This window comes from Rhincodon typus, chromosome 2 (genome assembly GCF_021869965.1).
Source record: "Rhincodon typus isolate 14 chromosome 2, sRhiTyp1.1, whole genome shotgun sequence".
NCBI lineage: Eukaryota > Metazoa > Chordata > Chondrichthyes > Orectolobiformes > Rhincodontidae > Rhincodon > Rhincodon typus.
In genome coordinates this window covers 72152003-72224091 of record NC_063333.1, presented here as the reverse complement: position 1 = coordinate 72224091, position 72089 = coordinate 72152003, and the positions used below count along the sequence as shown (strand labels likewise).

General features: G+C 39.1%; 1 non-coding gene across 2 annotated transcripts; it reads right to left on the bottom strand.

Annotated features, from left to right (window-relative positions):
• Positions 1–61180: 61180 nt before the first annotated feature.
• LOC109935581 lies at positions 61181–71592 on the bottom strand. Of its 2 annotated transcripts, none has more exons than XR_007265224.1 (3): positions 71498–71592; positions 67629–67722; positions 61181–61702 (listed from the first exon to the last, which is right to left on the bottom strand). It is a non-coding gene; the product is annotated as an SEM1 26S proteasome subunit (transcript). The 2 variants fall into 2 exon arrangements; XR_007265222.1 differs by lacking the exon at positions 71498–71592 and adding an exon at positions 69800–69875.
• Positions 71593–72089: the final 497 nt, after the last annotated feature.

Sequence of the window (72089 nt, the reverse complement as noted above, 5' to 3'; positions counted from 1 at the left end):
TGGCTGATAGTTCAATTCCTGATCAATGGTGGCACATGGGATGCTGATAGTGATCAATGTGACAATGGTAATGTGAAGGATAAATATTTAGGCTATACATTTTTAGGCAGAGCTGTAGAGGAGGAATAGCGGCATCTGTCAGACAGTGTGTGATTTTGAAAGGAATTGGCAGAAAATGATGCTCATAAAATCTTATTGCTACTTTACACCATATTATCAAAGTTTTATGGCTGTGGAAATAAGTTTGCTGATTCAGGAGAATGCACTCTGGAGATAGGAGATAATTATGCAGCCATTGTGCATTGATGGATGGGGTACTGAGCATTGTAACAGGCTCAAGGATGAAGTAAAGATACATTAATTTCTCATCTATGATGACCTTTAGGATGTTGGGATCCTGATGCTGGGTAACATAATTGAAAGTCAGTGGGAGTTAGTTGGGCTATTTCTTGTTGGAAATATCAATTACTTTGTATTAATATGGTATGAATATAATCTGTCATTTGCCAGTTTGTCTTGACATTGTTCAATCCTGCTGTAGGCTGGCATGGGCTGCTTTAGGGTCAGAGCAGTTATGAATGGAGCTCAGCACTATAGAATTATCAATGAACACTTGCTCTCCTGATATTTTGTGACAGAGGAAAAGTCATTGAAGAAACAACTGAAGATGGTAAAGCAGATGATGCTGCACTGTAATCAATGCAGCATCTTGAAGTGATGTCCTGAGACTGTAAAAACTGGCCTCAAACAAAGAAAAAAGGCTGGTTGCCAAAAGGCACGGCACTGGTGGTGACATGGAGGTGGTGCAGGAGGGTGAGTTGTGGTGCAGAGGAATCAGACAAGAGGACCTGTATCAGATTCCTAATGTCAGGAAAACTGACCATAATTCATTTGGGGATGAGAAGGACAAGAATCAGGTATTCTGTCCACAGGCAGCAGGAAGGTAATGAGTATCATTAATGGACCACTGAAAGCCAGTCATCCCCAAGTCCACCTGTATTTACAGTGGCTCAGAGATTTAATGGAATATGTATAGCTTTCTGATGCCTCTTGAATGGCATCTGGAAGACACAGTTTCACAAACCCTATCCAACTCACTCACTTGTATCTTTGGATCCTATGACTGGGCCTCAAAGGAGGGCAATAGAAGTGTTGAGGGCTCTGATGTTTTCACTCTTGGGGTCTTAAAAATGTGGGAGGACTAACATTGGTCAGTTTTCTACCCACAGTGGTATGGTGGCTCAGTTGTTAGGACTACTGCCTCACAGCACCAGGGACCCAGGTTTGATTCCAACCTTGGATGACTGTCTGTGTGGAGTTTGCACATTCTCCCCCTGTCTGCGTGGATTTCCTCCGGGTGCTCCAGTTTCCTCCCACAGTCCAAAGATGTGCAAGTTAGGTGGATTGGCCATGCTAAATTACTCTAGAGTGGCCAGGGATGTGTAGGTTAGGTGCATTAGCCACAGCTACATGGATGGGATGGGGTGGGGGGATGGGACTGGGTGAGATGGATGCTCTTCAGAGGTTTGATGCGGATATGTTGGGCTGAATGGCCTGTTTCCATGCTGTGGGGATTCTATGATCCTATAGATAGCATTTAGTTGCTTTGGGTGTCCCCCTTGGAAGTAACATGGGGCTCCTGTCAATCAATTATTGGCTGGGGACATGGTGACCTGCATAATTGGAACAAAGTCCAGCCCAATATTGTGTAGTTATCTGTCAGTTAAAGTTCAGCTGCTGGAGGTCTTCTCAAAAACCTGCGTAGATCTCAATTTTATTAGGGCTCTTTGGTGCCATATTCAATCGAATACTGTTTGATGCAGAGTGCAGCTATTCTCATCTCTGTTCTGTAGCAATTGACAAACCAAGGCTACAGCAAGATCTGGAGCTGTGTGACTGAAGCTAATCATTGGGAGAATAGGTTAGTGAGCGGATGCAAGTTGATGACATTGTTTACTCATTCCATCATTTTGTTAATGACCAGGAGAAGACTAAAATAGCAGAAAATGGATGAATTAAATCTGCCCTGTTTTCTGTGGATAGGATATAATAGGGAGAGGGTGAAGATATTGTGCTGCCACTGAATTAGTAATCTAAACTCCCAGACTAATGTTCTGGGACTGAGTTTTGAGTTCCACCATGGCAGACAGTGAAATTTGAAATCAATTTTTAAAAAACTGGAGGTAGAAGCCGGTCTAATGGTGAACATGTGACCATTAAGGGAAAGAAATCTGCCATCCTTATCTGGTTTGGCCTACATATGACTCCAGATCCACAGCAATGTGGTTGACTCTTAGCTACCCTCTGAAGTGACTGAGTGAGACAAAGAGTTCAAGGGCAGTTAGAGATGGGCAACAAATGCCAGCCTACTAGTAATGCCCACATGCTGTACAAACATTTAGAAATTAATTTCCCACCCTTTTTTTCAATGCCACTGTCAGAGTTGCATTGGAACAACTTAGTTAGGACCACAGAAGATTCTAAAGTGCAGGTTGTCCATACTACAACCAGAAAAGCTCTGTGATTCATAGCCTTTATTGTGTCTAGTACATTTGCCCTTTTCTTAGTATCATGTAGAGTGAGTTGATTGGCTGGACACTAGTATCTATGATGGGAGAAAGCTGTGAAAAAAGGACAAATAAAAAGAAAGGCACTTAGACTTTCAGATGATTACATCAAAGCCCAGTGCAGCGTGCCTCTTGCACTCGTGCTGGCTCGTGGATAGGACTATATACGTTCTGCAGCTCATTGTCTGTTTGTTCACTTAACAACAAGTTTTCATGCTTTATACTTATGTTCCCTGATGGATCCCTGCCTAGCTACTCCAATAGCCCATCCATCCAAATGAAATCTAGTTTGTCACCATTCATGTAATTCATTAATTCATGTAACACAGTATCAGTGAACTGATTTAAAATAAATACATTTTGTTTCTTCTTGTAAAATAGTAAGCAAAGAATTCTACACAAATGCATTGGCATGCTTACATGATGATATTGAATGTTATAGTTTCATTTTAGTACATCCTAATATTTCAATAATTTCACAGTTACATACAATTGATGCTTCACCATTTCTCTGAGCTATTACCAGAACTGTTCGGAAGATCGGTAAAGCTCACTATTTTAACTGAAATTTTTATGTGGACTCGAGAAATTAAAGTATTTGTCTGTTTTTTTAAAGGAACAGAACATCTGGTGGGCACTGAAAATAGCATCTTGTGCAGTCAGAGGTTAATTAAGGTTGAATGAGTTTATTTTCTGTTGTTGAATGCAGTTCCACTAAAAACACAACATGGTTTCTTTTCACAAGTGACGGAAAACATGTTCTTCAGTGGAAAAACCTTTGTTTAGTTTGAACACATTGCTTGTAAACTCACAGTTTGTTCCGGTATTTTCCTGATATTTTTGTGGTTTATCACAATTTTCCTTTTATATTTCTTAGAATGATATTTCAAAATATCTTCCTGGAATTCTTAGAAAGATCACAAAAGATTCTTAAAAATGCTTGAGACAAAGCCAATGAGTTACCATCATCCTCAAAGCAATCTCAAAACATTTGTTTGTTGAGGTTTGAGGATTGTTTTAATCACAGATGGAAATACTATGGATTCCAGCTTTGGATCTTAATATGGCAGTCCTATTAGAATCCATAGAATACCTACAGTGTGGAAACAGGCCATTCAGCTCAACAATTCCACACCAACTCTGAGGAGCATCCCACCCAGACTCACACCCCTACCCTATCCCTGTAACCCCCACGGCTAATCCACCTAACCTACACATCCCTATACACTATGGGCAATTTGGCATGGCCAATCCACCTAACCTGCACATCTTTGGACTGAAGGAGGAAACTGAAGCACCCAGAGGAAACCCATGCAAACACAGAGAGAATGTGCAAATCTCACACACACACAGTCATCCAAAGCTGTAATTAAACTTGGGACCCTGGTGCTGAGAGGCAGCAGTACTAACCACTGAGCCACCATGCCACTTCCTGAAATCAATAGAAACATCAGGCTGAATTTTCCCATACCAGGCAAAGTGTCTTTTTGAGTGCGATTCAGAGCACCCCATCTACCATTGCAACATTCTCATGCAATCTTCTGCTCTCCTCTCATTAATGATGCATCCGGGCCCTATGGTACCTATCTTACAGAATCATATGGCAGGAGAAGCAAAAGTGCTTGCCATTGCTAGGACCTTCACTCAACTTCAGGCACTGCAAGCCAAGAATGTCTTATACACTGTTATTCGACCATTGTGATGACAGACACGGCCTAGAAAGGGATAGTAAGAACTGCCGATGCTGGAGTCAGAGATAACACAGTGTGGAGCTGGAGGAACACAGAAGGCCAGGCAGCACCAGAGGAGCAGGAAAGTTGACGTTTCAGGTTGGGACCCTTCTTCAGATTTTCAACTTTCCTGCTCCTCTGGTGCGCCTGGCCTGCTGTGTTCCTTCAAATCCACACTGTGTTATCTCTTAGCCTAGAAAGGGATGTTTGCTCCTTGCTTTGTCAAGAACATAGAACAGTATGGCACAGGAACAGGTCCTTCAACCCACCATGTCTATGCCAACCGTAATGCCATTCTAAACTAATCCTATCTGCCTGCACATGGCCCATATCCCTGTGTCTGTCTAAATGCCTCTTTAACATTGCTATTGTACCTGCTTCTACCACCTCTACTGGCTGGGCATTCTAGGCGCCTATCACCCACTGTGTAAAACACTTGCATTGCATGTCTCCTTTAAACTCTCCCCCTCTCACCTTAATCCTATGCCCCCTAGACTTTGACATTTCCACCTGGGAAAAAGAGTCTGACTATCCACCCTATCTGTGCCTCTCGTAATTTTATATACTTCTATCAGGTCACCCCCCAGCCACGTCAGATGCTGATTTATAGCACATATAGTGCAGTGTTCAATGTTGCTGGGAGCACATGCTTTTGGCCTCCTTCCCTGAGAAAATGTCCTGGGGAAGGTGTATATGTTATAAAAACAAAATTTGCAAAACTAGTTATGTTCACAGCTACCTCAGCAGATTGTTCTACTAAAGTCAGAGGCTTTTGTCCTGGGTGGGAAGGTCGACTACAAGACGGCAGAGGTTCAAGGTGCAAGGGGGAAAGTTTAGGGAGGGATGCAGGGAAAATTTTTCACAGAGTATGGTGGGTGTCTGGAATGCACTGTCAGTGGAGGTGGTTGAAGCAGGCACATTAGCAACGTTTAAGTTGTATCTTGATGGACACATGAACGGGAGGCAAACAGAAGGATAGTCACTGCACATGGGCAATGAGTAGTGGGTCTAAATAAGGATTAGGAATTGGCACAGGCTTGGTGGGCCTAAGGGCCTGTTCCTGTGCTGCATTGTATTGTATTGTATAAGTCCAACTCAAAGCCTTTTATTTGCATTTTCAGCAGTGGGTGAAAAAAAGGTCTCATCCAATGATATTTTTCCTATGCACCCACACATTATGGTATTGGCAAAGTTTCAGTTCAGTCAATTGGCTTTCAAAGGAGTTTAGCTACATTAATAAGGTATTTACAAATGGTGGGAAAGCTGCCAATTTATTGCCTGTCCACCTAATGCTGCAATAATGGATTTTATGCATACACAGAACTATGCAATCACAGAATCACAGAATTATTACAACACAGAGAATGCCATTTGGCCCATTGTGTCTGTGCTGGCTCTCTGAATGAGCAACTTACTTACAGCCATTATCCTGCCTTCTCCCCAAAGCCCTGCAGTTGACTTTAAGACTGAGGAGCAGAAGTAGTCTAAATAGCCAAAGGGTTTGCTCCACTATTCAATAAGATCCTGGTTGATCTAGTATTCCACTACTCCACTTTCCTGCCTTTTCCTATTGATTAAAAATCTATCTCAACGTTGAATATACAAAACCGCCAAGCCTTGACAGCCTTCTGTAGTATATAATTCCATAGATTCATTATCCTCTGAGAGAAGAAATTCCTCCACATCTCTGTTTTAAATATGTGACATTTTATTCTGACATTATGCCCCTGGTTTTGGACTCTCCCACAAGGGGAAAAAGCTTTCCTCATCTACTCTTCCAAGCCCCCTAAAAACCTTGCATGTTTCAATAAGGCCACCTCTCAGTCTTCTAAATTCCAATGGTAATGGATCTAACCTACTAAATCTCTTCTTCTAAAACAGTCCCTCCACACCTGAGATCAGCTTAGCGAGCCTTCTGTAGATTGCCTCCAATATCATAGAATCATAGAATCCCTACAGTGTGGAAACAGGCCCTTTGGCCCAACAAGTCCACACCAACCCTCAGAGCATCCCACCCAGACCCATCCCCCTATAACCCACCTTATCTACACATCCCTGGACATTATGGGCAATTTAGCATGGCCAATCCACCTAGCCTGCACATCTTGGACTGTGGGAGGAAACCAGAGCACCCAAAGGAAACCCACGCAGACATGGAGAGAATGTGCAAACTCCACATAAACAGTCGCCTGAGGGTGGAATTGAACCCGGGTCCCATTTTTCCTTAGATAAGGCGCCAAAAGCTGTTCACAGTATTCCAGATGCAGCCTGACTAGTGCCTCTCACAGTTTATTAAAACCTCCCTATTGTTACACTCATTCCATTTGAAATGAAGGTTAAGATTCCTTTTGTCTTCCTGATTACCATCTGAAGTTGAATACTAGCTTTTTGTGATTCGTGGATGAGGCCTCTCCAATCCCTGTGTTCTGTAGCTTTCTGTAGTTTTTGTTAATATGAATAATATTCAGTTGCTGTTTCTTCCTGCCAAAGTGCATAACCTCACACTTCCGCACATTATATTCCATCTTTACCCACTCGCTCACCCTGTCTATATCCCTCTGAAGATCTTTGTGTTATCCTTACCACATGCCTTCCAAACATTTATTTAGTGCCATCAACGAGGTTAACTAAGGTACATTCACTTACCCCATCCAGGTCATTAATATACATATAGTAAATAGTTGAGTCCCCAGTACTGACCACAATAGCACCCTACTAGCTATCAAAAAAATGCCCCCCTAATCCCAACTCTCTGTCTTCTATAGTTAGCTAATCCTCTATCCGTGCTAATATGCTACCTCCAACACCATGGGCTCTTGACTTAGAATTAAAAAGATGGTACGATGGTACCGAAGGTGTGATACTTTGTCAAAGCCTTTTGAAAATCCAAATATATTATGTTGACTGTTTCTCCTTTATCTATCCTGCTTGTTGCATCCTCAAATAATTCAAGAAACCTCGTTCAGGAATGATTTCCCCTTCATGAAGCCATGCTGACTCTTCTTGGTCATATTATGTATTTCTGAATGCTTTGCTAGTAAATCTTTATTTTCAAATGACCATCTAATTCTCTTTTGAATGCCTCAATTGAAACTGTCTTCATCACACTCAATGGTAATTCAGTAATTCATTTCAGAATACATAACCCACTTTGTGAACATAAAGTTCAGCCCATTGTTTTGTATTTTACAGCCCAAATTGGTGAATTCGGTAACAGTGAGCAGTTTGTCCTGAAAGTGTCATCATAATTTGTGGGAAAACCACTTAAGAAAAAAACAAATCCTTGATTTATCCAAACAAACCTTTTAACATCTCAGTATACATGATTATTTCTTATTCCAAGGTAGAGATACAGAAAAGATTATTTTAATGAAATTTAGTTAAAATGACAATATCACCACTGAACTCAATAAGCATATGAATTAGGAGCCTTAAACAATTTCAGTAAAATATCATAATGTTACTATTCAAAGTTGATTTGTGAAATAATGCATAAAATGTTTGGAAAATTGTTTAACAAAGGAACATTGGGAACCTGCAATTGTGCTGACTATTTAGAAATATGCTCCTTTATTTAAATCATAGAAGTTATACACTATTTCTTCAAATGATTCCAAAGATGTAGACAGAGCTAAAACAAATATTTAATTTGCTGTCTGATTGTTTTTGCTGTATGTAAAAAAGGATAGTGATAGCGATTCCCTTGGGGTGTCTAAAGACTGAAAACACAAATAGAGTATGCATCTAGAAATATGGGACACAGAATTGTATTAAATTTAGTTCAACAAGCTTAAAAGTCCACAGCCATCAAGGCAGGCACACACTCCATTACTTAAATCCACCAGAAAGAACCACATGTCTGGTCTCATGTGGGTAATGGATTTACATTAGGGAATGATATACGACTTTGTGGAATGCAACTTCTTTCTACTGCAGGGCTACTGTTGTGAGGGAACAGCAAATTTCCTAATTTGGTAGTTTATGTACTGTGGGCCTTAATTGGAACCCAGGGCAGCATTAACAAAAGTACTTCCTTGACATTTGAGTAGGGCTGATGTAGAAGACTGGGTTAGGATTAGGGTCTGCAAATTGTGCATTGGGCTTATCAACAGTCTCAGAGTCCATCGAATCTGAGTAATGACGAGTCATGCTCGATCCCAAAAAGGAGCTGAAGAAGAAGAAGAGAATTTAGAAATACTAAAGATTGTGGGTGGAAAGTTTATTTTGAAATTTTAAAACCATCTGCTGGCACGCAGAAGCATGCCACCTTTCTGAGGGAAGAACCAGCACCATTCTCAGCCTGGGCAACTTCAGCCAATGTTTCAAGCTTCATCAGTGAGGACATCACTGCAGATAAATGTCAGACCTGCCAAAGGATTAATTGTCCTGTTCACCATCCCATTACAACAAAAGTTGATGGAATGATAAATAATAAGGAGAATAGCCTCAGATGACAAGAGAATATAGCGGAGCTGGTCAGATGGCTGATCAATCATAAATGGAATTAAATACAGATAAATGTGAGGTGATGCATTTAGAACAAAATCGGCAAGGGAACACATTATGAACGTTAGGACTCTGAGAAGCGCCGAGAATCAGAGAAACCCTGGCGTGCATGTCCATTCATTTTCCCTGAAGGTAGCAGAATAGGAAGATAACGTAGTTAACAAGGCATATGGATATTTGCCTTTATTAGCTGAGGCATTGACTTTAAGAGCAGGGAAGTTATGCTGGAACTGCATAAACTGTCGGTAAGGCCACAACTAGAGTATTGTGTGCCATTCTGGAATCCACATTATAGCAGGGGTTTGGTTGCACTGGACAGGGTGCAAAGGAGATTTACCAGGATGTTGCCTGGGCTGGTGAAGTTTAGTTATGATGAGAGATTGGATAGACTGAGGTTACTTTCCTTGGAGCAGAAAAGACTGAGGGGGAACAAAATTAAGATGTATAAAGTTATCAGGGGCATAGATAAGGCAGAAGGGAAGAAACCTTTCCTCTTGGTGGAGAGATCAATGAGCAGGGGACAGAGATTTTAGGTAAAGGGCAGGAGGTTTACTGAAGGATGTGAGGATATTTTCACCCTGAGTGTGTACAGAATCTGGACCTCACAGCCTGTAAGGGTGGTCTAGGCAGAAACCTTCGTAACATTTAAGATGTAATTAGATGCGCAGTTGTGATGCCAAGGCATACATGAGGCAAGTGCTGGAAAATGGGATTAGATTAGAAGGGTAATTGGTTCTAGACGGTGCAGGTTTGATGGGCTGAAGGACCCTTGTGTGTGTTGTAGACCTCTATGTCCTTATGACTCTTTTTTTCAAGGCTTTTCTGAGCCCTAGTTCTAATGAGTACAAGACAAAATGCTTCAATTTCTTGAAATTTGTGAATTCTTCCTCATGGCTACCTCTGTCAATTGATTTTCCTAATCGACATGAAGATTAAAATCCCCCATGGTTAATTTACTGCCTTTTGAAATGTCCTTTTTATCTCCTGATTTATTTTTGTCCTACAGAATAGCTACTGTTAGGGGCCCATAGATTATTCCCACCAGTATCCTCTCCATCTTATTATTTTTTTACCTTAAGCCACATGGATTCTATATTTTGTTAAGACCATCCTAAATGAGAATTCCTAATGGATCATGGCTGTAACCACACTAGGGGTGGACAGATTCAGTTTCTTTTTCTGTCCCAAGTCATGGGCTTTCACATTGCCCCTTCAAGAGGCAGTAGCAGCAATCATACACTTACAGAATGCACATTTGCAATTGTGCCATCATGCTCATGAAATGCACGCCAATGCTGTACCTTTATGTGGGGGCAAATGCTGGTCACAAGAAATCTTGACCACATCATTGGTCATTGCAGATTGAAGACAGACATCTCTGTGAGGCAGAAGTAATCACAGGCAACCTTATAAGTGTTGCCTGTAGGCTACAAAGCAGAAAGATAATGCAAGGTCTGATTAGCTGCACAGGGACACCAAACTGATTTCTTACCACCACGAACTATAAGCATTATGTAACATGCTCTTCTGTGCAATTATGCTTTTCTTGGGTGATGTGGGGCTGGGAGCACAAGGTCTCAGTACGCATGCAGCATTTATAATCACCTCTGTCTTATGTGCGACATGACTGCTGCTGCATTTGTTGGAATAAGGTCTCTGTCAAATTTACATATAGAAGCATGCCATGGTCCTCCTTGTCAAAGTGATCCATGTCCCACTGTTTGGAGGACTATGTTAAAACATTATTTGTTAGTGATGTGAATGTTGGCAGTGCACATTAATAAGAATCTGTTCTGTTTCTTATGTTCCTGACCCTGGTTCAACATGAGAAGCTGCAGAAAATCGCTTCAGAAATGAAGTCATTCCTTGAGAATGCTAATGTAGTTGCCTAGACCGACTCCACTGTAGCTTGCTATCTTACAACAGTACAATGTAATGACCTTTTCTGTTTCTCAAGAACATATCTCATCTGCTGCAACTTCTGCGGGGTCATCCTCCACCACTGCATACTAGTCTAAGGCTAACTGATAATAGAAGAGGAATTGATGGCAGCTTTCTACCAAAGACCATCATGCATCTTGAAGGTGAACATGTAGTATACCTTCCCCTTACAACAAGGTGCCAGCCTCAGGCACATCTTACAGCATGGACCTGGTGCAGGATGGCTGGGTAATCAGGTTGTGTAATTCTTCGTATGGACACGAATGGCTTCGTTGTTGGAAATTTCTGTGATTCTTTTGATTCTACAATGCTGATTTTAGCTCCTTTATTTCGCTTGTTGGAGTCATTTTCTTCCCATAAGGTTGTCCTTGATATCCACTCCTGTCTGTCCAATGTAGTCTTTACACATTCCACAGTTAAATATGAAGATGTGAGACAGATTTGTAACTCCCTTAACTAGATGTAAACAAGTTCACAAGTACACTGAAAAAGGTTCTGAGGATCTGAAGAAGAGTCATAGCGGACTCAAAGCAAAAACTCTGTTCTGTTTACTGCAGATGATGCCAGATCTGCTGAGTTTCTCCAGCGTTTATCTGTGTTTATTTCTTGAAAAGATTTTAACGGATTGGCTGCAGAAAATCTCATTTTTATTTTGTAAAGAAATAGAAGTAATATTTGGCAAAGAACTTTGACTTGCTGGAGCAATTTTTTTTTCTCTGTGAAGTTGCCCTTCTTTACTCTAATGTTTCTTCATTTTATGAATTACTACCTCTCTCCAAAACCATTCACACTGCCAATGACAGTCAGGTTGCCCATCAGAATGTTATGTTTTCACTCTCCTCTGCTGAGTGTTTAGTTTTTGTTGCACAATTGCATTGTACCATCTTTTAAATTTTTTTTAAAAATTACTTTGATGCAGTATTTGATTTAAAGGGTATGAATTAACCCTCTCCAATGTTGTTCTCTAAATAGCTTTGATAGTTCTATGAATAATACTTAATAGAAAGAATTTTCCTTTAAATTCTGGGCATTAACATTCCAGAGTGATTCCTGCTTAGAAATGTACTGTATCAACTAATTAATTGTTTTTGTTTTCTCCTCGCTTTCCTTCCTTCTCTTTCTTTCCTGAAGGGATTGACTCTTGTAAGTGTTCAGTTGAATGGTTAGCAGCTGCCCTCTCTAGGTTATAGAACAGATGAGAAAGTAAATGCAAGCAGGCATTCAACATGGTAGGCATCAGAGAAGAGACAGATGCCATCTTTGAGATCTACAAATACATACTTTCAGTAATACTTCCTAAACAGGAATTATTGTCATTGAATATGACTGGGGTGAGATATCAATTATTTTACCTTTCTTTTATTGTTGTAGAAAAGGGATTAAAGGAAGGCGTATTTGAATTATAAAAATAATGAATATTTGATTTCAAGAGCATTAAACAGTGTAGAATCATGAGTCATGCTTTTCAGCCGCAATTGAATTGTGAACTGTCAACTTTTAAAATAACATTTCCACAGTAAAAGTGATCTGGAGTAAGACACAAACACAACCTGTAAGGTTCATTAAGAAACTGTATATATAGTGAAATGTGCACGACCTTAAGGATTTCAAAAATGGACACCTGCACTAATCCTTCTACTTTGTTAACAATGGTAATGCACACTCTGAAAACCTTTAGAATAAAGAAGTGCTGACATGGTGATATACAACTAGGATTAAAAACATTCTTAGGTATCCATATGCACGCCACAGTGTGAGAAATGAGTCATCTTAAATTATAGGGGGGGAGTAAAATTCCCAGAATACCACAATGTAAGGAACTATCCCTTGTTTTGAAGGGCCATGGGAATAGGAGGATGCCACTTTTGTGTTCCATGCAGACACCTCCCTTGCAGCCTGAGGCTGTGCTAATTGAGAGAGATTTTATGCTTGTGATTTGACCCATCCAAAGCCTGTTTGTGGTATTAACCTCCAACTGAGTCCCAGGCCCAGACTGAAAGGATCTGAATAATCAACTAACTCAATGGTATGTATTAAACAGGTATTCACACCTAACAGCACAGAAAAGGTTGCCCATCCTTAGCTTCAAGCGCAGGCAGTGGACTAGTATCCTATGGAGAAAATAATGAATGTAACAGGTAATAAATCACTAGTAGCTCCTACTTTACCACCTAGCTTAACCTTTTAAGCTGCTTCCACTTTCTAAACTAGCCAGTGGCTTGCAACGACTCAAGGCAATGTACACACAGAACTGCTAGAATTCTAAAATCAATTGTATTGGGATTAATTTGCACTGCAAGCAAATTTAACTAAATCCTGTGCTTTTTTCTGAAATAGTTAGTGCTAATTCACTGCAAAGTCTCAAAGTTTGAAGGGATCTGTGCTGGAAAAGATCAAAAAATTGGAACTATTATCCCAATTCCCTGACAACTGCTGTCTCTTCTGGAATTTTTCACTGGAGGACATAGTGTTTGTTGAATATGTCTACATAAAAGTGAATTCATGCATTCATGTTGAGTAGTGATGATAGAATTGTACCATACAGCTCTTTCAGGGGTGGCACAGTGGTTAGCACTGCTGTCTCGCTGTGCCATGGACCTGGGCTTGATTCCAGCCTTGGGTGACTAGCTGTGTAGAGTTTGCATGTTCTCCACTTGTCTGTGTGAATTTCCTCCAGATGCTCTGGTTTCATCGCACAGACCAAAGATGTGCAGGTTAGGTGGATTGGCCATGCCAAAATTGCCCAGTAGCATCCGGGGATTAGCCATGCTAAATGCAGGGCTATAGGGATTGGGTGGGATGCTGTTTAGAGGATCAGTGCAGACTTGATTGGCCGAATGCCCTCTATTTGCACTGTAGGGATTCTATGATTTTACCATTACTTGTTATGGCATATAAAGGAAGGAATGTTATCATGTTCCTAATTCCAGTACTGGTAGGCTAAAGCAAAGGAATGAAAAGTATAAAAGGCAGCCTAAAACTAGGGCAGTTTCCTGGAGGTGTTTATCATTGGTGGTGGTAGCAGCCATTTTCTGCCACCTTCAGTGTGATGCCACAAACACTCTTCACGAAAAAGTTCATTTTCAGCGTTCATCCTGGGTGGCTCCTCAATTACTCTGAACATTCTGTCCTTTTCCACGGTCATCTTTCTGTGCAAATTTAGGGAATTCAACATCTACCCTTTTATTTTGTCCATTTTTACCATCCAAGGCCCTAAAACACTCATCGCAGGTGAAACAGTGATTAATATATAATTCTTTCAAATTGGTATTCTGTACCTGCAGCTTAAAGTGTCATCTGCTGTACACTGGGGGGACCAGAGACTGGGTGATTGTTTAACAGAACATCTCTGTTCAATCCATTTGGATGGCTGGTATCCAGCTATTCACACCTCAGGTAGATAATACTTTTAAGACCATGAGACTTTTCAACATAGGAGCAGAAGTTGGGCCATTCAACCCATTGTATCTGCCCCACCATTCAATTAGATCATGGCTGATCTAATAATCCTTAACTCCAAATTCTTGCTTTTTTCCCCAGGGATCCCCTTACCAACTGAAAATATGTCTATCTTACCTTGAATATAGTTACTGAATCAGCCCCAAAAGCCCTCTGCAGAAAAGAATTCCATAGTTTCACTGCCCTCTGAGAGAAGAAATTTCTTCTCATTTTTGTTTTCAATGACTGACCCTTTAATAAGATTATGCCCTCTGATTCTAGTTTGTCCTACATGGGAAAACAACCTCTCAGCACTTATCCTGTCAGGACCCTAAGAAATAAAAGCCATTATTGCTTCTGCATTCCCAGATGCCTGCTGAACTTGGATACTGGATTTTTGTGATTATGGACAAGGAATCCCAAATCCCTCAGTGCTGCAGCTTTCTGCAGTCTTTCTCTATTATATTAACATTCACTGTTCTTCCTGCCAATGTACATAACACCACATTATATTGCATCGGCCAAGATTTTACCCACTCACTTACCCTGCCTATATCCCTATGCAGTCTTATTGAGGTTACCCTCACCACTTGCCTTCCCACCTATTCTTGTGGCAAACTTGGTGATCGTACATTCACTTTCATTAACTTACATTGTCAATAATTATGGTTCCAGCACTGATCCCTGTGGCACTCTAGTGATTACAGGTTGCCATGCTGAAGATGCCTTCCTTATCCGAATTCTCTGTTTTTTATCAGTTAGCCAATCTTTACCCATGCTGATATATTACCAACAACACAATGGGCTATTGTCTTACTAAGTGGCCTAATGTGTGATACCTTATCAAAAACCTTCTTGAAATCCAAATATATTACATCCATTAATTCCTCTTTATATATCCTGCTTGTTACCTCCTCATAGAATTCTAATAAATTCGTCAGGCCTGATTTCTCCTTCATGAAACTATGCTGACTCTGTTTGATTATATCATGTATGTTCTGCTATTCTGTCCCTTACAATAGACTCTAATATTTTTCCAATGATAAATATTAAGTTAATTGGCTTATAATTTACATATTTTCTCTCCTTCACTTTTTAAATAAGGATGTTATATTGGTAGCTTTCCAATCCTTTGGGACATTTCCAGAACCTAAAAATTCTTGGATGATTACTATCACTGTGTCCGTTATCTCTGTAACTACTTCCTTCAATATCCTTGGATGCATCCTATCAATTTTGCTTCTTGACTTTACCCATGACCACTCCCTTTGCTTTTGTTCCATGAAACATTTTGTCAATTAATCTTCTCTACCCTCCACCCTATCACAGGCCTTCCCTTTATTCTTTCTCCTCCTCCCCCTTTCAATTGCTACTGAAAACTTTTACATTTCTATCTTTCCTCAAGTCATCAGGATCAGCAAAATGAAACATTTGCTATTTTTCTCTGCAGGTGCTGCTTGACCTGCTGAGCATTTCTAGCATTTTCTGTTTTTCTTCTAATTCACGGGCATGCTCGGTTTCTTAACAGTCTCGACATCTTTCTCCTCATATTGAATCGTGCAGTCTTTCATTTCAGACAACCTATACTATTGGACAATTTGTGCTCTATCCCTAAAATAGAGACTTTTATTGATATAGCACTTCTCCTGACCATTGGAAGTCTCAAAATTCTCTCCAGACAATGCGGTGAAGTGTTGTCATTGTAGTAAAGTTGGAAATGTGGCAGGCAATTTTCACACAGCAAGTTCCCATAGGCAACAATGCGATAAAGACTGCATTTTTGTTTTTTTTTTAATGTTGATTGAGTGATAAATATTGGCAAGAGCACCAAGGATAACTTCCCTGCTCTTCTTCTAAACAGTGCCATGAGATACATTTGTGTGCATATTGAGAGGACATACAAGGCCTTACATGAAAGACAGCACCTCCAATATTACAGCACTGCTTCTGTTTTGCATTGGAGTGTCAGCTTTGAGTCCCTGGAGTTTGATCTGAACTCTCACACTTACCGATAATGCTCCCAACTGAACCATGGCTGGAACATGACAAATTAATCCTCATACAGTCAGGCCTACCTTCCCTACTAATTTATTAATAAAGTCTCAGGCTTCCAAGTTAACACAGAAAGCACAAGGCGTAAGGCAAAGCTACATATGCAAGTACAAAGTACATGTGTAATTTACAGGTTTAATAGAGAAATACAAAACTAATGCAGGCTACATGCACTGTGGTAGGTGTGATTGCTGCATTCAGCTTGATGCTTGCTTTGTTGCCCATGAAAACTCAATGCAGGTCTCAAGAGAGTATTAGTCCTTCCATACCAAAAACCATTAAAAAAATTACAAAAGTAGATTTGGCTCTAAAAATCAAAATTTTGGCATCCAGTTTTCACTTTAGGAATATCTGGGTTGTACATTTAAAAGCGTAAACTGGGTACCAACCTAGCTATGAAATTTCAGTGAGACAGGCCCAACTTAAAACAATCCAGAAACGCTGTAACTTGACATTGTAGATTATTGCAGAAAGCCATTTTACATCTTCAAACACAAAGAAGTCTATCTTAAAACTTATGGCTAGGCTGTCACCATTTTGTATAATTGTGTGTAATTGTTCTTTCAAAAAGGTTACTGTCATTTTTGCAATTGCAGATGTAATGGCAGATTAATCAATATTCTATTTCTGTGAAATCAACATATTAGCAGGTAAATGTGTCATTTGTGTGTCATAATCATTACAAAAATGTCAAATTTGAATGGTGCTTGAAAATGACATTTTGTAGAAAAGAGAATCAAAATCACACTTTGGAGAAATAGGCTGAGAGGATATTGTTAGAGGTAGTCAAAATCATCAGAGGCATGGACAGATCAGTAGGCAGGAACTGTTGCAACCCGTAAAAGGATTGAGAACAGAGGGCATAGCCCTAAAATAATTGGTAAAAGAAGGAAAAATGAAATGCGGAAAATCTTTTTCATGTGTTTGAGGTCTGGAAAGTAGTGCTTGAGAGTATATGAGAACTTTGGGAAGGTATTTGACAGTTATCTGAAAACTAAGAATATGCTGGGCTATGGGGAGAAGACATGAGAATGGCACTAACTGAATTGCTCATTTGGAAAGTCGGCGCAGACATGATGGGCTGAATGGCCTCATTCTGTTATGTTGCTATTCACAATTGATTTCCCAGAGGGCCAATTTTTGTTGAAACTGTCCCATATGAGCAGAAAGCACATTGTACCCGAGTATCCAAACACTGACAATCCTAAAATATAAACATTATCGCTGTAAACAGTTATTCATTTTTAACAAGGTTTGCAAGATTTAACATCTTGGCTCATGAATTTTCAGACCATTGTGTTTGGAATGAGTAGGTTTCGGAGCACAGAATGGGAGGGGTTGAAAATGTCTCTTCTTTGAGAAGGGTGATAGTAAAGAGTACAAATCATTTTAGTGCAAAGAATCAAAAACAGATATTTAACTTACATATGCATTATAGAAAAATCAACTGCACATCTTTCCTGGTTTTTGTTTCACCAGCAGAAAAACACCAGGAGAGGTCTATGTAACACTAACCACAAAAATGACAACTGTAAACAAAAGGAGAAAAATGGATGTGAAATGCTGTGTTTTTAATGAAAAACATTCAAACTACTATTTCTTGTGGAGATGAAATTTATGGAGAAGCAGTTTCTTTCATGAAAGAAACCAATGTGGAATGACATCACAACACAAAGCACATCAAAGTTGAAAAAAATTGCTAAGGATAGGTGCGTGTACTTAAGGTTTGTACACTTAGACAGAATTTCATATACATCAAAATAAATTTCACAAAGCCCAGAAAGCAGATCGATGGTATTACCCAGGTCAGTTATGTGGTGAGTGAACTCATTGCAATAAAATTTAGGCCTCATTTAGGGGCAGAATATGCAAAAGTGCGTATCATTGTGAGTGCATCTTCACTGGCTCCAGAGAAACTTGCATTATTTCAGACTGTGAGTGTGTTTCACAGGACCATGTCACTTTAGATTAATGATATGGTTCAGGACATTGAAAAGACTCTAGAAAACTCTGCAGCTGATTTTGAGTTCTACTTTCTGGTTATTAATGACATAACAGACATTGCAAGATTAGGTAGCCGTTGATAATGCAATAGCTTTGTTCCTGAAAATCCCTGCATTAAGTGAAACTGTTATTATGTTCCCAGAACATCAAACAAGCACAGAATAGAAGCACAAAGTTAATGTAAAACATTAAAATAGGAATGAAAATTTGCAAAAAGAACATCTGTCCATGTTTCTTGCCTCATATACAAGATTGCTACTCTGGAGATGAAAGGTTGTGAATCCTCATCTGACTTCTCTGAAGTCTGGAAGCTGAAGATTGAGGATCTTCAGGCTGCACTTCTGCTTTTTTGGAACTGAAGGCTTGAGTATCCTTGCGGACAGTTTTTAAAAACACATTCAGCCTTAGTTGAGATAACAAGGTGAACTGGATGAATGCAGCAGGTCAAGCAGCATCAGAGGAGCAGGAAAGCTGACGTTTCTGAAGAGGGGTCTAGACCCAAAACGTCAGCTTTCCTGCTCCTCTGATGCTGCTTGGCCTGCTGTGTTCATCCAGTTCTACACCTTGTTATCTCAGATTCTCCAGCATCTGCAGTTCCTACTATCCCTGAAACAGCCTTAGTTGAGGCAGGCAATGGCTGAAATGAGCTGAACGAACAGGAACTTGCCCAGGAATGCTGTGTTTTGGCACCCAGTTTTTTATTTGCGCTGTTGGGAGTCAGAGAAGGGCAGCATTATTGTGAACCAAGTGTGTGCTATTGAAGCGATGAATTGTAAGGTAAAAACCATGTTGTAGCAAAACGCCGTGAATTAAAACTGTATTAATCGAGGGCTCCCTATCCAGACCAGCTGGTGATTTTTTTCTGTGTTGCACCAAGGTAGATTTTGAGGTTAGAGAGCATTCACTGTCCTTAGCAGCAATACTTGATGTCAACGAACGGGAAGATAATTTTTGAGGGAGCTACATCAGCAGTGCACAGGCTTCTGTTAACGATTGAACAATTAAGTGGTTTTACTAGTGATGATGTTCCAGCCATGTTTGATCTCTCTTGTTCTGGTCAAGAATTAACTGTATTACCTCAGCTTTGATCTGAGTGAGTTGATTGTATTCTACTGCTTCTGTGCACACAATTCTTGCTCAGCCCTGACTGAGTAACGTAATGTTGAAAGTGGTATCAAGCATGAAATTTTATTAAAAACATTGAACAGCTGCCAATTTAAAGAGTTACTGAAAAACATTGAGTCAGGTGATTGAACTTACTATTGTGGAATGAGATAGCTCAGCCAGGGTAATACACCGCTGTGGTTTTATAAACTGAGGACCAGAGTAAATATTTTCATGGAGACTCAGGAAAACCTGTGGCTGAGCTGAATTAGTACAAGTGGCTGTGTCACTTGGCATTCATAGTTGACATTATGCAGTACCTGTCGCAGCTCAAATTGCAAGAGCCTAACCAGCTTCTTCCTTTTCTTCATTCAAATGTGAAATCATTTGAAGCCAAATTAAAGCTGTGGAAAATTACAGCTGGATATGGGCAACACAGTGCATTTCCCAACCCTCCGGGATAAAAACTTGCACAAACAGAGGAGTATATGTGAGGGTGTGTGAAAATTTACTGCAGAAATTTTGACTTAAAAGTGAATGAACTGGAATTACGTACTTTTTGCCACACTATTCAACATTTAAGCTGCCGAAATACCTGACAGCCTTCAACTTTAAGTGATAGAACAGCAAAGCAACAGTGAACTAAAGGACAAATACAGTTAACTGCCTCAGTTGGAATTCTACAGCCTCCATGTGTAAGTGCCACTGAACCTTCCAAACCCGAGGACACATGTGCTGATGATTGCATCATTGCTCATACTGCTGAAAGCAATTCTTTTCAAAATTTCCTCTGCAAAGAACTGTCTATGCTCCAGATTAGCAGATGAGAATGTGGGACAGCAATTGTAACATCTTCATTGTTACAGATGCCAGAGGACAAAGCAACTTCAGTCATTTCAATAAAACAGCAGGGGAGGTGAATGTTTTGGTTTTCTCTCTAAAAATCTAAATTGAGCTGCTTTTTGTTCTGCGTTGCCATGTTTGATTTTGTCCTAATGTCACTGGCCCCAGTATGAAAAGGTTTCCCTACCCTAAGTTAAACATTTGTGTGAGAACACACTCCTCTGCTTCAGGATTTTTTGTTTTCAGCACAGAATAAAATGTCAATACAAGCTAAATAAAATGTGGACCAGAACCGACTGTTTGCCAAGTTAACTGGGACCAGCAGGTCCTAATTGGTCTCTTACTAAAATATTGTTGAGTTCTCTCTTGCAGGTTTAAACATGTATAAACATGTTCCCATGGACTGACAAAATCTAAATGATAAATAATATTGTCTATTCTATGGCTAGTTCATTTATACTAAAATAACATGGGACAGATCTTGACTTTGTGTGATAGTGTAAAATGGATGAGAACAAATTGACATTTTATTTCCATTGACGTCAGTAAAATAATCAGAAGTGATGTAAGACAACATGCTGACTCACTTTATATTATTGTACAAAGTCAAAGATTTACCCCTCTCTTCTAGATTGTACACTAGATATTCTCTACTATATTGGAATTTGAGCGTCTGTTGAAAGATAGTCAACTCAGATGTGACCTTAGCCAACAGCATAAAATATTGCCTTTTCTGTTGAAGGGACTTTGGTTGGATTGTTTGGGATCAGGACGAACTCAGGAGGTTCAGGTATAGTGCTAAGAATTGATCAATTTGTGGTTCAAGTTGGAACTTCATTCAAATTAAGCATAAAGTTGAGATAATGGCGAGTCACCTTTTTGAAATGGTCATTTATTTTGAAGGCAGGTTGGTGTTTGTCTCGAAAGGAAGAATGCAGGTGGTGGTGTCCTAATGCACCTGCCACTATTATGTTTTAGGCAATACAAGCTACATATTTCGTAAATATTGTGAGCAAACAAGCATTGGCAAGAGTTAACGTTATACTATTTGTATTTAATTCAATGCAGGAAGTGGACATTAACTGGAAATTCAAGCCCGCACAAAAAGGTACAAACTGAAACTGTACTTGTTTGGTGAGAAGGTACATTTTCATAATGTGGAATCCTGTAAATAAATACTTATAAAAATATGGAAAGATGGCTCCAATGCTATACATCTGGCTTTTTGATTTTAATTGCTGCATTTTCTGTTTTGCTTAAAGTCGAGTAATTTGACAAATCAAGTTGCATCTGGAATGCAATGCCTTACATTTACCTTTAAAAAAGGAAATGCAGAGGTTGAGACTATCTTCTTAATATATTTTGCTGGGTTTAATCTGGTCCGTAACAGTAGCCAGGATATTGTTGACTGTTGAAGACCCGACCTCCTGCATTAGCCTTTTTCCTTCAATGCTCTATCATCTCAATTACTTAGAGTCATAGAGATGTACAGCACGGAAACAGACTCTTCAGTCCAATGTATCCATGCCGACCAGATATCCTAAATAAATCTAGTCCCATTTGCCAGCATTTGGCCCATATCCCTCTAAACCCTTCCTATTCATATATCCATCCAGATGCCTTTTAAATGTTGTAATTGTACCCGCCTTCATCTCTTCCTCTTGCAGCTTGTTCCATAGATGCACCACCCTCTGCGTGAAATAGTTGCCCCTTACATCCCTTTTAAATCTTTCCCCTCTCACTTTAAACCTATGTTCTCTTGTTTTGGACTCACCCACCCCGTGGAAAAGATCTTGCCTATTTACCCTATCCATCCCCCTCATGATTTTATAAACCTCAATTAGGTTACCCCTCAGCCTCTGACATTCCAGGGAAAATAGCCCCAGTATATTCAGCCTCTCCCTATAGCTCAAACCCTCCAACCCCGGCAACATTGTTGTAAATCTTTCCTAAACACTTTCAAGTTTCACAATATCCTTCCTATAGCAGGAAAACCAGAAATGCACACGGTATTCCAGTAGTGGCATAACCAATGTCCTGTTGAGCTGCCACATGACCTCCCAACTCCTATACTCAATGCACTGACCAATAGTGGCAAGCATCCCAAACACCTTCTTCACTATCCTAGATAGCACAGTGTGGAGCTGAACGAACACAATAGGCCAGACAGCATCAGAGGAGTCGGAAAGTTGAAGTTTCAGGTTGGGGCCTTCTTCAGAAATGGGGCTTTTTCTGAAGAAGGGTCCCGACCCAAAATGTCAACTTTACTACTCCTCTGATGCTGCCTGGACTGCTGTGTTTCTCCAGCTCCATACTGTGTTATCTCTGACTCCAGCATCGGCAGTTCTTACGATCTCTTCATTATCCTATCTACCTGTGACTCCGTAGTCAAGGAACTATGAACCTGCACTCCAAGGTCTCTTTGCTCAGCAACACTGCTCAGGACCTTACCATTAAGCTTATAAGTCCTTATATATTGAGTACTTATATATTGATTTGCCCCCATCACAATTGGTAGCCCCTCTTCATCCCAGTATACTGCATTCAATCTCTACAATTAACTTACCCAAATTCCCTCCCACGACAGTGGCCCCTAATAAGCCTCTTTGACTTTTTGTAGACGGATCCCCAGGACTAACTGTGGTCTAGCCCCTTGAGCAATTTAGACAGACAGCCCAGGTCAGTGACCGGAACCCTGAATGATATCTGTACAGTTCCCTAAAAGTTTTTTATTTCCCCTTTATTCATTTATGGGATATGGCTAGGCAGCATTTATTGCCTCCCTAATTGCCCACAGGGCAGTTAAGAGTCAACCCATTGCTGTGGATCTGCAGTCACATGTAGGCCAGACCAGGTAAGGATGGCAGTTTCTTTCCCTAGTGAACCAGATGGGTTTTTTACAATAATTGTTGTAGGTTACATGGTCATCATTAGACTCTTAATTCCAGATTTCTTTTTTTGAATTTAAATGCCTCCCTCCACCGTGGTGGGATTCACACCCACATTCCCAGACCACTACCTGGGTGTCTGGATTAACAGTTCAGCGATAATACCACTAGGCCATTGCCTCCCCTGCAACTCCTTGGAATGGTTGCATTAGATCACAAAGCTGACTATGGTACACTTCCTGGGCTAGAGAGAGGATCCCCTGACCCTGAATGCCCTTAGTAATTGACTGACTCTGCTCAAATCCTATTGGAGACTACCCTTGATTTACAGTGTTGAGGCCCCCTCATTGAAGGCTGTTTCCTTTGACTGAGGATTACTCCCCTTAGATTTTGAGACATGGCCACTTGGTTGAAGCACATAGAGTTTGTTTGCTATGGATGTGGCAGGCACATTTGATTTGATTTATTTTTATTAAATGTACCGATATACAGTGAAAAGTATTGTATTGCATACTAACAAGACAAATCATACTTTACATAAGTACATCACAATAATAGAACAGAAAGCAGAATATGGTATTACAGCTATGGGAAAGTGCAGAGAAAGACCAACTTTAATATATGAGAGGTCCATTCATAAGTCTGATAACAGCGAGGATGAAGCTGTTCTTAAATTTGTTTGTGCGCATTTTCAAACTTTTGTAAGTTCTGCCCAATGGAAGAGAATGTAAGAGAGTATAACCAGGGTGAGAGGGGTCTTTGATTATGTTGGTTGCTTTCCAGAGGCAGCAGGAAGAGTAGACGGAGTTATTGGAAAGAAGACTGGTTTATGTAATGGACTGGGCTGCGTTCACAACTCTCTGTAGTTTCTTGAGATCTAGGGCAGACCAGTTGCCATACCAAGCTGTGATGTATCCAGATAGGATGCTTTCTATAGTGTATCTATGGTCATTGTGGACATGCCGAATCTCCTTAGCCTTCTGAAGAAGTAGGGGCGTTGGTGTGCTTTCTTGCCTAGCATCAAAGTGGATGGACAGGGATAGATCATTGGTGACATTTACTCCTAGGAACTTGAAGCTATCATGCATCTCCACCTCATCACCATTGATACAGACAGGAGCATGTCCTCCTCCTGAAGTTAATGACCAGCTCCTTCGTTTCACTGACATTGAGGGAGAGATTGTTGTCTTTACACCATGGCACTAAGCTATCTCCTTCCTGTACATGGTGCAGGTGGCAGATTGATGTAGCACAGTGCTGCACAGCAACATGTCCACCCTGTTGGCTGATTACCGCTGACAACTAGGACAAGCTGCCTAGCTTTGAGTCTGCACTGAAAGGCAAGGCAAGACAGAAGGACTGTGAACATTTAAGCTTTGACTGAGGGACTAAAGCACAAGAGTCAAGGCAGACCGGGGGTGCTTTAAGCATTGAAGTAGGCACAAAGTGAGTGAGTTCTAGGAGACCAAGTAAGGAGCACTGAGCTGCACCCTGGTCCGATCCATGAATTGGATGTCTGTCCTTGCAGTAGCATTGCTATGGGAGGCTCTGGTGTCCTTACTTATGGCCTACATGTGACTCCAGACACATAGCAATGTGGTTAACTCCTAACTGCTCTCTGGCCTAAACAGCACTTCCACATCCCATGAATGAACAAAAAAAAAGCTGTACCCTGGTAAATTTAAACCGTACCGACTAATTTTAAAGATGGTGTTGTGGCTGAACTCTCTGTTACAGAAGTGGCCTGGTTTCCATCGATGTCCATAGTCAGTAAGTTGAGAGTCTATTTGAAAACCTCCTCAATAAATGTCCAAGTAAATATGACATAGTTGTTTTTAGACAAATGACCCATAGATTTAAACAATTTGAATCAAAAAGAGCAAACAAAAACCTTCAGATGCTGGAAATCAGTAAAACAAAACAGGAAACATTGGAAATACATTATGGGAGGCAGAGGGGACCAGTAATGCAGAGCAACAACCTAATGCTCAGTGGACATTGGTTCAAATCCCATTCAGAGCCGATGGTGACATTTGGATCCAATTAAAAAAGGTCAATACAAAAAAAAGTCTGGTCTAATGCTGACCATGTATTCATATTAAAAACCCATCTGGTTCACTAATATCCTTTATGGAAGGAGATCTACTGTTGTTTTCCAAACTTGCTACATGTGACTCCAGACCCACAGCAATGTGGTTAACTCTTAACTGCCCTTTGAAATGACCTAGTATGTCAAACAGTTCCAGGGCAATTAGGGATGGGAACCAAATGTCAACCTTGCCAGTGATGCCCACATCCCATGTAAGAATAAGAAGAAATTCATTGGGCCAGTCAACATCTGTGAGGAGAATGGATAAAAATGGAAGCAGGCTAAGCTTGTACTTTTACAGCATGTTTCATGACTGCAGCACACCTCCAAAAAATTAAAGTTAGAAGTATATACTTCAACAACGAAACATCATTCCATAGTTTGATAGGAGGTCTTTCCCTCTTTTAGTGAGTTCATTAAGAGCGTCCATGGAACTTGGTTTGTGATGAGTTATCATAGAATCAAAGGACCCCTACAGTGTGGAAACAGGCCCTTCGGCCCAACAAGTCCACACTGACCATCAGAGCTTCCCACCCAGCCCTATCCCCCTATAACCCAAATAATCTACACATCCCTGACCACTATGGGCAATTTAGCATGGCCAATCCACCTAGCCTGCACATCTTTGGACTGTGGGAGGAAACCAGAGCACCCGGAGGAAACCCACACAGGCACAGGGAGAATGTGCAAACTCCACACAGACAGTCGCCTGAGGGTGGAATTGAACCTCGGACCCTGGTGCTGTGAGGCAGCAGTGCTAAACACTGAGCCACCATGCCACCCCAAGTTAAGAGTCAACCACCTGTGGGTCTGGAGTCACATGTAGACTGGAGGTGGCAGTTTCCTTCCCTAAAGGACATTAGTGAAACAGACAGGTTTTACCCCTGACAATGGATTCATGGTCATCATTACATTCTTAATTCAGATCTTTTCTTATTGAATTCACAATTCCACCATCTGCTGTGGCAGGTTTCAAACCCAGGTCCCCAGAATGTTGGCAGGGTCTCTGGATTAACAGGCTAGTGATAATACCACGAGGCCGTTGCCTCTCCTCAGAGAGCAGGCCAGTCTATAAATCCGGTAGTGGCAATTATCCACTTTGTTTTTAATGAACATATATGAAAAATGGATATAATTTGATTGGCAACTTTCTGAGGGTGTGATAAAACTGTGACTTCTTTTCTTGCCTGGCAATGATTGGGTATAATTGCTGTTGCATGAAACCAACTTAACACAGTTGGTCAGGCATACAAACACATTAAAAACTGCAGTCAAGGGCATTTTTCTGATAGTTTTTCCAATGTTGGTCTGGCAGCTTGCTGTGTTAGGAGCCTGGCAATATTCCAGAGGCAGCATCTTCGTGGGAATTAGTGGAACTTAAATAATATCATCTCTGCTCTTCCTAAATTTCAAGTAATACTATGCGATCTTCCCGAATAATTTAACCCTTCCTCTAGATATCATTTGGATAAATCTATACTGCCCTCTCTCCAAGGTTCCTACATTCCCAGTGGCAGTGCCATGAACCTGTTCACAATGTTCCAGGCTATGCAAGATTTTGAATCCTTGGAGTATAACTTCTACTCCTTTAAAGTTCTTATCCTGTGGACATAGGACCGACATTTCATTGGCCTTTTTGATTATTTTCTGTTACTGCTCAATGTCATTTTAATGACTTAAGTGATTTCCAAGTCTCTGTGGACCTCCACTGCGTCTAGCTTTTCACCATTTATAAAGTACTTTTTGGTCCATCTTTTTTCGGTCCAAAATGATTAAACTTACACTTGCCTATATAGAAATACATTTACCACAGTTCTGCCAATTCACCTAATGTATTAATATCTCCTTATGATTTTATCCTTCTTCCTACAAAGCTTGCAATCTGTGTCTCTTTGTGTGAATGACTCACTTGGATATTTTAGCACACGTAGAAACATCGAAAACAAGGTTGTGAGTAGGCCATTCAGCCCTTTGAACCTATTTTGCCATTCAATCATGGCTGATCATCCAACTTAGTATCCTGTTCCCACTTTCTTTGATTCTTTTAGCCCTAAGAACTATAACTTCTTCTTGGAAACGTTCAATGTTTTGGTCTCAACTGCTTTCTATGGCAGAGAATTCCACAGACTTGTCGCTCTCTGGGTGAAGAAATTCCCTTCATCTCAGTCGTAAATGGCCTACACCATATCCATTGAGTGTTACCTTGGTTCTAGACACCCCAGTCATCAAAAACATACTTTCTGTATTTATCCTGTCTGGTATTTAAGTTGTTGAATAATACAGTGAATAGCTGCGGCTCCAAAATAGATCATTGTGGGACACTGCTAGTCATATCCTACCAAATAGTGTGCCTGGGGTCCATTAGCTCTGCTGTTTGGTTACTATCACTTACCCAGTTCTCTAACCAAGTTCCAAAAGCTTCAACTTTAGTTATGAGGAACTTTATTGACTGCCCTTTTGTAAGTTACCACTATTGATTATACATTACTCCTAGGTTACAATGTCTTTCATTTCCTGGGAGTTCCTTGATTTGGATTTGTCCCCCTGCACTTGTGCAAGGAGAGATGTGATTTTATAAGTTGAAGGAGAATGTACAATGTTAACTGGGCCCACGGTGCTGTGACGGTGATTGATAATAAACCATACAAGTGTGTAATTTTCAGAACGATTGATATTTTAAATAAAGTTAACAACACATAATGTGCCAAGACTTTCCATGTAAACTACAGCTTGTAACCTTTGCGGAATATGAATATATTTAGTAAACAATTAACTGTTAAAGCATTAAAGTTGTCTTAAATGTTGATAGGAACTAGCAGTAAATGTATAGCAAGCTGATAGAGGCCAATTTATAGCATACAAGGTGCTGTTACTGGAAGGAATAATGTTGGTGAATACATTAAGCTTCACCTAATCTAATGATGTCATATAGTCTTGGGTTGAGAAAAGAGAAACCTAGTCAAGATCACAACAGAACCAAATGTGTCATCAGTGTCTTCTGATAGTCTTATTTATTATGTATATCTCACCAATGTAACTTCTATCTAGTGCTATCACGTACCAAACTATATCTTGTTAAGACAAATGAGTCTTCTCATTAAGATTCACTTGTTTCATCCTCTACCACCATTTAACCAAAGAGGTCCTTAGACCCACTGTAGAAAGGAGGATTGGTGACATTCTACTCCAATTATAAAACAAAATGCTGGAGAAACTATTCATAGTCCACTAGTTCTACTAGGCTGGATTAATGCTCTGAGGGCATGAGTTCAAATCCCCATGGTAAATGGTAAAATTTAAAATCAATAAAAAGTTACAATGATAAGCTAGTGTAATGGCGACTATCTAACCATCTGCCATCCTTACTTGGTCTGGCCTATATGTGACTCCAGACCCACAACAATGTGCTCCAGTCTTAAATCCCTCTAGGCAATTATGTCTGGGCAATAAATTTTATCCTAGCCAGTGAACAAATTTAAAAAAAACACAGCAGATCTGATCTTAAGAAGGGCTATATATCAAACTTTAGAAGTTAACTGTATCTTTCACCATAGATGCTGCCAGACTTGCTGAGCTTCTTTCTGCTTTTATTTCAGATTTCTAGAATCAACAGTATCAAACTTTCATTTGCTGATAATGGCTGCAACACATACAACAGTTTACAGATTAAATACTTGGGTTATTAATCTAGTATATGGCTCTGCTGTAGTTTTATCTTGACACTTACATAATAATATGCAAGTATGTTCTATGTTCTCTTCCAGGTCCTGCTTGATATGCAAGACATCCTGCATACGTCTGGGAAGGGTGGCCTGGAGTATCAAATAACTTGCACCCCATCATATTAAACTGAATGTTTGGTGCCAGAACATTTCATCTTTTGCCCACAAACGCTATTTTTTCTTGATGCATTTCCTTTCCCCAAAAAAGAGCGCTTATCTTTTGTTATATAAAATCTTCAGAAAGACTGTCTCATATGACCACATTTTTAAGTGACAATCCTTTAAGGCTTATTCTTGCAATTTTCGGACAATAACAATATTAATTACTGGTCCTCCTTGCCATGTGAGTACAATGAGCAACCTACACAGTGCAGACTGGAGTCACATTTGAGCTCAACCAAATAAGGTGGCAAGTTCCCTTCACTGTATCAGTAAACCAACTACATTCTCACAACAATCCAAAAGCTTTTATGTTAATTAACTCTATCTAGATCACAAATCAACACATATATTAAATTTAATATCCAATTTGCCATATTGTGATTTTAACTTATTCTTTTTGAGGTAGAAATCCAGTAGCATGACCATTACTTAATCAGTAAGTTCTACTATCCCTTTGACAAATCCTCAATGCCTGAATCTAAATCCTAAATATCTAAGAACCAAGGCTGAAAACTTTGATGTGAGTGACCATTTCATTCTTATAATGGACCACAATACTTTCAGTGCACCAGCCCTATAGCATCAACATCACAACTAGAAAAATGCTCTCTCTCTTCACTGTGTCTCCTTATTTATACACATGTGTATGTAGATATCCATTGGCACTTATCTGTATGCCTGATCAGTAGGTTTCTATATTTAGTGCTGCAAACATGTTTCATAGTACCTAATTCATTGCTAATTTATTTTGAGAATTGATCTGCCAAAGTTCATCTCAAGTTATCTTTTTTCTGGTCAAACTAAAATCCTCTAGGGAAACAAGAACTGAAACAGATACCTTTTGGTACGGTTAACTGTCAGCAGATATAGCAGGAGTGACAAGTGTACTCAGAGAACTGCCTTGGCAAGGAATCTTGAAACTCTGCCGACCGACACTTGATCCACAAACAGGTGCCAAAGTTACCTATGGGATACACAAGCTACTTTGAAACACCTCTGCTGAGCATTGTCTCAGTCTTTTTCTAAGCTATTGATTAAACATTTCAACAGAATTTTTCCAGTAATTATAATAATGATCCACCACAGTTGTTGGTCGACAAAGATTTCACTCTTGTAAAATCTCCTAACGGAAAGGAAGGCAAAATCTGAACTATGGTGGCATTTGCATGCAATGTCCCTAAGGCAACTACTGTGGATTATTTGAACAGCTGCTGCCTTGGCACAATGTTTCTATGCAACGAACGTACTCTTTCAGTACTGTGCATATTGGTTTCTTTTCGGAGCTGAGCTTGTACCAATCCTGTTTTCCTCTACTGGCAATAATTTTTTAAATTGCAGGTCATGGAGCTGTGAGCCTTTAAGAGTTCAAGCTTTTTTTCAGGTCAATGCCACTGAAAGGGTCAAAGTTTCCTGAACTTGGAACCAGATCTGAACAACTACATATTTTCAGAGGCCAGTTTGTGTTTAAAAGGGTGTTCTGTATTCACTGCAAAACAGAAGTAAGCCTTTTCCTAGATTTTCTATAAGATCTATTTTGAAATTCAAATAAATCGTATGGAATTCCACACATAATCAATTGGACTAGGTAGAATTGCTTATTACTAAGATTGTATTTCATAAGAACCACTATTTAATTTTGCAATAAGGAGAGGAAAACAACACAACTAGTCTTGGACAATAAAACAAAGAACTGCGGATGCTGGAGATCTGAAACAAATAAGAACATAAGTGCAGGAGAAACTCAACAGGCCTTACAGCATCTTAGAATTAGAATTAGATTTATTGTCACGTGTACCAGTACAGGGATACAGGAGTACAGACAAAAGTGAACAATGTTGCCATTCCCAGTGCCATCTTAGGTACAAAGGCACCTAGGTACAAAATCTTATGTACAAAGTAGAAAAATAAGGAAATATCGTTAAAAGTTCAACATTAAAGTCCTTCTTTGTACAAAGTAGAAAAATAAAGTTAAAAGTTCAACATTGCCGTCCTTCTTAAATGCTTAGCCATGCTGGGCTAGCACGTCCCACTTTGGTTCAATTTCCTTCATGCTGGGCTCGATCTCTCCATGCTCGCCGCAGATACCGTGAGATCTCGGGCTGCCTGCTCTCACTGCTGCCGCAGATGCCGGGAGACTTCTATCACCGCAATGCTGGGCCCGATCACCTCTGTGTTGGTCTTGCTCTCTCACTTTTCCAGCCACGCTCTTTTGTTCTCTCCCATGCTCTCTCTCTGTCCCCCGTGCTCTCTCGCTCTTCCCGTGCTCTCTCGCTCTCCACTGTGCTCTCTCTCTGTCCCCCGTACTCTCTCGCTCTCCTCCTTTCTATCACGCTCTCTCCTGTGCTGGCCTGCTCGCTTCTGCTTTGGTCTTGCTCTCTCCCCATGCTCTCTCCCTGTCCCCTGTGCTGGCTCAACCTCTCCACAGAAGGTAAGGGGATTAAAGTAAGAAAAGAAAAGCTGTGAAGGAAGGAAAAAACAGTCAAAGTGGATGGAGCAGATGAGCTCCAGGCAGGAGCCCACACAATGCACTGGTATTCTACCACCATCTTGGAGATGAAAATAGAGTTAATGTTTCAAGACCAGTGACTCTTCATCAGAGCTAGGCTAGTCTTAGAATAGGCCTGAATCTAACAGGACTTGGATTTTATTAGATTTACCCACGAATGGAAATCAATATATCACTGTTCCTCCTTGTTATTCTACAATAATCTATTCAAACTTTTGTATTTTTTTCAATTCTGCTTTCCGTCCCCGTTCATGTCCCTCTCGGCTTCCCTCTTGTTCTGATTCGCTGCTTCTCGCTGGGAGATTGTTTTAGGTTTCACTAGCACACTTCAATGGCCAAAATCTCCACGATTGCCACAATAAATGTTGGTGCTGTGTGTTGGTCAGTTATGTTATTTGAGTATGTCCAAGCTATAAATTATTTCAATGTCTTCTCTCATGGCTGAAGAGACCAATGCAGGATTGGCGTGGATGGCCACTGAGCTGGCAGTGCCTATTATCATTCTTGGTGCTTAGGAGGACTTTCACAGCTATGCCACCTCTGGTCTTACTCAGGGCATGGAGCATGTTGTGCATTTGGCAAAGATGTCCCTGAAAATACTGAATCAAATTTTACTGCTTTCCTCCAGGTGGGTCAGCAAGCTACAGTATTTGCTTAAGAGAGGTGGTCTGTAATGTAAAAATATGTAAGGCTGTTTTTTAGGGTGCCCTTGTATCACTTGTATTAATCACTTTGATGTTGTTTGCCTCGAGACAGTTCCCTTTAGAAGATCCTGCTTTTTAACTTGTCATGACTTGCAATTTGATGTTACACTTCCAGGTGAGGTAGAAGATGAAAGAAATTTGTTCTGCATTCAGACATTCAAGACCTTTTATACAATGCCTGCAAGACTGGAAGTGTGAGCATCAAGTCTGGTTGATGAGAATGATGAAAACATCTCCCCTCATCTCAAACAAAAAGAGCTCATATATGCCAGTCTTCTATTAGCCTCAAAGTCGATGATTAAGCATCAAGCCTATAAAAAATATAAACAAGTTCCAAAATGCTTAAAGGGAAATGCAGAATGACTGGTGGAACATAAAAGCTGATGAACTTCTACCTAAGAGGCACAGTCTGTGATTTTTACTTTGTGACTGTATACAGCCTTTGCCTCTAAGCTATCGGCCGATGGGAATGAATGAATGACAAGGCAGCTGTGAAAAAATGGGATAAAAATGTTACTAAGCTCCTTGACAGAGACCTCCGCATCTCAGTAGATTCTTGACACCACATTCAGCAGGTGCATAGGAAAAATGTCCATCTTTCTCACCTTCCACTGAAGAGTTGATAAAACCAATCAAATCAAACCAAATAAGGTGAGCTCTCTGATCTGGGCGACATTCCAGCAGAGGAACAGGAGTGGGTCATTGAAACTATCGAGTCTGATCCTTCAATCAAAGTGATCATGGCTGATCAAATTCTTCAATACCTTTTAGTCATTCATGCCATTAGTAATCAGATATCTACCAATCTTTACCTTTAATGTACTTAACTACTGAGCTTCCACAACTCTCTGTGGTAGAGAATTTCAAGGTTTGCAGCCCACTATACATTGGTTCTAGAAACCCCAAGCAGGGGAAGCATCTTAGCTGCATCTGCCCTGACTATCCTTTAAGTATTTTAAATGTTTCAATGAGATCATCATTCATTCTTCAAGGTCCTAGAGAATACAAGCCCATTTGCTTAATCTTTCTTTTCAGGACTGTCCCTCCATCCCAGGAAGAAGTCTGGTGAATCTTCATTGCACTCCCTCTATGACTATAGTATCATTCCTGAGACAATGAGACCAAAACTGCAAACACTATTTCAGATGCAGTCTAACTAAGTTTCTGTACAATTAAAACAAGATTTCACTATTCTTATACTCAAACCCTCTTGTAATAAAGGTTAATATTCCATTAGCCTTCCTAATAGTTTGATGCACCTGTGTGTTAGCCTTCAGTGACTATTTGACAAAGACACATAGGTCTCTTTGTACATCTACATTTCCAACCTCTTACCATTTAAGAAATACTCTGCACATCTGTTTCTCTTACCAAAGTGGATAACCTCATATTTTTCCTCATTATATTCCATCTGCCATGTCCTTGCCCATTCACTGAGTCTGTCCAAATCTTCCTGAAGCCACTTTATATGTTTCTCACAGCATACATTCCCATTTAGCTTGCTTTCATCTGCAAATTTGGAATATTATATTTGGTCCTAATATTTGTTGTGAACAGCTGGGATCCAGGTATCAATTCTTGTGGTATCCCACTAGACACAGCCTGTCAATGTGAGAATGACCCATTTATTCTTACACTTCTTTTCTGTCTGCTAGCCAATCGTTAATCCATGCCAGTACATTACCTCCTGCCCCATGTGCATTAATTTTTCTAACAAGCCTCCTCCAAGGGACTTCATCAAAAGACTCTGAAAATCCAAGTATACTTGGTACATCAACTCCTTTATCAATTTTGTTGCTAATAACTTCAAAACACTCTTACAAATCCATCAAGTATGATTTCCCATTCACAAATTTCCTTTCTAAATCCCTGAAATCTGCCTTGAGGACATCATCCCTCTTCTTACCTTTGTCATTGGTATCAATGTGCACAACAATTTCTGGCTGATCCCCTTTGCCCAGCTGCTGTGTGGTATCCTTGACCCTGGCACCAGAAAAGCAACTCATCATCCTGGACTCATATGTACTTGGATACAAGTCTGCTCCCCTGACTGTGGAATCCCTTATAATTATTGCTCTTCCATTTTTCTTCCACCTTCCCTGTGCAGCTGAATCACCCATGGTGCCTTGGGTTTGACTGTATTCCCTAAAAAATCATTGCCCTCACTAGTTTCCAAAATGGAATACTGTTCAGCAAGCAAGATAGGCTCACAGGGTTCCTGCACTACTCGCTTGGTTTTTTTTCAGGCTTCCTGGTAGCCACCCATTCCCTTCTTCCTGTACCTTTCCAAACTGTGGTGTGGCTACCTCCCTGTATGTGCTGTCCATGCTGTCTTCTGCCTTATGGATGCACATCAGTGAGTCCAGCTGCTGATCAAATTCCAGCTCGTGACATTTCCTGCAAATGTGTTTGCTGGGACGTATGGTGTATCCATGAATTTACAAATACCACAGGATGTACACTCCACTTGGCCCTTCTGGCCTGCCATCTAGCAATTGTAAAACTATTTGTTATCCTTAGAATAAGAATGAACTTACTATGAAAATTTAATGAGTATTTCTCAGAAATAGAAGAAAAGTCTAGAAAATTAAACACAACTAACTACCATAAGACCATACGATATAGGAGCAGAATTAGGCCATTCAGCCATTGACTCTGCTCCACTATTCGATCATGGCTGATATGTTCCTCAACCCCATTCTCCTGCTCTCCCCTACAACCTTTGATCCCCTCACTAATAAAGAACTTATATATCTCTGTTTTAAATACACTTAAATATCCAACTTTTATTTTTAATATTAGAAACACTGACCAAACTTATTCATTAATCAGCTGATTTCTCCACATTCTTGCAGTACAAATAGGCCTCTTGATCTGTGCCTTACTTCCTCTTCCACTCGCCTCTCACCTGGAGACATTTTGTTTTGTGTTGGACCTTAATTAAACTACCTCTGTCCTGAACTTACAGTTTGACACAAATTCCAATTACTCACTTTGTCTCTGTCTCATTCTGGCAAAATCATTCTCACTTTGACCATGAGACTTATTCTTAAGCATACACTCCTTTCAGAGCTGATCACCCTCACTGCCAGAAGAAAAGTTCTACCAAGATTTCAATTCAGATCGCTACGTTCAGAGTCCAGTGTGCTCACCATGAAATTTACAAATATAATAGAATTAATTCAGCATGTTAACCAACAAACAGTAATCTTCAAAAGTACCTGGAATGAGGAAAAACTTCCAATGGACATCTAAGTTAGATGCCAAAACTCAACTGTGATCTACACAGATAAACTTTGTTTCATTGGTCACTGAGCAGAAATCAGGATTGGGGGCAGACCATTTTTTGCTCTGATTAAATGGTCCTAGGTTTGTTGTGCTGTTTGGAAAAATGCAATTAACACTTAGTATACTGACTGGCTTTCTGTGGTCATATCATATCCATCTCTGCTGTTAGTCCTTTTGTATATAATCTGTGACAACCATTAAACATACATTAGTTCAAACAAGCCTTGCTCATGCTGTACACTCTGATCTGAATCAAAGCAACTATATGCATTTCATAATTGTTCTTAGCAGCCTTAGGGACATTCACATCATTCCTCTCCTCATCACCAGCTAGTAATCCTGCTGGAGTTATTTATGTGAACATCAGTTGAAGACAGGGTTATATTCACTGTCTAGTCAGTCACATTAAGGGTAAACACAGACCATTTTCTAGAGGAAACTATGCCTTAGAAAATATCAACATCATCAAGGAGAAAGAGGAGAATGGAAATGTTAAAAACCACAAAAGCGTACAACTTCGTGCTAAGCTAATTAAATGTCTGTAGTAACTTGAAAGGAAGCTAGAAGAGTGAGCACTTATAGCAATTACCTAAATTCCTCTCTGTGAATCAGCTCTTCTGCAGGGAGTTACAGAACGTGGCCAACAGCTACGGATTATTCCGACTTCCTGGCATGGGAAATAGTTGAGGTGGAAAATTGATGTAACTCGTATTAAGCAGTAAGACTATTCTTCCTTAATTATTTCTTTTGTGGTCAAAATCATTTTCTTTTTGTTTCTTTCCATTTTCTTTCTGTTTCTTTTCCACAAATCTCCAAAAAAATGAAATATGATTCCTAGATACCAACAATCTCCCAATGTGTCAGCCAACTTAAAAATTATTATCATAGTCTCCCTACAGTGTGGAAACAGTCCATTTGGCCCAACAAGTCCATGCTGACCCATCCCCCACCCAATATTTCCCATGGCTAACACATCTAACCTACACACCCCTGGCCACTATAGGGCAATTTAACCTGGCCAATCAACCTAACTTGCACATCTTTGGACTGTGGGAGAAAACCAGAGCAGCCGGAGGAAACCCACGCAGACACGGGGAGAATATGCAAACTCCACACAGACAGTCGCCTGAGGGTGAACTCGAACCCAGGTCCCTGGCGCTGTGAGGCCGCAGTGCTACCCACCGAGCCACCATGCCACCCCATGATTCTTCATGGTTAATTAATCCAACCTAATTAATCAGGAGACAGCTTTTCTCCTTCCTTATCTTTAGATATTGGGAGATGTACTTCCTGAGGTGGGTTTGAAGGTGGGGATATGAAATTAATCGTGTAGCAGGGTGCTAGGTTTAGACAATATTGTCATTGCCTCCCTGTCCTCATTAAGTTTGGAGGGAGAAGTCTCATGGATGCCCTCCCCAACCTGCTGCTAACTGAGGCCCTTAGGTGGCCTCATCCCACCACCAATGGTATTCATCCGGGTAAGGCAGTTAGCATGTGGAGAATTCAATAAATAAATACTTAATGCCCGACAGAAGGACATAGCATTGGGAAGGGGAGGGCCTGCCACTGATTAAAGCCATCCCCTGTCTTTGCCTCTGGTCTCCTTCCTCATTGCCATAAATTATAATCCGTAATTGCCATGTCACCCTCACTCCTCTGTGCCCTGGGTGTGCCTAGACATCTGTCTCTGGGTGCACTGCCACCACTTCCAGTGGTCCTTCGGGCAATGGGTAGCTACTGGCCCCTGATTGGTCAGGAGCTCTCAGAAGGCAAGATTTCCTTGCTCTTTTCTAGTCGTCAGGTTTTCACACGCAAAATGATTCTGGAGAGATTCTGCAACATGACTGTGTACCATATTTTGTCAAAGGCACAGGATAAGTCAACAAAGACAGTTCCTTTGCATTGTTCTTTCTAATCCTCATTATTTGCTTTTCTCAAATACTTTTCCGAGATTTAGCTTTGTATTTTCTTCAGTGAGATTGGAACAACAAACATTTCCAGTACTCATGTAAAGTCTGCGACTTTCTTTCCGTTAACAATTTGAAACAATTCTCTTATGCCAACATAAGTCACCTAAAGAGATTCTTTCTTCTTTTTCTGTTCTGTCATGAGTCTAGTACTCCAATGGTTCTACCAGTCAGTTAACAATTATTTATTTCTGAACCAGTCATTCTCTGGAACTAGTTTAACTCCTTTTGTAGAAGTTGTGGGCAAGACATGCATGAAGGCTGAAAAGTGAGAAATACTGACTGTGAATGACATACACATTTCCTTTGTGTTGCAGCATTACTTCCATACACCCTTGCTTTTGACAGTATTCCACCAATGTAATGTAGTCTTATCTACGTAGGCTGTAACTTCTGTTTCTTCTGCCATTGCATTTGATCTGATGGGATAATGATACGTGTATCTACATCAAGCTTAAAATTAATGGGTGTCAAAATTTGAATTGATTAGATGATGAATTTCCCTGAGAAGTACCCCAGGTATCTTTTCAAATGATGGTATATTGTTGCATCTTTTCTGAATGAGGAAGTTCTACCATGTTAACTTCTTTATATAGTATGAATTTGACCTTTTGCAGCTCTGAAACTGTGTTCTACTTCTGCGCATTTTCTAGAAGTGATCAATAGCTTTACAGATGTAGCACTCTTTTATCATAGCTGAGCCCTGCCTATGAGGCATTTTTGTTCCATAATACTGCTACTAACTGTTAGTGTCTCCTGTTTAGCTTTGTGTTGTGTTGGCTTAACACATATGTTTGTACGTTTATAACTTATAAACTGTTGCTCTTCTGTGGTAAGTTTATTCTTTTCTTTTCAGGATTTGGCTGAGTCTTCCTGCTTTCAGCAGGATTTGGATGTCTTTCTTCAAAGTCAAATATTCCTTCGACTGTAATGAAGTCTAACACCGATGGATCAATAATTTCAACAATAATTCTGTCTCTTACAAATTCTGATTTCAATGCTCCATCATCACAGTTTTCCATTAATCTTTAGAGGTCATTAAGAAAATCATCTACTGATTTCCCTAGATATTGAAAATTTCTGTTAAACCTACTCTTTTCCAGAAATTTGTTAGTTCTCAAAATAAAGAAATTATAAAAAGTCGTTAGAACTTCTTAAGAAGTATCTGTGCCTTCCTTTATGGTATGGTAATTTATAACATAATCAGCTGTGGGAGCTAGGGATTTTTCTCCTCCTGGTTCAAATGGATGTTTTAAGAACTGTTGTTACCCTGAAGTATTTGTGCAATGATCCCATAGCTGATCGCCAAGTTAGATGTTGTGATACCAACCACTGGTGGCTGGAGTAAAGTGCTGTGACAAAACTTCATTCGTGCTGATTTCAAGGGTCTCAAATCAGCAATTATATAGGATAAAAAGACTGTTGAGTCTTGATGAGAAAGGCATTTACCATACTCAGCAAAAATTAGTTTATTGCACGATAACATTGACTTGTCAATCATAATAACAAAGACTATCAGAAGATAGAATTAACACGTCTGTCTCATAGAATTCCCACAGCAGGAAAGAGGGCTATTTGGCCCATTAAGCTCACGCCAACCCTCTGAAGAGCATTACACCCAGATTTACCCCACCTATCCCTACATCTCCAAAGTTAATCCACCTAGCCTGCACATCCCTGGACACTATGGGCAATTTAGCATGGTTAATCCACTTAACCGGCACATCTTTAGACTGTAGGATGAAACTGAACACTGGGAGGAAACCCACGCAGACATGGGGAGAATGTGAAAACTTCACACAGACAGTCGCCCGAGGGTGGAATCAAACCTGGGTCCCTGGCACTGTGAGGCACCAATGCCGATCCCTGAGCCGCCCTGTCTCTATTGGAACCTTATGTCAGACCGCCTCTTCTCCACCTAAAGACTGTGTGACAGTTCAGAACCATTACCTTATACAACATCGCCCATATACTGAACTTCTGCCCTGAGAGATCCATTCTGGGTGGCATCACAACTACTCACACTTCATCAGCTGAAGCTGTTGAATGGATTTTTAAGGTTGACATTGTACTATAAACATTGCCTCAGCCATACAAATTAAAAAGAAAATTCCAAGCATGGTAAACAGCACAGATGGAGGAACCCAATATTGAAGGTGGGAACCAGGATCTCATGAAACTACTGTGTGACTGACTATACAGTCAATTTGTCAGCATGAACAATTTCTCCAAAGAAATGGAAAACAGGTGAACTGCGTATCACGATTCCTATGATCACTGAGAGAACTGGCACTAAGAACTAAAAGCTTATCTTAGTGAAATGTATCATTTTGATGAAATTGCATGTCAATAATTTCACTATTAACACAATATCTTGTTATCCTACTGTTGCAAACATTTAATCAAAGCATTTAAATTCAGAAGTGCCTATTCTTTCTAGAAATTGCTCTGAACGTTTTAAGGTACCCTACTAATATTTTCCAATGTCTCAATGCTTCCCAATAATTTTATTGCCTGTGTAGGCAAGAAGTCACTGTGATTTATCTGACAGAACTCTGGGCTGACAGCTATTACTAAGCATTTGAGAAGGGTACAGCTGATTTGTTCCCAGGACTCTGCCTATGACCCTCGGTGAGGCTTTGAAGGGTATATAAATACCAACATATACATCGGTTTTGGAACAACCCCTACTTCAAAAGCAATATCTGCAGTAATCATTGTTGTAAGAGAGTCTTTAACCTTCAGGGATAAGTAGAGGACAGTACTGATGAAAGAGATAGAACTGCTCAGAGGCATATAAGAGGATCGAGGCATTATTCACCCTCTAATTGCCTCTTGCTCTCTGTCTGGGAAAGTCCTGCTCTTCCTCAGTAGCTGAGAATGTGGAATATTGGGAATAATTCATTACTATATTTGGTTGAGTCAGCACCAACCACTCAGTAGCACTTGGAGGTCTGCTTTTCATTTGAGTGCATGGGAAGCTTGAAGGCAATGTTCCCAGAATACGAGGGATTGAGACTGAATTGCTGCCTGTCAAGGCTATTAAAGTCATTCTAGGAGTCTGGGGGTTGTGGCTGAATGGAAACACAAAGAACATATACTTTCAGGTAATTTGTAATAGTGGAAAAGGGAACAGAGAAGAAGATGTAGGAAAGGAATTCTGAAATGTAGGGTCAAGTCAGTAATACGTTTTTGTTCCACTGGTAGAGTAAATGGAAGGGGGGTAAGATATAAAAGGCCACAGTTTGCAGATGAGAAGGTACAGAAGGAAATTTAAGGCTGGAAATGCTTGCAGAAATAATAGAGTGGAGTTATGGGTGGATTTGAAAACAAGGATGAGGATTTTAATTTAAAATAATTGAGGAATAGTCAGTAAGAATGGATTGGCTAGTGGCATTTACTTTGACATGGGAAATAGTTCGCTGAGCTTTGAACATGTTAAATTTTATGGAGAGTGGATAAAGGAAGTCATTAAAGAGGCCTTGGAGAAACTGAATTTACATGTATGGAGAAGTAATGGTAGTAAATGTGTATCGAATCAAAGGCATGGAAGGCTTTGGAGTTGGTAGTTTATAATCTTGCTGATGAATGGGGTATTAGGATTGAAGTTTGAAGTGGGACAAGTAGATTGCCCAAGGTTTGAAGAAGTTTGTTATAGCCTGATTGAGCTGTGGAGAGAGAAGGCCGATCCAGAGGCAAGAGAGCTGTTTATGTCATGACCAGAAGTTATAAATTCAACTTTCACAAGGCTCAGTTGGAGTAAATTGTAACTCTAATTGTAACTGTAAATAACCCTCCAGAATTTGTGTTTGCAATCAGTGCAGTGCTGAGAGCATGCTATATTGTCAGAGCTGCCGCCACACAATGAGTACAACACAGAAGGAAACTATTTGACCCATCGTGTTTGCATTGGCCTTCTGAAGGAATTACTTACCTAGTATTAAATCAAAAGAGGAGGCTTACAATAAGTTAAAACAAAACCAGTAACACTTCCAAGGAATTCTAAGGGAATGTTTTAGAAACAAAGAGGCACCAAAAAGTTGATAAGAGGGGACAAAATAAACTATGAGAGCAAACTGGATAGAAATTTAAACAAAAATTGCAATAACTTTTATAAGTAACCAAAAAGGAAGAGAACAGAAAGGTAAAAGCTGGTGCCCTAACAGTAGAAACAGGCAAATAATTATGGGAGATGAGGAAATAGTAGAGACATTGAACAAATATTCTGTGCCTGTCTTCACCTTGGAAGAGCAAGTTTCATACCAGTATTAGACAGTAACCAAAGGGCTAAAAAGAATGAGGAAGTTAAGACAATTAATATCAGCACAGAAAGTGTATTGGAGAAACATAAGACCCTAAAATCTGAAAGATCCCAGTACCTTTTGGCCTACATCTTAGGATTCCAAAGGGGTTAACTGAAGAGATAGTGGATTCACTAACTATTGTTTTCCAAAATGCTTTAGATTTTCGAAAGATTTTATCAGATAGGAAGCTAGCAGACGCTAAACTGCTTTTCAAGAAAGGAGTTAGAGAAAGTTTTATGAACTAGGGGCTAGTTAGCCTAACAATAGTTGTTGGAAAATTGTTTAAGTCTATTAATAAGGAAGTCTTAACAATAGACATATATGATTAGAATGAGTTGACTTGGTAAACATTCCTAAAGGGAAATCCTGTTTGACAAATTTATTAGAGGTTTTTAAAGTTGCAAATAGTAGATATAGTATCCCTAGATGGTTAAAAGGTATTCAACAGATTTAGGTTTTTTGTCATGAATAGTCAAGAACAGAAGCACAGGAGTACAATGAGAAGTGCACAATGTTGCCATGCACATACCATCTTAGATATAAAGGTACCTAGGTACAAAAACCTTATGTACAAAGTAGTAAGAGAAACAGAGTTAAAAAGTTAAGCACTACTTTCATAGAATACATAGAAAAATAAAAAAAAGGAAATAGTTAATATTAAAGTCTTTCTTAATTTAAACTGGAAAAATAAAGGAATTAAGTTAAAAGTTCAACAGTATTTGATCAGTCCTCTGTTTATCTCACTGTCTGGAAGACCTCAGCTGCCTGTTCTCGATGCCACCACTGCAGATACTGGGGCACCTCCCTTACCATTCACTCTTCATGCGTTGGATCACAATGCCATTGCTGCTGCTAAAACTGCCACCTCCCTGATCTCCTCCTGGTGCTTCCAGAACATTCCCAGGCAGGACCTATTTGCACCCTGATCTGAGACTTCATCGTGAGCCACCGAGAGACCAGGCTGAGCCCCGTCACGAGCTGCCGAGAGACCAGGTTGAGATGCCAAAATGGGTGACTCACAAAGTCTGCACTGAGGCTGGGAACAAATGGAGTCAGTGTAGACTGGGAGGGAACATAAACACCCAGTGTAGGCTGCCAGACCTGAATTAGAAGCTTCTGGTCCCGCGTTTGTAGCAAACAGGAAAATGGCTGCAGGCCTCAGGCAATAAGATGCCACATAAATGATTAATAGACAAGATAAGTGCTAGTGGAGTTGGGGGTCGGGTAGGGTAATTTATGAGCATGGATTGAGGATTGGCTAGAAGAAAGGAAACAGATAATGAGCATAAATGCCATTTTCAAATTGGAAAACAATGAGTAGTGGAATGATAATGTCTCAGCTATCTACAACCTATATTAGTGAATATTGGATGAAGGGATAGACACTAAAATCAAAACAGAAAGTACTGGAGAAACTCAGCAGGCCTGCCAGCATGTGGAGAGAGAAACAGAGTTAGTGTTTTGGGTATGACACGACTCTTATTTAGAACTAAACTTACAATGTGCAGGGATATGGGGAAAAGGCAGGAGACTGGAAGTGGACAATAGAGCTGGTGCAGGCATGACCTCCATCTGAATGATCTCCATCAGCACTGGAACCACAGGTACTGACTAACCTGCTGAATTTCTTCAGCACTTCCTGGTGTTTCTTTCAGGTCTTCAGCAGTAAATCCATAGTACCTTGTCTTTTTTAAGTAATGTATCTAAGTTTGCTGACAATACAAAGCAAGGTAGAAAACAGAGTTGTACAGAATTTTTGTTGAGACCACATCTGGAGCATGATGTGCAGTTTTGGTCTCTACATTTACAAAAGGGTCCACTTACATTGGAGGCAGTTCAGCAAAGGTTGTACTATGGTGAAAGGCTGAGTAAATTGGATTAAATTCACAGAATCAAAGAATTTTTATAGTGCAGAAGGAGGCCATTCATCGCTTAATGCTTGCACTGGCTCTTCAAACAAGTATCCCGCCTTATACACTATTTCTATCCAAATAATCATCAATTGCCCTCTTAATGCCTCAATCGAATCAGCCTCCACCACATTTCCAGACAGTGCATTCCCTGCCCTAATTACTTGCATTGTGAACATGTTTCTTCCTCACCTCACTCTTGCTTCTTTTGTACACCATCTTAAATCTATACTGCTGTCTCATTCTTGTTCTTATTTTCTAGAGTTTAGAAAAAAAAAGGTTCTAATTGAGACATATAATATTCTGAAGGACTGGATAGAATCTATAACCTTGGGTTACCATTTTATGATGAAGGGCCAATCATTTTGAACAAGAGACGAAGAGAAATTAATTTCCTCAAAGAATTGCAAATCATGGAATTCTCTACTCCAGTAAGTTGTGAATGCTTGTGAGTACATTTAAAGCTGAGGTAGACAGATTGCTGGTCTCTTATGGAATTAAAGAATGTGGAGATGGTGGTAAATGTATCATATTTAGGATATTAAGCCAAATATGCAAATAAACTAAAATGTCACACATTTGCCACTAATTTGTTTTACAATTTTCTGAGTAGTTTAACAGCACTATCTATTACTTAATCATGCCGATTTGCTCAAATATCTGAACAATATTAAAAAAACTATCATTAATGAGAAGGTGGAGTTGAGGTCCAAGATCAGCCAAAATCATATCAAAGGACAGAGCAGGCTCAATGGGCATTATCCTGCTCTTATTTCTTGCATTTACTCCCCAAGCTTCTTCAAGCAGATCTGCACATTACACCTTTTCAGATAATAGTCTAATTTCCTCTCAAATGTCTCAATTGAACCTGTCTCTACCACAGTGTCAGACAATGCATTCCCGATCCTATGCACTTGCTATGTGAGAAAGGATTCCTTCATATTTTCATTTCTTATTTTATCAATTAACCTCAAATCTATGTTTTGTTGTTCTTGATACTTTTACCATTCCAAAATGGAAGTAAACTAAGGCATTAAGTGCATTTATCCCTGATCTATTATGACCAGATGAGGAGTGGTGAATCAGCTTCCCTCTTTCTAAGAAAAAAACAGAAATAGCTGGAGTAACTCATTAGGTCTGGCAGCATCTGTGGAGACAGAAAACAGAGTTAATGTTTTGGCCTCTGAAGAAGAGTCATACTGGCATTGTAGCAGCATGGAGGTGAAAGGTCCAGCCATATCTGAAGTGTCCTGAGTGGAGTCTTCTGAGCAGCTCCATGTGATTCCTTCTTCAGTTGGTGACTCCTGGCACTGCCCTGTGTACTTATAAGTAAGGGGCATCTGGAGTGAATGTAAGGTTCCCCATACCCCTGTTGGCATGTTTTTGGTCTGAGAACCAATGACTTGGGAGCTGGAGTCCAGGTACATGTGTCAATGCTTCCTCTGAGGCCTCAGTATTGCTATACTCAGGGGTCAAGGACGTGGCTTCTGGGGGTGCTAACTATTTCATTGACGTTGTGGTAGACATACTGGCAGTACCTGCAAGACACAAGAGAGACAGGGCAAAACAACCAGTGGTTAGAAGTGGTGTGCAATGAATGACAGTCACACCGAGGTTTATGTGAGAACTGCAGGGGAATCAACTTTTTTTGATTGTGGGACAGGGATGTCCCCAGATCCCTGCAGAAGTGATTTTGGTCTTCTGCTGCAAGGTCCAGGATTCTCTCCTTGTATGGCTTGAGGACATTAATGTCCTACATCCAAGCCCCTCTATGGGCTTGCTTTCTCCTGCTGAGGACTGTCTTCTCTTGCAATGAGAGAAAGGGAGGGATTGAATGTTAGTGTTGGGGCATTGGAGTGAAAGATTGAGAGGTGTCTCAGGTGAGTGAGCAGGCAGTGCACAGGGCATGCAGGGTTAATAGTTTTGGAGGTTGGAGGTTGACATCGAGTGACGGAAGCTGTTGCAGGCAAAAGTGAGAGTTGCAGAACACGAGCCTTGGTGGCAGGTGGGTATAGTTGCTCAGTTAGAGTGGGTGTGAAGTAAACACCAAAAAACATAGAAACATAGAAAATAGGAGGAAGCGAAGGCCATTCCACACTTTCAGCCTGCTTCAGCATTCAATGTGATCATGGCTGAATCATCCAACTCAGTACCCTGTTCCTGCTTTCTGCCTTTAACTCTAAGAACTATAGAAAACAACAGCAACTATAGAAAAGGTAGCAGAGAAAAGAGAAAACATTTAGTAAATGATCTTCTTACATTGCTACTAGCTGTTCCTCCAAACTATAAAGATGGCAATATCCAGATGGCTGCCAGAGTCTGGTGTTGTGGTCTCCTCTGGCAGTGTTCTGGGAACAGGACACTTCCCATTTACACGACCTTGTGACCAGGACCTTCAGATTCTGTTGGAGAATCACAATGCCATCTTTCCCTTCTTCTGTATATATCCTTGCCAGAATTGCCAGTGCTTGTCTGGATGCACAGCAACCTTTGAAAGATAGTGCAGCTGCAAAGGCTGCTGGTCTCTAATGGATATCTGCTGACTGCTGAGTTGTTCTAGGAATGGCACATTGTAACATGGTGTGGAAATTGTACATGGTAAATGCCAAGAAAAAGAGGTACTTAACAAAATTGTTTCATTAAGATGATAAGATGCAGCAGCAAAAAATCTCATTAGACCTTGCAACAGAAAACAGCAGAACTCGAACATGGCTAAAAATGTGTAAAATTCAGCCTGACATTTTTGCATAAGAGAAAGAAGTCCAAGAATATAAATAAGTTTTTAATGACATATTGTGGCAGTTCTTTGTTTCAAATGGAAGCTTTTTTTAAAATAAAATGAAAGTTGAGTTTGTAAGAGTTCGTTGTTCGTGATCAGTAATGATATCTATTTGTTTTTGACAGTCATTCAAGCAAATTGGCATGATTATATAAATAGATACTGTTCTTAAACAACTCAGAAAAGATCCTTTCTTTTCTTGATTCTTGGTTCTTAATATTTGACATTTTTGTGTAAAGTGCCTATTTGGTTTCATATACTATATGAGTCTTTGAATATACACAAAAAATATAATAATTGACAATTGTTAAAAGTCTACAACTCAGTCAGTCAGCTATTTGGCAAGTATCTTGGGCATTGTAATGTAATAGTCACAAGAAATTCAATATTCCAGAGGTAAAGTTAAACAGATCAGGAAGGCAGGAGTAAAAGTATAAACAGTTTCATGGGACGATTCCTTTTTAACAGAACAAATGAAGTAGCTCATGAGGGTGGCTGCTGTATTGAATTAATTTTTAACAGGCCACCAGAAATTATTAGCTTGGAAGCATGTAAAGTCATGTTCCAGTGAACAGCAATAGAAGTAAAACATTGAATCATGGAAAAGATACTATTAGGACTCACTTCTAGGAGTATATCAAAAGAATTAAATAGCAGTAGAAAGACAGTGGGTGAATTAAGTAGAGAAAGAAAGTTAAGAATTATTTTAAAATACTAACAATATCAAAACATTACATTCACAGAAAATTAAATGAAAATAAGTTTATGATCATTAAGATTAATTTTGCAACATGTAAAAGAAAATTAAGAATCATATGCAGAACATTTTGCAGCTAATTACAAAATAGGCAGAATGTCAAAACTCAGCTAGGTCCAATAAATAGGATGTTAAATAGAAATGAGTTCAATAATTTGGACTGAATAGGAAATCAGGAAATGGCAGATGTGTCAAATTAATTATTTATATCAGTCTTGGCAAATGAAAACTGGACAAATTCCAGATTTGGTCAAACTAGTTTGGGAAACTATAACATATGTGGAGGTCAGTAAAACACATGTTGTGAAGAAACTTGAAGAATGACTGCAGGGCACTAGGGCCAGATGGGATTCGCTTTTGAATCTTTAGGGAAATTAGTTAAAGGAAAACATGGGACGGTGATTAATATTTTTATGAGTTCCATAGATATGAGGTTGAACTTGAATACTCGAGAATAGCATATATAATGCCACCACGTAAAAAAGAAAACGGATCAGTTGATTTGAACATAAATGGTGCGGAAATCCTCAAGACCATCCTTTTGGGCTCATTTATGTATTTGTTTAAGATCGTAGAGTGCCATAATTAGTAGTCATATTGGCTTTAGAAGCAACTGGTTGTGCTTTATGAATTACAGAATTTCTTTGTGAAAAAGACCAGATTATTGTTGATAGTTATGTAATGAATTTAAGATATAAAGTACTATTTAAAACCTATGCTACTTTGGAAAGCTGGACTTTTAAAATTGGTTTAGGTTTCTGATCAGTTGAAACCCTGCCCAGATCCTGCAATCTTTTTTAAACTGTTCTGAGCAGGTGATAAGGACATCTGCCTGCAGCTGGTGGTGTCTTTCTTTAAATATGCAGATCAGAGTCTGAGTAAATAATTGGGCCCAGATTGCAATCGTAAATCTTTACTGAGTAGGCAAACCAACACAGTTAACCTACCAGGTTAAGAAAGCAAGAAGAGAATTCAGAGGTGGAAGAGGAACACAGAATTTTTACAAAACTTTTACCAGAGGTTGGCAAGGATGCTTTGTACCCCCATCTGCCCAGCTTCCATCCTGTGTGACCCCCCCTAAAACCTCTACCTGCAATGTACCTGACTGTCATGGGCATTCCACTGGGACCATTAAAATAGATTGCTATATAGTGGTCCAATTACTGTTCATTTCCCACCACTGGGTAGCACTGACTTTGCACCCATTATGGGCTTGTATTATGCATGTAAGGCCAGGAGTTAAAATCTACTGGGTTTCCAGTTGATCTCAACCAGCATCTTGCACCATTTGTCTGATGGCTGCTAATTGACATAGTCTATTCAATATTGATGTTCAAATTAGTCATAACTATGTAGGTAATATTATTATAATTACATAAAGGATTAGTCAGGATCAGAAAAGTCTCCCCTGATACCAACATTATCTCAGAATCTTCGACTAAAATTTTATTTAGAGACTTCTCCAATTCTTTTTCAAACTTACTGATGTAATCAGCCCACTGCCTCACTAGTAATCCATTTCATGCATTCACAACTCTCTAGATCTATTTTCATACAACCATCTGGTGGCAACCAGATGTAAGTAGGTGTTAAAATGGACTAGCGTGTTGGTGCCTTCCCCAACCATGCTAAATAATCTGAAATCTGGCATGAAAAGAATGCCTGATCTTCCCAAAGAAATGAGGGCCTAATTTAAGTGACAATATCACAACCTATCCAGATGTCCAGTGAAATCTAGCACTGTATTTAGCTGTGTTACCATTATTTACTAATCTTCCTGGTTTTGCATTTGTCCCCGTTAATGTGCAATCCAGTTGCCATATGGGATCCAGATCTCCAAAAAAAACTTGCATTTATATAGCACCTTTTTACCTCTAAGACCTTTCAAAGTAGTTTAGCCAAGTAGCATAATCATTACCCACAATGCAGCAAATGTGGTAACTAATGGTGCAAACAGCAAATTCTCACAAACAGCAATAAAATAAACAGCCAGAGAAACTTTTTGGTGGTGTTGATTGAGGGGTGAATATTGAGCAGGATACCAGAAGAACTCCCCTGTTCTTCTTCAAAACGTGCCCTGGGATCGCTTACATCCATTTGGGAAGGGCTTTGGTTTAGTGTTTCATCTGATCAATGGCACCTACAGCAGAACAGTAATCCCGAGCAGTACTATGTTGGAGTGTTAGTTAGAATTATTCACCCAAATCTCTGGTAGGGCTAGAAGGCTCTACCATCTGGGTCTTTTTATATTTGATCAGCTTGTTCCTTGGATTGAGTTGCACCTGATTAGCATCATCTGCAAATTTGAAGTGTTTTATTTCTGTCCCCACCTCCAAGTCATTTATTTACATTTTGAAAAGCGAAAGTCCAGTGCAGACCTCCGCTGGTTACTTCTTTCAATTCCAATCTATTCCTCTACAACCATCTTTTGCTTCCCATTTGAGCTCATTTCCAAGCCATCTTTCAACACTGTCCACTAGTTTCCTAGGTTGCATTTTACAAAAGCCTTGCTGAAATGTAGGAAACAACTTCATTGAGTTCCCCTAGTTCACAAGATTCCTCGCTCCCCCCCCACCCCCCCAACCCCCACATCAAGAACTCCCAAGAGATTCATCAGTCTGGCCTGCTGTGCATTTCCTGTTTTGATTTGAGATTTCTATCATTTACCATTTTTCTTTTAACTGCCGAGGTGGCCTGCTTTCCTTCACCTGTTCACTTTCTCTGTTCAATGTTATTTTGTACCATCAGATTGACTGTTGATGTGACAAATAAGAGGAAGCCAACTGGCATTTGTTTAGCGTTCAATCAAGTCCCATCATGTTTCTCATGCGTTTCAGATTTCTGTACAATTAATTATTCATAACTTTGCAGTACATCCGCTTTTAATTGAAATTAAGAATGAGAGATGCCACATTTTTAACTTACTGATGGGACATGTAATTATTTATTAGCAAGCTGATGGTTGATAAGAACTACACAATGCAACAACAAATTCTGCTCCTTCATCACCACCCCACCTTTTCATTCTCTGCTTTTTGTTATGTTTTGAGGGGATGTGGGTGGTGGGGGGTGAGGAAGTTAAAAATGAAATTTGACTCTTGGTTGCTACACTTTCAATGCAGAAAGAATGCAACAAATCCCAAAGGCTTATTGATCAGTGCAGTTTATTCCCAAGTTCTAAGGAGGAGGAAGTATTAGTAAAGTCACGCAATGTTCTCAGTTGAAAATTCTTAAGTGACATCAACTGCAGCTCATTAAATAGGAGGGTGGCAAAGCTGATATTCACAATACTGATTTTAAAGAGTGCAGCTCCACACTCCACAAAACACCTTTTCATGAGCAATGAATTGGCACCTGCTGTGTGGCCTGAGAATGCACTTGCTCCACTGGAGAGTGGGCAGGTCCAGGCAGGATGGAAGAGCAACAGCAAACACAAACCACATGCTGAGAATACCTTTGTTTCCAAGAGACTCAGCAAAATCATTGTGACAAAAACCAACATCCACAGCATGCCACTTACCGAGCAATGATCTTCTTTAAAACCTTTGAAAGGGAGGAAATGAACCTCCGCTCAATTGTGTACTGAATAAGGCTAGTTAGAGTGCTAAGATAATGAAATTCAATAATGGTCATGATGTCTGATACCAACTTTCTTGATCTGCAATGACATGGCTTTTTAAAAATATTATTCTCATCCACTGGCATCAGGTGCTTCAACAGTTGGCAGTGATTTAAAAGTGCCTTGTCTGCCAAAAAGGAATGTAATTTAATACACATCCATCTGAATCCCTTAATCATATTGTATGTGCTCAGTTTAGAGGTGCGATCATATCTGCATCTGGTATGTTAGCTTCTGAAGGCTGATGCTAACTCATGCTTTTACAACAAAGCAGAACATTAGCACATTTTCTATGCTTTGGATATTACTAAGCAAAACAGTTTACATGGGGAACTAAAGGTCTGATGAGAATGAAGAAGTAAGTAATATGATTGAACAAAAAATATTGGAGAAATTATTAAGGCTAAGAAGAAACAAATCCCCTGCAGTTAATGCCTATAACATGGATTATACAAGACAATTGCAGAGATACTTCATGAATTGATTTTAATCTTCCTGAATTCCTTACATTCCAGAACAGTTCCCAAAGATTTAAAAATAGTAAATATAACCCTGCTCTTCCAGAAGGAGGGAGAGAGACAAAGGGACATATAAGCTAGTTGGCCTAACATCAACCATTGGAAAAATTCTGGAATCTATTAGTAAGGATGTGCTGACAACACAATTGGAAAATAATAACATCATTAGGCAGAATCAACACGATTTAATGAAATGGGAAATCAGGTCTGACAATTCTATTAGAGCTTTTCAGAGGTGTAACTAGCAGGCTGAATAAGGAGGGAATCAATCAATGCATATTTAGAATTTCAGAAGCTATTTGATGAAGTATCATGTGATTACATAAAATAAGGGCACATAGGATTTGGGATAACATGTTACCATGGATTGAAGATTGGTTAACAGTCAGAAAACAGAGAGTAGGAATGAATGGGTTGCTTTTTGGATGGCAAGATATAAGTATTGAAGTGACTCGAATCAAGGATGTTGGCTGCCTTTGCCTATGAATTACATGGAAGTTAACATGCAGATACAGCAAGTAATTAGCAAACCAAACAGAACATTTGCTTACTTTGCAATGGACCAATGGAATATAAGAGTAAAAAAGTCTCTCCGCAAAAATTGATTTGGTTTGATTATGGCTTTGAATATGGCTTTGATTAGAATGTACAAACATATATTGGTCATATGACAAGGAGCAGAAGTAGGCCATTATGCTGCTTGAGCCTACTCTGCTACTTAATGGCTGAGCTGATTTTAACCTTAAACCATGATAATCTTTTATCTGCTTACCAAGATTCCACCCACGCCGCCTCAAAAATATTTAGACTCTGCTCCTATCACCTTTTCAGGAAGACAGTTTCAAAGATTCAATAGCCCTTTAAGAGAAAGAAATTCTCTCATCTCTGTTTTAAATGGGTGATCCCTTATTTTAAAATGGCAATGTTTGGTTCTATGTTCTTCTACAAGAGGAAACATGTCAAGACTTTTCAGGATCTTATATGTTTCAGTCCAGTCATCTCTTACTCTTCCAAACTCCAGCAATTATTAGACTAGCATGTCCAACTTTTCTTTATAAGACAACCTACCCATTCCAGGCCTTAGTCCAGAAAATATCTCTGAACTGCTTCCAATACTTTTACATCTTTCCTACATAAGGAAAGTACTCCAGATATATTCTCACCAGTGCCCTGTTAAATGAAGCATAAGCTCCCTTCTTTTGTAATGAATTCTATCACATTAAGTGACAACATTCTATTATCTTTACAATTACTTACTGTACCTGCATTCTAACCTTTAGTGATTTCTGCACTAAGACAATCATTCTGCATCTTAGAGTTCTACAATCTGTCACCATTTAGACAATAAACTTCTTTTTCATTCTTCATCTCAAAATGGTCAAGTACACATTTGCTCACAGTTTACTACATTTGTCAGTTCTATGCCCACTCAATTGGCCTGACTATACTTTTGCAGGCTCCTCGTGTCCTCCTTACTACTTACCTTTCTATCTATCTTAGTGTCATCAGCGAGTTTAGTAAACATACCTCTTGTCCCTTCGTCCAAGTCATTTATATAAACTGTTGAGGTCTCAGCACCAATCCCTATCGCGTACCACTTGCTACATCCTGCGAACCTGAAAAAGATCCATTTATGCCTATCCTTTGCTTCCTGTAAATCAGTCAATCTTCTATCCATAATTATGTTACCCCCTACACTATGAGCTTTTAGTTTTAAAATCTTTGATGTGGTACCTTAGTAAATGTTTTCTAGAGACTTCAGCACAGTATATTCACTGGTTCCCCCTTATCTACTGTGTATGTTACTTCCTCAAAGAACTCCAATAGAGTATACACGAGTTCTCCTTAATAAAGCCATGTTAACTCTGCTGGTTAACCTTGAACTTATCTAAATACCTCACTATATGTCTTTAATAAGCGCATTGAACATGTTTCCTGTAATAGATTTAAGCTAACTGGACTGTTGTTTCCTTCTGTCTGTGTCCTTCGCTTTTTGAATAAAGGATTTACAGTTCCTATCTTCCAATTAATAAGACTTTGCCCGAATAAAGGAGAATTCAAAGCAATGCATCAACTATCTTACTATCCTCTTGTTTTAAGACCATAGGATGAAGTCAATCATGAACCAGACACTTCTCAGCCCACAGCTCCAACAATTTACTCAGTATCACTTCTCTGGTCAGTGTAATTGTTCTGAGTTTCTCCATTTCTTCCATTTCCTGATATATAACTCTTTCTGGGATGTTAATTGTAGCCTCTATAATGAAGCCTATGCAAAATACTTATCCACGTTATCTACTATTTCCTTATTTTCCATTATTAATTCTCCAATTTCATTTTCAATAGAACCAGTTATTTTGTTAACTCTGTTTTTTTTTAATATTGTAAAAACTCCTACTAACTGTTTTTACATTTCTAGCTAGCTTTCTTTCATCTACACATTTTCCCCATTTTTTTAAAGTCAATCTTTGTCTTTTTCAATACTGTCCAATTTACTGACCTGCATCTTGGCTTGGCACAATTATGCAGTCTTTAATTTCGATTCTATCTTTAACCTTACTAGTTAACTGCAGATGACGGGTATGTAACTTGGAAATTTTCTTACTAATTGGAATTTATTTATTCTATGTATCCTGAAATATCCCTGTAAATTACTGTTACATTGACATTTTCTTTAACCTAATTTGCTAATTTGCTTTATCTGGAGTACTGTGTACCATATCAGTCTCATTGCCTAAGAGAGGCTATTCTTGCATAAAAAAGTGTGATAAATGTTCATTAAACTGATTCCTAAGATGAAACGGTTTGTCTTGAGGCAAGATTGAGTAGGACATTTTCTGGAGTTGGAAAGAATGAGAAGCAATGTCATTAAAATGTATAAAATTCTAAGAGGGACATGTCAAAGTCAATATTGATGGACTGCTTTACCTGGCTGCGAAATAAAGGTGGACTATTTAAATCTGAGCTGAAATGAATGTGTTCATCGAGAAGGTTATGAACCTATGGAATTCTCTATTGCAGAGGGTAACTGTTCAGTTATTGACAATATGCAACACTTAAGATTGATAAGTTCAAAGACAACTAGCGATGGGCAATAAACGCTGGTTCAACCAGCAAAGCCCACATCCCATGAACTAAGAAAAAAAGAAAATCAAAAGATTTGCGGTCAGGGCTCAAAGGTGGCATTGGTGTTGATGTTCAGTTGTAATCTTAAAAATTGGCGCAAGGGTTATATAGTATATATTTGCCTGTACAGTTCAATGTTTTATTTGTTCATCGCTGTTCTGCAATTATATAGATCTTAAAGGAGAGAAACAAAAAGAGGTAGAGAGGTAAACAAAAAGCTTAGGAAAGGAATTACAGTGCTTAAGACCTTGGGAACTAAAGGAATAGTAAGAAAAGCTGAAGCAATCAAAATCAGGACACACAAAGATTGGAATTAGAGAACAGGTTTTCAGACAGCTGTTGGGCTGGAGATCCTGGAGGGGCAAGATCATTGAGGGATTTGGAAACAAGGATATTAATGTTAAAATCCAGGCATGGCTTAACCCAGGAGCTATTGTAGGTTAGTGATCATTATCAGTACAGTCTACTTCTGGCTTGAGAAAATGTTATTATAACTATTAGAAATGTAGTAAATATGGGATGGGAGTATAATTTTACCATCTAGTGTACTCAAAATGTGAAAACAATATTTCCTGTAATACAATATAAAGAATTTAGTTTTAGGGTAAATGTAACAGTGTGCCCTGGAAGATAGATAACTAAGTTTTTTTCACTTTTTAATATCCAGATGTTAGGACTTGAATACTGTTAGAATTCCAAATAAATTTAAAGATAAGAATAATGTTAAAAATATATATTTACTAATGACAAGCTGCTGACAACTAGACATATTTTGGGTCAATGTACAGGAGAGTTCACAAATTGTAAAAGACAGAGCATTCAGTTCATCTTCTTCATCCATTCACAAAAACATGATTTCATTCATAAATGAATCCAACTGTCCTTTCTAGGTAAAAACCAAAAGGCCTGCAGATGCTGTATGGTAATGTTGGTAACGAAGAAATAAAGCATTGGCCCAGAGTAGGTATTTACACTGCTGAAAAGAGCAGGGGAGCTGGTCTGAAATGCATGTATTTCAATGTGAGAAGTATAACAAGATAGATGAACTTAGAGCTTTGGTTAGTACTTGGAACTATGACATTATTATGATTACAGAGACTTGGCTAAAAGAGGGACAGGAGTGGCAGCTGCATGTACTAGGATTTAGATGTTTCAGGTGTGATAGAAAAGAATGTGAAAGGGGTGGGGGAGTTGCATTACTGGTAAAGGAGTATCTCACAGCTGTACTGAGGAAGGATACATCAGAGGACTCATGCAATGAAGTAATATGATCTCAGGAATAGGAAAGGTGAAATCACAATGCTGGGGGTATACTACAGACCTCCCGATAGTCAGCGGGAGATAAAGGACAGATATATAGACAGATTTCCGAAAGGTGCAAAAACAGCAGGGTTGTTGTGGTGGGTGGTTTTAACTTCCCCGATATTGACTGGGATTCAATTTGTCATAGGTGTTTGGATGGGTCAGAATTTGTAAGGACCATTCAGGAGGGTGTCTTGACATAGTATGTAATCAGCCCAACCAGGGAAGGGGTCATACTGGACCTGGCTTTAGGAAATGAGCCTGGCCAGGTGAGTGAAGTTTCAGTGGGGGAGCATTTTGGGAGTAGTGACCATAATACTGTGAGTTTTAAGGTACTCATAGATAGCGATAACAATACTCCTTGGGTGAAGATGTTAAACTGGGGGAAGGTGAACTACAACAATATTAGGCAGGAACCGGAGAATTTTGATTGGAGGCGGTTATTTGAGGGTAAATCTACATTGGACATGTGGGAGTATTTCAAACGGCAGTCGATAAGAGTTCAGGAACAGCACATTCCTGCAAGAATGAAGGATAGGTATGGCAAGTTACGTGAACCTTGGATGACCAGGGATATTATGGCCTTGGCCAAAAAGGAAGGATACAGAAGGTCTGGGAGGATGGGAACTGATGAAGCCTTTGAAGTATATAAGGAAAGTAGGAATGAACTTAAACAAGGAATTAGAAGGGCTAAAAGGGTTCACGAAAAGTCGTTAGCAAACAGGATTAAGGACAATCCCAAGGCTTTTTATACATATATAATATTGACAGACATCTTTTCATCCTCTTTGGCCACAGGTGAGGTCCCAGAGGACTGGAGATTAGCCAATGTTGTCCCATTGTTTAAGAAGGATAGCAAGGATAATCCAGGAAAATTACAAGCCTGTAAGCCTCACATTGGAGGTAGGAACAATATTGGAAAAGATTCTCAGGGACAAGCTCCATACATATTTAGAAGTAAATGGACTCATTAGCAATAGACAGCATGTGTGCAGGAGGTCGTGCCTCACTAACTTGATTGAGTTTTTTGAGGAGGTGACGAAGATGATTGATGAGGGAAAACCGGTTGATGTTGTCTATATGGTCTTCAGTAAAGCCCTTGACAAGGTCCCTCATGGCTGACTGGTACAAAAGGTAAGTCACATGGTATCAGGGATGAGCTGACAAGATCAGAACTAGCTTAGTCATAAGAGACACAGGGTAACAGTGGAAGGATGCTTTTTGGAATGGAGGGCTGTGACTAGTGGTGTTACACAGGGATAAGTGCTGGGACCTCTGCTGTTCATGGTCTACATAAATGATTTGAAGGAAAACGTAGCTGATCTAATTACTAAGTGTGTGGATGATACAAAGATTGGTGAAGTTGTGGATCGTGAGGAGAATTGTTAGAGGATACAGCTCAGTTGGAGGCATGGGCAGAAAAATGGCAGGTGGAGTTTCATCTAGGCAAATGTGAGGTGATGCACTTTGGAAGGTCAAGTACAGATGGAAATTATACGTGAATGGCAGAGCCTGTAAGAATATTGATATGCGGAGGGATCTGGGTGTGCAGGTCCACAGATCATTGAAGGCAGCAGCGCAGATAGATACGGTTGTAAAAAAAGGCCTATGGCATGTTTGCCTTTATTGGAAGAGGCATTAAGTAGAAGGACAGACAAGTTATGCTGCAGTTTTATAGAATTTTAGTTGGGCCACGCTTGGAATATTGCATACACTTCTGGTCACCACACTACCAGAGGGATGTGGATGTTTTGAAGAGGGTACAGAAAAGGTTTACCAGGATGTTGCCTGGTATGAGGGATTTTAGCTATGAAGAAAAGTTGGCTAGATTGGGTTTGTTTTCACTGGAACACAGGGCGTTGAGGGGCAACCTAAAAGAAGTTTATAAGATTGTGGATGGCATGGATATGGTGGAAGGTATGAAGCTTTTTCAAAGGTGGAGGGATCAATTACTACAGGACACAGGTTCAAGGTGCGGCAGTAGGGGCAGGGGGATGTTTAAAAGAGATGTGCAAGGCAAGTTTTCACACAAAGGGTGCTGAGCACCTGAAACGCTCTACCAGAGGATGTGGTGGAAGCAGGCACATAGCAGCATTCAAGAAGCACATGGATGAATACATGAATAGGCTTGGAGGGCTGAAAGGCCTGTTCCTGTCCTGTACTGTTCTTTGCAATACTACAATAAAGGAAAAAAAGGTACAGATTGCCACTTCAAAGGGGAAAATGTCAAAATGAGGAGCAGAATTCATGATCTAAAGTTGTTGAATTCAATGTTCTGCCCAAAAGGCTGAAAAGTGCCTAATTAGAAGATCAGGTTCCCTTCCTCTAGCTTACATTGGCCTTCATGAGAATACTGTTGTAGGCCTAGGACAAAAAGGTGACATAAAAGCAAGATGGTGAAATGGTGAGCAACCAGAAGACCAGGGTCATTCTTATGAACTGAAGTATTCTGCAAAGAAGTTACTCTGTGTTTGGTCTCCCCAGTGTGGTGGAAGCAAACAGACCAAACTAAAAATACAAGTAAATGGTTTCTTCACATGATTGAACATTTGGAGCCTTGGACAGGGGAAAGAGGTAAATCAGCAAATGTTACACTGCCTGTATATGCATAAGAACATAACACAAACATACGAACAAGGAGGAGTAGACCAGTCAGCCCTTTGAAGCTGCTTCAATAAGATCATAGCCAATCTGATCTTAAACCTCAAGGAGATGAGGTGTTGCGGACCAGGGTGTCACAGAGATAATGGTCCCATCAAAATGCTGCCTGAGAGTTAAGCAAAGACAAATTTGGTGGCACAGTCACGCTGGAGGTAGCAGAAATAGAACAGGTGGTCCTTTGAATACTGAGACTGGCAGGTTGGAAGGTGAGAGAAGAGTATCATTGTGGGTCTGTGGTGTCTATTGTAGCTCCAAGAGTGAAGGAGCAAGGGCAGAAGTGCATAAAATGGGCTTTGAATAGGGAGACATGTTGGAACTCTGTTGTGGAAGGTAGCATCGTTGGAACAGATAAGACCAAAGATGGTGAAAGTAGGAGAACAGAATGGAACCATATAGGAAGCAGTGTGTTGAGGTAGTAAAGATAGCTGAGGGAGCTGGAAGGCATGAAATGAAGATTAGTAGACAGTCCAAAACAGGGATAAAGAAGTCAAGAAATAAAAGCAGAGTGGCAGAAATGTATAGAAGGGTAGAAATTGACAAAATGCTTTTCAGTTCTCGATGACAGCAGGAAGCAACACTTATACAATCATCAATATAGGAAGAGTGTGTTGCGGGAAAGTCTGAGTAAGACTGGAACAAGAAATGTTCCACATACCCCACAAAACGATAGGCATGACTAAGGCCCATTGGGGTATATATAGGAGCACATTTTACTTTGATGCAAAACAAGTAAAAGGAGAAATTATCAATGGGAACAAATTCAGCAGTGCTATGGAGGATGGCTAATGCTTCTTTCTCGAATAGAAGCCTGAACAAAACAGCCTGGCAGGGGATGGATGTGAGATTGAAAGTCCAGCAGAGACTTGTTTGGGTTAGGAAACTGTTGAAATGAAGGGCATCTGAAGAGTCACAGGCATACAAAGATGACACTAAAAGAGGGGGAAAAATTTGAGTGAAGGTGGGAAGAAGTTCAATGTGACAGGAACAGACCAAAGTGATGGGTCCACCATGACAGGCATGTTTGTGGATTTTGGGAAGGAAGTAGAAAGGAGGTTTTCAGCATTTGGAGACCAGGTGAGATCTCTACAAGAGGTGATGTCATGATGTCAGTGACAGTGCTGGGAACATTGGCATAGTGAAGGGCCACCTTCTTCATTCCTGATGAGTATGAGAAAAAAAAAGAGGTAGGTCACATGGCCCCTTCAGCTTGTGCTTCCATTCAATGAGATCCTTTGACCTCCGCTCCATTTTTTTCACCTGATCCCGTATCCCTCAATTTCCTTAGCATCCAAAAGCTTATGGACCTCAACCTCAGCGATACGAAACAAGTCATATCGATAGCCTCTAACTCACGTAATTCAACCACCTTGTCATAAAGGCTAACATACCACCATTGTCATTCTAAATGCTTGTTTACCAGTATGCTATGCATTTTAAGTAACACCAAATTTCTGAATTCATTGCTCAACATTTAAAAATCATTTTTCTATTTCTTCCCACCAAAGCAAATAATCTAATTTCTTCACATTATAATGTATCAGCCATCTTTTCGTCCACTCATGTAGCCTGTAGCACTTGTAGTCATTCCTCAGAGCCTTCTTTCCTTCTTTGTATTGTAGGCAAACTTGGTTCCTTCATCCAAGTTTAAAATTTGCAAGTAGCAGAGATCCAACTCCACTGATCCTCACAACACTATGAACCAGAATATTGTTTATTCTTCATCATTTGTCTTCTTATGAATTCACACTCTATGCTATTATTTACAATCCTACATTGAGCAACCTTTCATGTGACATCCTATAATTTCCCCTCTTCTTTTATCCAAACGTGTTGGAGCAGTTCATTAACTTTACTTTTTCCAATTTTATAACCATCCTTTGCTAGATTTTAAATAATATTCTTAACATTACAATCCTTGTTTAATACCAACTTTAACCTCTTTTTAGTCTTCACCTGACAATGGGCTACGCTTCGAAAGCTTGTGATTTCAATCCTGTTGGACTATAACCTGATGTTGTGCGACGTCTGACTTTGTCCATCCCAGTTCAACACCAGCACCTAAACATCATGGCTCTTTTTAGCTAGTCACAATCAATTAATTTTCTGTAGTAATTTCCAACTGTAATGAAACTTTGAGAATAAAATTTATTTTTGCAATTGCTCATCGTATCTTTATGTACCATATCTTTAACCCTCCTTGTCCAATCTACCCCAACCAACTCAATACTCAAATCAAATTGAACACAGTATCTGGATCCCTCAAGACAATCTTTTGGACCTGGATTCAAAGAGCCAAGATGCAAATCTTTCTTGTTGACCGTAAGGGCCCCATGTAAATTTAGTCTAGGCATTCCAACATGGTGGGATTGGCGAAAATTAAAAACTGTTCCATATTCAACATTATTTAAAATCTAATCCAGGCCGAATAAACTGAACAATGTCCATAAATGGAATAGTTGCACTGGTGTAGCTGCACTCAAGTAGAGCGAGCCTTGCTGTACACCAGTTGTTATCAATTTGCTTGATGTTGGGTACTGAAATGAAACAAAAGTATTTTGAATACTAAAATTACATAAATACAGCATTTGAGCAAAGAAGAAAGTTCATGGCTCAAATGAAGGAGGCGGTTTTTAAACTTCTAATAAATAGTTTAAATCAATACCATATTTTTAAAGTTAAAAAGCAACACCACGTGAACTTCAGGATTTATTTCATTTATGTCTACATCGCACAAAATAAGATAACCTCAAAAGCAAAGCTTTAATCATAATTTGATCTTTTGTACCCACTGAAAAAGTATAGCTTCAATGAAATTGGTAAAACAGGTTTTTGGAGTCCAGGGTTTTTATACATGCTAACACAGTGTTCTGTCATGAATGGAACCATTACAGAATGAGGAGAAAACTTTACAGGCTACACTACATTTCAAAACAATTTATGAAAATATAAAAGGAAGATTCACAAAAAGTTATGTCCTCCTTCGCAAAGGATTTTGAACAACATTTCTTTTTCCATTACACCTTGCTTTCCAGTATTATGTTTGCCACATGTAAATTTAGTCTAGGCAATCCAACTTGGTGGGTTTGGAGAAAATGAAAAACTGTTCTGTTTTAAACATTTATTCAGAATTCTTTATTTTTCAGACACACATTCTTATCCTGCGGGACTTCACCTATGAGGTTTCCATCTTGTATCCAAACTTTTCTAATTCAGCTCTGGAAAACAAAATTGAAATATTTCATCACCATCTTCTGTCAAAAGAACATACGTTCCAGAGTAAATTCAGGCAGTTCTCCAATTCTACCCTTTCCTCCAAAAGGAAGACAATCCTAACTCCGGATTATGGACAACTGTCTTTTCATGAGTAATCCATAACAGACAGATTAAAGCAAAAAAAAAAGTTTGAAGAATTTTACATCCAGATCTCATGGGCTGTATTGACTTACCCGATTTTGGGTGGGGAAGGAGGCTTTGTACTGAAAATTGTTGAATTTATTTTGATGCGAGCTGTATATAGCAGCTATAATTTTCCCTTAGCCAGTTGATAAATCTCATCCACTTCTCATCTATTCATGTACAAAGCAATGGTTGGTTGGGATTTATATTTTTTTTTGAAAAAAGAGAGAGTCTGGATTTTAAACACATGGAATATGGGTGATTTTTCATTGTGCAGGGGTTTAAAAATTAATTAGGTCAGTCATTCTCACATCATGAAACCAAAATGGGCTCCTGGAGTGTTAATATAAATTAATCTATAGAGTTTAACGACAGCTGAGAAAAAAAACATTAAAGACATCGGCTTCCTTTTGTGTTTAGAATAATCAAGGATTGATTTGAGCTTAGGAAAGCCAAAATTGGAAAGTCTTTTGCACAGTTTAAAGGAGACCTGACTTAAATCAGATGCAGGTATAGCTTCTCAAAGAAAAAAAGGAGATTGTCCGAGTTACCTCAGCGAATGAATTTAATTCGTGAAACTTCCGGACCAGGAATGTTTGGTTAGAAGCGTGCATGGATTATTTAAAGCTGAGAAAGTCTAAAATTTCAGGTTGAGAGAGTGACGAAGCATAAAGTCTTCCTGCGACTGGAATTAAGAAGAAAAGTTAAGTCAAGCATACCAAATTGACAGAAGGAATTTCACTGGATTTTGATCAACTGTAAACTAATGGCTTTGGGAGTAGACGGGACTTTGTTTTGCTGCACATTTTGAACTCTTTCAACTATGTTACATTTAGCTAGCTGGGTTTGTTTTATTTTATATTGATTTCTCTTCTGTTATAAGCACTTGTTTTATAGTGTTACAACCAAATCAACAGCTTGACATGCTTATATTGCAGTGAAAGACTGTCATGTGTATTAAAGGAAACAAAACAATCTACCAAGTCAGATTTAATTCTGGCACTTGACTTTTCAGCAGTAACATCAGCCGGGATCATAACAATAGCATATCTTATTTCCAAAATTAGCCATTTGAACGAGTACAGAATAGTAACAAATATTTTCCCAAATATTTTGTTTTTGCCAATCTATTAAGGAAGGTAGCTGAATGACTCTGGGAAAAATGAAATATGCTGCAAACACAGGTAAATGATATTAGACAAACTTTTAAGGCTGCTGACAGAGCCGTCAGTGGGACAATGCTTTGGAAATTGATAAAAATTATTTGGACAAGAACAGAGGAAAAGTGACAAAATAAAAAAAACTAATACCTTAAATGTTTGAATACAACCAAGGTTCTAGTGTCAATGGATGCAAGATATCTACACGAAAATAACTGGATAATGAGAAAAGAAGTGTTTACACAAAATACAAGTGCTTATTGAAGATCAACAGCTATCAATGCATGCAACCTGACAAACAGCTATGGATCAGTGGATCTTTCCTTAATTGGATAGTTTTTATAAATTGATATTAGTACACCATTTTGATATATAATATGCACATGCCTAGATGTTGATTATTACGGGCAATCATAAATGGTGCCAAATGCTGATGCTAAATGATATTCCAATTCCATCTGAGGTGGCAGTGATCAACCATCTGTAGCTGAGAGAATAGATTCTGAGGTCAAGAGATGATTAAATCTATCAGGAAATATGTGATGATCTGACATTGCTATATTGATTGAAGTGCCACAAAATATTTGTTGCAAAATTAAGGCTGGTCGAATTAAGGGACAGTGGGGGAGTGACATGAATATAAACTCTACTAAGATAAAAAGCAGTGGTAAAAAGTCATTTTTCAAACTGAAGGGATGCACATAATGGCTTTTTTCTGATGTTGGAATTATTGCCTTGGCTATTTTTGATGTGCACTAATGAGCTAGAATATAATACAGGGTTATATTTTCAAAGTTTGCAAATGACACAAAAGTTGGAAATGTGGAAAACAAAAATGTGATAAGGGTTAACAGGCCCAGGAGGACAGAGGCTTCAGACATGTGGGATGAAATTTAATAAAGAGTATGCGAAGAGATAAAGAGGTAAAGAACCCTGGACAGGGGTTCAAGTAGAGCCTGAAGATGTGGATCATGTATTCTATAAACATCTACCAACATTAGTGCTATACTTCTTTCAGCACTCAAAAAAAAAAGCTGCCTTTCGTCTTACCATTTTACCAGTCGAATTGTGGTCTCAACCCACCTATTGCCCCATAAACCTTGACTCCTTTTGTCCATCAAAAATCTAATTCGGTCTTGAACAAATTCAACAATGCAGTGTATCCATTGCTATCTGAGGAAAGCCAATTTCACATTCTTATGTCCTTCTGAGAAAAAGGAAACATCCTCTTGGTTTCCATCTTACGATGTCCCCTCAGATGATGTTTCAATTAGATTACCATGCATTCTTAAAAACTCCAATGGGTGTTTTTGATAAAGCCCCTCACCCCAGTAATGAATCAATTGAACATTTTCTGAATTGCTTCTAACACAATTATTTGTCATCAGTAAGGAGACCAAGACTCTGCACACTACACCACATTTTGACACGATGCTCTCACTGCCAAATATGAAGCACATGTGCACTCAATTCGATTGAACAAAACACAAGATCACCATCACAATTTAACGGACATGGAGAAGGTATTTCCACAAGGAAGAGATACTGGGACCCGGGGGCACAACCTCAGAGTGAAGGAATGACCCTTTAGAACTGAGATAAAGAGGGATTTCTTCAGCCAGAGAGTGGTTAATTTATGGAAGCCAATTTATTGAACATCATTTATAACAGAGATAGATAGATTCTTGATTGGTAAGGGAATCAAAGGATACGGGGAGAAGACAGGAGAATGGGGTTGAGAAACATACCAGTCATGATTGAATGGCAGAGCAGGCTCAATGGCTTAATTCTGCTCCTATATTTCATGGCTACGATCTGAGATCCACAAATTTGGATTCATGTTCCTCCTATTATAATCTCAACACAAATTGTCTGTTTATTCACCACATTGCTGATTGCACTGTGCACATTTGGTAACATCATGGGACACCTGAGATATGGCAAAAAGCTGCATTAATTGTGAACTCAATACACACAGAACACCTGGATTTTTTCAATAAAATTACAATTTCATTGGGCAACACACAAGACTTCACCATGATCTAGAAAGAAATGCTGGAAGAGTCATGGAAGCAAACTCATCAGTAAGCTTCAAAAAAAAGTTGGATAATTGTGTGAATGAAATAAAGACTGCAGGGCAATGGGACAGTTTAGGTAGACCTTCCAAAGCTTGACAGGCACACAGGCCTCCTCCTGTGCTGTACAATGAGAACATTATGGTTCTAAAATGTAACTTTTTGCTTTAATTCTATAAAAGCAAAGTTCTCCATTTTAAGAGCAGGCAACTTTTTTCCCACAAAACAGATGATGTTTAAAGCATGATATTGGATGGCACACTGCTATTTTTGACAAACATGCATAATAACTTTACAAGGTTAATACTCTTCCTTTACATATTTCTTTAAATGAAAAATATTTTATACAGAAAGACTTATGATATGGTCTCCCAGACCAACAGTATTTATTAACTTCCTAAATTTTGAAGAGTTAGTGAGATGAATGGGTGTTACTGAATGGACTGCAAACAGGTCTGATTTGGCTCAATTTACTGTGATCCATACACCGTACATCACTCTGCTGGTTAGGTATATCCATTGTGTGGGGAATAGGAACTAATTCATTACTGATGCTTACAGCACAAAGTGGCCAACTGACTCATTATACATGTGCTGCCTTATTGAATGATGCTTAATCTGACATTCCAGCTTTCTTTCCTGTAACCCATTCATCAACTACTTGAATAATCCACTTTTGAACTTATGGAATCAGGCTATAGAACACTTAGAAACTAGCAATTGGAAAAAAAATTCTTATCTTTACCAGATTCAAATAATTGGCAAAAGAACTATGATCTCTCATTGTTGACCAGATGATTGAGTTGATAGAGAAAAATAATTCCTGTCAATCAAAACCTAATTTGGCAAATTCTATTAGGCTACCTCTTAATGGTCTCTCCTGCAGAGAGAACAGTGCAATCTTTTCCAGTCTCTCATCCTGGTAACATTCTAGTAAACCTGCTCTGGATCTCTTCCACAGGGTGTCCAGAATCATCCACAAAGTTCTAATTGAAGTTATTTTGGCTTTTGATTCTATTTTACCGTTTATAAACCAAAGTAACCCAAAAGTATTTTAACCATCTGTGTCATGGATATCATACACCTTTACTTTATTATGCTTTTCAAAATTATCTAATATGTTATCTGTCGGAGCCCTTCATCAGTATCTTTTCACAATTGCTTTATTGCAATCTGCCCAAGTCACCCTCAGGCCTGTAACATATTCTCATCTTAGTTTGTCAAGTTTCATCAACTTACACTCAAAAAAAAAGACCATATGGCCACCCAGCCTGCTCTATCATTCAACATGATCATGGTTAATCTTGAGCTTCCAACTGCAATTAAAAGGTCTACAAGACAAAAAAATTGCAGACAGCAAAATTGGAAACATGATATTTAGAAACCAGGCAATACAAACTGAACTTATAGCATTCATTAAAGACCAACATTGCTACTGGAAACAACATTTTCATTATAAAATCACCTTCCCTTTTAGATTAAAATAGGCAAAGTATTCTCTAACTCAACAGGAGATATTTCATCACTTCAGACTCAAAGTGATTAGTTTCCAGGCATTGTGGATGAAGCTCAGGAAATAGCCATTCAGGTTATTACTGACAGCAGACTCCAATCCAAAGTTACTTGCTCTAAAATTTAACTCTGACTGTGCTCCACATAAAGAACAGAATACATTTAACTGTATTTGCTTGGCAAGTAACTGCCAATGGTGAATCAGCTGCTTGCATTACAACATATCTGATTTTCCTTTTCTTTGACTGCAATGGAAGAGTAAATCAGCAGTTGACTCACTGTCACTAGTGCACTGCACAAAGGACACCATTCAGCACATTCTTCATGATGTCAAGCTAACCAACCAATCATTTTCTGGGTTACCACTTCTACAAGTCACTTCTATTTAAAAATAAAATGCTGGCTTTGAAATTTCACTTTGAAGGAAGACTGAGGATTTTGCCAAATAGTGGCAAATGACTAATTCAGCAAGTATCCATTACTTTCATGCACTTACTTGAATACTTAACATAACTTTCCTTTGCATACCTTGCCTACCTATTGCTTTGAATTTACTCAAAGCTTTTCATATTCTCACTAACCCTACTGCGATCCTAACCTATAGAAACTGCAGAGGTTCAAGGTTGCAGCTCACCACCACTTTCTCAACAGCAACTAGGGATGGGCAATAAATGCTGGCCAGCTAGTGATGCCCACATCCCAAGACTGAATATTTAAAAAAAAGTTGGTTTTGGTTGTCCTGTCCAGCTTCTTAGCACCTTAATCTAACCTTACATTAATCATCATCTGTGCATGACTTTCCAATTGATATAAGTTTTCTTTTATTTCATAATGGCAACTATTTTCAGGATGCTCCCTTATTTAGTATTTCATTACTGAATCTACATCAATCAAGACAACGTTAATTTCAGCTTATATCTGCATCATATTGGGGTTTTTCACTTGTAACTGCTATGATATATCCTTGAGCTGCTGCTTAAAAAAAACTGCAAACTAACCTTAACTGGTTAGAAAAATCGTCCTCTACATTGTCGTCATCCCAGTTATCTTCCCAGACATGGGCGTCTTCATCTTCATCTAAACCAGTCCAACCTGTGCAAAAAAAAACAAAGATATTAATTTTAGTTGGATGTTATATTTTAAAAAGGACTTTTAAATTATGAAGTAAAGTTTTTACCTCAATATAGGAACAAAAAACTACATTCAAAACACAAAGGCTACCTTCAAAGATCTTTAGCCAGTTGTAGATACTTAAAGTCAAAATAAGCTGTGCAAGCATTGTATTTTTCACAACTTGTTATTAGCTTCATATTTGATTTTATTGGTGTAAACCATATTATAAATTGGTTTAGGTTACAGGGAACAAATGTAGGTATAACTTCTGTTGCTACGAGATGAAAATTTTTATTTCTGTTTACATTCAAAGAGTACACACAACGTAACAAAAATATTTTGACAATTTAATCAGATCTTTTTCTTCTTCAGCCTTCACTTATGACAGTTTGCATTTCAAATGGCTAAGAAACATATTTTGCCAGATGGTTAATGAGACAGAGATAATAGGAGGGTTGATGAGCATCCATTCTCATGTAAATCTTTCAATTACAAGTGTCTGGCCAAACTAAAAAGCACTCTCCGGTTCCCAAATTTCAATCCATGAAGCACTTGATCCTACTATCAAACTGCTTCTTTATATCCTGATGTCTTTACCCCTGTCTTCAAAACACACATAAATAACCATCTTTATGACTAAGTTAATGCTGTCACAATTTGTTTATTGACGCTCCTGTGAACCATCTTGGAATCTTTCATTATACTTATATAGCAGGTTAAATGTATCTTCTGGCTATTGAAAGCATTATACAAACCTGCATTAAGGAGAAACTAAGAAAGATTGATCATTTGCGTGGTACCATAAAGGTCACTGCTCATTGAGGTGGGGATGAAACGCAAGTTAATCCAAGTTTCCTGACAATACAAAGTTAAGTGAGAAGATGGCCCGATAGTAGGACGCAGACTACAATAGAATGTAGGTAGGTTAAATAATTGGGAAATGTGGAGTTATCCACTTTCTTAAATGGTGAAAAGTTGGTATCCAGGAGGCCATGGGTATCCTTGCACCTAAACTGTAAGCATAGAAGAACAGCAACCAATTAAGAATATAGCATATTCGTCTTTATTACAGAGACATTGGTCTACAAGAGTTAATAAAAACTCGTTGTATAAAGATTCTGAGATTGTTCCAATAATAGTCTCCTTTCCTAAGGGATAAACTTGAAGCGGTAGTGGAAAGGTTCACTGCGTTAGGATTCTGGGCAAATCATCCCATTATGAAAAATTGGGTTCACACAGCCAATTTTCCATACAGTTTAGGGAACTTTCGAGCCTGCTCCTCCAGTCAACTAGATGGTGGCTGATCTTTAACTCATTTGCATTTTACATTATCCCCATATCTTCTGATATCTTTACCTTAAAAATCAATTGATCTCTGTCAATAATTGAGCCTCCAAAACCTTCAGGAGTAGACAATTTCTAAGGTTTACTTCCTTCATTAAGGAATTCCTCACCTGAGTCTTAAATGATCAACTGTCCTGTTCTGAGATCATGTCTCCTGGTCCTAAACTCCCTGAACCAAAGGAAAACATCCATCCTGCATTTACCCTCTAAGAATTTTGAATGCTTCAACAGGATCACCTTCATTCTTATAAACTCCAAAGAATACAGAGATTCCTCAAACTCAATCGCATGATCCCAAGGATCAGTCTGGTGAACCTTTGTTGCACTCCCTTTAGGACCAGTACAGGTAAGGAGACCAAAGCTGCACACAATACACCAGAAATGGTGTCACTAAGACTCTGCACTCTTGCAATAAGACTTCTTTACTCTGTACTCAAATTTTCTCGAAATAAAGGCCAACTTATTGTTTCCTTCCTAATTTTTGCTGATACCTGCATTTTTGCCTTCAATTACATTAACAACACCCAGATTACTTTGAACATTAACACTTCTTAATCTCTCAACATTTGTAGGAAAAATAAATGCACAGATTTCCTTATAAGTAGATAATTTAGACTTTCATATTTTCCACATCTGCTATCTCTATAACTACTCAGCTTAACAAATGGCCCTTTAAGTCCCTTTGCGTCTTTCATTTAACTCACTTTCTCACCTAATTCTGAGAGATCAGCAAATCTCAAGATACTACACTTGGTCCATACTTTTTTGTTAATATTTATTCGTGGGATATAGGTGTCACTGGCTGGCCAGCTGTCCTTGAGAAGGTGATGGGTTGCGGTGAACTGCTGCAGTGGAGGGAGAGAGAGAGGGAGAGAGCTCAGTTTGGAAAGAGTCTCTATTCTCTATAGTCAAACCCACTATGAACGTGAAGAAAATATCAGTTTACTTTTCCTGCAACAGTTGTTGTAAGTTGTGACCCCATCCTTACCACTACTACGTGTGTACCTAATTAACTAATAAGAACAAAATGGCCAGCAGTCAGCACTGATCCTAGAGGCTAATTGGGAAGTGGAGACTGATCCAAAGGAATAAAGACATCCTTACATACAACTGCAAATGACAAGATACCAGTGCAGTTCTTGTGATAGTTCACTTACATACCACAGCACGTAGTCATAAAAATTAGGACTGCCAGATCAGAGCCAAAGCAACAACAGGAAGAAAAAGAAAGTCAAGGTCATAACCCACAGTTTCAACCCAATGGTGGAACATACAACATGAATATCAGAAACACAATTGGTTTTGATCTGCCACCTTCCAAAAGTAAGTAATTTGCCAATAGGGAGTGTGGAAACTATAATGTAAAAAAATGCACACAGGTGCTTTAGACAATTAAAATCACTACACATGAACCATGCTCCACTATGAGTCAGGACCCTTAGGAAAGATTGAATAATTACGAGAAAAAGGAAAATTTTATTCCAGAAAAATTCAACTAATGCTAGTATTAATAATTCAAAATTTTAAGAAACAAAAGGCAGGAATAAGACAAATCTCAAACTACAATGCCAGCAGTCCCTTTATCCACGCACTACAAAATTCACCGGAAATAAATCAATGCTGGAGTAAAAACAACACACCAAATAGACAGGAAAGAAAACGGACACCGTACCATAGTCATTAATTTAAAACAGAAATCCTGATAGGCCATGATGCACAGTGCAAAATGAGATCAAGGATTATATTCAATGCTTAATAAGTATAGAAACCAATTTGACAACATAGTGTAAAAAATACAACTACTTGTCTTTTTTAGGATGAATGGACATTAATCCAAATTTGGCCAATTTAATGAGCCATATTAACATAACAAACATTTCCTCAGGACACAAATTACTGCTGTATACAAACTGTAAAAAGCTAATCATGAAGCAGTAATCTGCAGCTATAGCATTTTACTGTTATTATAGAATGCCAACAAGCCTACTTCTGGATTTGAGATCAAATGGTTCCCTTGAATACCTGGCCAAGTACTAGACCAATTCATTCCCGGACGACCGTCAACAATTAAAGTTATTCATTAATTTAAACTTCTCATTCTAATCACTTACTACTAAGTCAGCATAAGCTTTTTCTTTAAACAAAAAAATTTTGCTCACCACATTTAGGTGGAAGTTTTTTGAAAAAGTCACCTCAGTTTTTATTTCCAAAAGAAAGCATTATATTTAATTACTACAACAATGTGAGGTGATTTTCAGGGTACGTCAATGCAAGATGATGATCAGAACTGCAACCAATGCAAACATAACTTTAATCTACGAGTAAAGCTGATTCGATGAACTGCATGAATTTTTAGCTTTAGAAAATTTACAAGCTTAACCCGGTGAGCAATGCAACATAGGAGATTCACCTGATATCGTGTAAGGTCCATTTCCAAAAACTTGTAGTTGATTAACATCATTGTGAAGTCAGTTTTAATTCACAGGTATAATGTGAATAAATTCTAGAACATTACAAGACAAAATTAAATGGCCATTAAATATTTTCACCAAAATCAAATGTTCATTTATATAAGTAGTTCCTGGGTTATGAATGGGTTCTGTTCCTAAGTATGCTCTTAAGTCAATTGGAAAAAAGTCAAACACAATATAGTAGTTAAAAATATCAATTAAGCATGACTAGATGCTCGCATGTCAGATCCTTATAATTAACAGCAATATGGTTATCTTATATAGCCCGTCCCACTTAAATCACTTTACAGTTTGTTTTCTATTCTTGTATATTTACTCAGTTATTAGAAAAAACACCTCTTTTTTCCCTTGTTTGATTGCACTTTATAGGATATGCACCTGCAACCCACATCTCCAATGCTGACAAGAGGTTGTAGTCCTAAAGATTAACCTTCGCCTTTCCAATTCTCTACATGAGAGACCTGGTCTGAATGTTTCCAACATTTTCCATATCTATTTGTAGTTTACTGGATTTGTGATCAAATTTCATAA